This window comes from Podarcis gaigeae (assembly GCF_964106915.1).
Source record: "Podarcis gaigeae genome assembly, chromosome: 12".
Taxonomy (NCBI): domain Eukaryota; kingdom Metazoa; phylum Chordata; class Lepidosauria; order Squamata; family Lacertidae; genus Podarcis; species Podarcis gaigeae.
In genome coordinates, this window is record NC_139688.1 from 49,280,580 (window position 1) to 49,344,080 (window position 63,501).

Below are 63,501 nucleotides of genomic sequence, written 5' to 3' on the forward strand. Positions count from 1 at the left end.
GTTAGCCCAAAAGTTGAAAACTTAAGTTGACAGAATGTGCACAACTCGCAGACTTAATCTATAGAATAAGAGAACAAGAACATACCTTTAAAGAAGACTGGAAAACATCTATTGAATATATGGGGAACAATTGTGTACAGCTGAAAATGCTGGCAGCGTTAAGATAAATTCAACCGTGTAAACAAGTTATGATGGATGCAATAATGGCATGCTGAATGTTTTTGTAAAATATGCAGGGATTTATGATATGCAAAATGAACTATGGAAAGAGAAGAAGGGGAGGCATTGATATCTTAAGGATGTAAAATGACTATTTTAAATTGTAAACAGAAAACTTAATAAAATTATGTACAAAAAAAAAAGAAAAGAAAAGAATGTGTAGAGTAACCAGCCTGATATAATCAGCATGCTTGAGTCTAATTAATACATGAAAGGGTTAATGCCATAAAGTACTGGTAAGCTTCCCTGCCAAACTTAGCCTATGTCACTTCCTCACCTTGGGAGAAAATGGGCAACCAAGTCTTCTGTTGTACTCAGTCTACATGTGAATTCAGTGTCTGAGAAGCTCTGAACTGCTCCCTCCAGCTGCATGGCTTTTGTTCCAGATAAGAACGGAGTCTGAAACTAATGTTTTCCTATGGTTTAGGAACTTTTATCATTTTGTAACCAAGCAACATTTACTGCCTGTGCAATTTTGGGGGACTGCCATATGGAAAAAGCACATGAATCTAACCTTTGAAGAGTTTTGTAAGTAAACCATTTTATAACTTAGCAAATGTGTGGTCTGCCTTTGTGCTAGGGAACCTAGCACAACAGCTATTAAAGTAGGATACACTGGAATTCACATTTTAAAGGTTTCACAGCCTATATTTGCATGCCTTTATTTCCTCCATGTTTTGCAGTTTTAAATCTCTGCTGTGGTTCGCCCACAAAAGTGCCAGTGCCCTAAACCTGGGTTTTGGCTTCTAAGATTGCCAACAGAATGTTTTTAAAAACGGTGGTCTTCAGAACTTCAGGCTGAAGGTCCCCCAGTAAGCTTCATAGCTGGGTGGGGATTTGAACTCAGATCTTCCAGGTAGAACACTCTAACCATTTTGTCACACTGGCCCTGGATTTGAAAGTGATGCTGGTGTACCTGAATTGGGCTCAGACTCTCTTTCAGTCCTGATTCTGGGGAAAGCTAGAGGGGAACGCAGAGGGGCTGCCAATTTTGAAGCGACTGCCACATATTGATTTCCCAGCTCCCTTTTGCGACAACAACGTCCCCGAAACTCCATTGTGTGCCTGCTCCCATTTAGCAAAGACCCAAGGAGAGGGGCTGCATTCTCCTGTGGTCTCAGCCAGTCATCACAATGAAACCTTATTGAGCGGTGGAGAAATGGAATTAATGAACAGATTCTTCCTACAGCACGAAGGGGCTGAAAATAGTATGCCTGCGCTGCAGAAGTTCTTCACGAGAGAACATTTCATTCCTACATTTGAAATCCGAGTTAAAAAAGAAAGGTTTCCACTTGCTTCTGTTCCAAAAATACAGGTTCAAAACTGCCCGTCCCCCGAAAATCGAATCGTATTGTTGTAAAACTCAGAACCAGCATGACTCATTTCAACAAGCATAGAGCTCTTCTTTAGAGAAGCCATGAGATGAGATTAAAAATTATAAACAACATTCCATAACTGTGTGTAACCGATGGCAATAAATATATCCAATATGTTTAGGGGCCACTTTCGGACTGTCACTGAATGAAGGAATCTTTATTTGCGTCAGCCATCGGCCATAACAATAAAACAGCAATATGATATACAAAGAATAGAAGTAAAAAGTCAATTATATAAAATACATCTTAGGGTTTTGAGTCAAATAGTGGATCTTATTCTGATTGCCCCAGCTAAAAACCTTGCAACCTTTCAAACTGTCACTGTTTTGCTGGTGGGATTCAACCCCACCCCTTTCCATAGTAGAAATAAACAGGAATTTCTTTTTTTTAAAAAAAATAAAATGGTTTGTTGGTTTTCAAACATTTACAAAGGTGATAAAATAGAAAGTAATCAAAAAGTTGCAACACTGGTGGAATCTACGTGCATGTTAAAAACACTGTGAAAATCCTTTAAAAAATTTTTTTCTTGGAACTCCTGGAATGCTCAGCGGCAGGGAGGTCTCTCTTCAGAGTCCAACAGTAGTCAGCCATCATGACTGCATCCCAGCGACCCTAATACCTGGTCTCGATCTCTTTCCTGTCCTGATGGAATCTCTCCCCCTGCTCGTCACTCATTGAACCCAGGTTCTCAGGAAACCAGTCCATATGTGAAAATAGGTAGTGCATCTTGACGCTCATGTCACAGCCCAGGTTTCTGAAAGCAGTCAGCATGTTGTTGACAAGTTCTGCGTAGTTTCTGGCCTTATTGTTGCCAAGAAAGTTCTTCATTACCAGAACAAATGCCTTCCACGCTTCCAGTTCCACTTCGTTCATTGAGTTTCCAAACTCTGGATCTCTGATGAGCTGACGGATCTGAGAACCGTCAAAGATGCCAGCTTTCAACTTCTCCATGGTCAGTCCTGGAAAAGCCTGGCACAAGTAAGTGAAGCAGTCACCATCCTTGTCCAGAGCCTTGGTGAACTGCTTGATTAAGCCGAGGTTGATGTGCAGCGGTGGGAAGAGTATTCTGTCTCTGTCCACCAGAGGGTCGTTGATGACGTTCCCTTCTTTGCAAGGCACCAATTCCTCCCACACAGGCCAGTCATTCTTCGTGTAATGCTGAGCACGGTCCCTACTATCCCACATGAACTGAAAACATGGGTACTTGGTGAAGCCAGACTGTTGTCCCAACAAAAAGTTCACCATCTTCAGGTCCACACAAAGAAACCACTTATGCTGATCATAACCAATTTTCTCCAGCACATACTTCACCGCTTCATAGTTCTCCTTCAGTGTAGTCGAGTGAGCCAGGGGAATAGAGGCAAACTGGTTGCCGTTGTGTAGCAGAACACATTTCAATAATCGCTTGGTGCTGTCAATGAACAGTCTCCAGTCTTTGGGTTTGTACTGTGGCACTCCAAGCTTGAGCAGAAGCTGCGCAATATCTGCACAGTTCACCAAGTCTTTCTCTTCCAAGAAAAAACGGAGGTACTCTTGGTGCCTGTTGCGGAAGAAGCTGATGCGAGCACTGTCAGAGAGGAGGTTTTTTCCTTTCAATCTGGATGCCAACAGTTCGGCAGAGTCCTTTGACTAGCTGAGGTTGCGAACTAGATCATTCAACTCCTTTTGGGAAAATGAATGTGGACCATCATCTTCAAGAACCTTCTTCTTCATGTCCTTCAACACTGGAGGCATCTTTGTCACTAATGTCAGGAAGTTCTCCGAAGATAGGCACTGGAATTTCATCACAATGAGCTACAGGACGACGTGCTGATTGAAGATCAGGATACTTGAGGCTGCTCCGGTTCTTTCTGTTGATCCCAGCCGCACCAATTTATGGAAGATTTCGAGGTTTTATCACTTCAAACTGATCCCTTTTCGACATAATCACCCAGAACTATCGGACCTGAATACTTCTTGTCATTAAAATAATCATTTCCAATCAAAACAATTATTCGATATGGCATTTTACCCCCACCAACTTCTTCTAAAATGCTCCACACAAGCGTACAAGTGAACAAAAATGTAAAAAAAGACATGTGGCCATAGCTCAAAAACTTGACCTGATTGAGCAAAACCAATGTGATTTTTAGATTCAGTGCATCAGATTCATCCTAAATCAGCTGAAAAAAATGCAGACAACAAATTTGTTGTTGACCAGTGTAATGCATGCACTGTAGTTCAACTATACATTAAAATGAAATGGTTTTTAAGATTTTCGCATGTCAGTGTTCTATTGTTTTGTTCTATTATGACAAGATGAGTCATAGGTGGAAACATCCCTAATATTAGAGGGGGAAACTATTAACAGTATCTACCTCATGGTTTGTTTCCAACTGTTTTTTGAAAGTTGCTAACTTATGAGTCTCTAATTTATTTTTCTTCCAGCTATAAACTTTACCCTCTTAATCATCTCTAAAATCCCTCTGGATTTTTTTAAATTGTAGGCCTTTCATTCTGGTTAATTATTATATGACTCCTTGATGAGCTCACATGGTTGATCAGATCTGCTATTATATTATCCATTTTTCTTTTAAGTTATTTCTTAATCTCTTTAGTCCCCTTATATTTTTTAAACTGATTATAGAATTGTAAAGTTGGGGGACCCGGGGGTCATCTAGTCCAACCCCCTGGAATGCAGGAATCTCAACTAAAGCATCCATGACAGATGGCCAATCATTTGTTCAAAATGGCCATCCACTTATTTTTAAATTCCTCATTTAATGGAAACATGCCTTGTTCTTTTAGAAACCTCAAACCTCTTGGGATAAGATTCTTCTTTCAATAATCCCACTGTGCTTCAGATTTCATATATTTCATTTTTAAGAGCTCGTATTTATCTCAAAGAGCTGAGGCACTAGGTATGATCATTTGGATTACTGCAATGTAATGGGGGCTGCCTTTGAAAAGTGCTCAGAAACTTCAACCGGCTCAAAGAGCTGCAGCCAGATTCTTAACTGGGACTGTTTATATGACTCCCTTGTCACAGCAGCCTCTCTGGCTGTCAGTCTGCTTTGGGGCACAATTCAAAGTGCTGGTTAAGACCTATAAAGTCCAACATGGCTTAGGTCCAAGATACCTGAAAGACCGTGTTCCCTCAAACAAACTTGCCCGTGTTTTGAGATCTTTGGGGAACTCCTTTCTCTCAGTCCCAGCACCTTCATGGGAATGCTTGGTGGGGACGCAAAACAGGGCCTTCTTGGTGGCTGCTCCCACACTTTCGAACTCCCTCCCTAGAAAGGCTAGACTGGCTCCCTCCTTGCTGTCCTTCTGCCAGTGAAGACGGTCTTCTTCCAACAGGCTTTGGGGAACTGACTGCTTTTAACGAATGGGCTGATGCCATGCTGTTTTTATTGTAATTCACTGTATGTTTTTGATAGACACTCTCTCTCTCTCTCTCTCTCTCTCTCTCTCTCTCTCTCTCTTTTCAGGTCATGTATCCACAGCAGGAACCAGGCAAGGAATGACTGCTGGGAGGAGTGCAGAAAGAAGAGATGTCATGCTATGCATGCATCAGCATAGCCAGACACCTCCATCTGCCCCAGCTGCAACAAAACATGTCACTTCTGCATCAGTCTCTACAGCCACAACTCTCCAAAAGTTTGACTTCACCCCATGAATCTGTCTGGGGGAAATCTGAACTTGTACAAAGATAATTATGAGAAATTATGGAATGAAATCAAGAGAGATTTGGAGATATGGTCAAATTTAAAATTGTCATTAATGGGCCAGATTTCAGTGGTTAAGATGAATGTGCTTTTTTTGTTTCAAGCCTTCCCAATTATAGACAATGTGAAATGTTTTAAAAAATGGCAGAAAGCTTTATCTAGATTTATCTGGCAGGGGGGGAAACCCAGAATTAAATATAAATTACTTACAGATTCTAAAGAAAGAGGGGGATTTTCCCTGCCAGATTTGAAAATCTATTTTGAAGCAGCAGCACTTTGCTGGATTAAAGAGTGGATACAACTAGAAAATACTGATGTATTAGATTTGGAGGGATTTGACAATGTGTTTGGATGGCATGCATATTTATGGTATGATAAGGTAAAGGCCCATAATGCATTTAAAAATCATGTAATTAGGAAATCGTTGTACAATGTTTGGATAAAATATAAAGATCTTTTAGAAAGGAAGACGCCCAGATGGGTTTCACCAATGGAAGCAAAGGCCCAGAAAAAGTTAAATATGGATACCAAATGGGTGAGATATTCAGATTTATTATTGGAGGATAAAGGATACAAGCTAAAACCATTTGATCAGGTTAAAGATAAATTGGTTACATTACTACCAGATTAATGAATTATATAAATTGGATAAGAAAAATAGTTTTGCTTCTGAAAAATGTAAGTTGGAGATGGAGTTGTTGGATACTAAAGTTAAAAATCTGTCTAAAATTTATAAGTTACTGTTGGAGTGACATACAAAGGATGAACAAGTTAAATCAGTGATGATAGATTGGGCAAGAGATGTATGGCATAACATAATGTTTGAGGATTGGGAAAGATTGTGGAAGAAAGGGGTTAAGTTCACTGCATGCACAATGTTAAAGGGAAATAGAATGAAAATGATGTATAGATGGTATTTGACTCCTGTTAAACTAGCAAAGATTTATCATAACTGTGATAATTTATGTTGGACATGTAAAGAAAAAGAAGGAACTTTTTATCACATGTGGTGGACCTGCCCCAAGGTGAAAGACTTCTGGGAAAAGATTTATAATGAATTGAAAAAAATGTTGAAATATACATTTATTAAGAAACCAGAGGCCTTTCTTCTTGGAATAACAGGTTTGGAATTGCCCAAAAAAGATGTTAAATTATTTTTGTATGCCACAACTGCTGCTCACATTTTACTAGCTAAGAAGTGGAAAATGCAAGAAATACCAACTGTGGAAGAATGGCAGGTGAAGATGATGGATTTTTCGGAGCTAGCTGACCTGACCGGAAGAGTCCGCGACCAGAACGAGGAGGAGTACCAGGAAAAATGGACGAAATTTAATGATTATTTAGTTAAATACATTAATTGGAAAAAGCTTGCAATTACCAGTTAGGCTTAGGATTTAAATAAGTTATGCGATGAATTAACATGTTTAATGATGAGTTGGGAAGATAGAATGATGTCAAGCGAATAAGTTAAGTTTATAAGAATTTTGATTTGGAAAACTGTTAAAACGATATGCATTTAAATTCAACTAGGGGGATATGAGGAAGTCACTCAACAATGTTAATAAGATTAGTTTAAATAAGGTTATGATTTATGTTTGTTTTTTTGTTAGTGTGTTTATAATTTTGTGAAAATCAATAAAAAAAAATTGGGGGGGAAACAAAAGTTTGACTTCACCCCTGAAGGCACACTCTTCCATTGTCTCCTGAGACAGACAGATGCTACACAATTTTACACACACACACATACATATACTGTATATTTGTTGTTGTTGTTGTTTAGTCGTTTAGTCGTGTCCGACTCTTCGTGACCCCATGGACCAGAGCATGCCAGGCACTCCTGTCTTCACTGTATATTTACGTAATATTTAATTCTATCAATATTTTATTGTGTTGTTTTCTCTTCCCCCCCCCCCCCATGTTTTTAGATGTTCTTTTATTTTTCTGTAAGACACGTTGAATCCCTATCAGGGAAAAAGGGAGGGTATAAATAAATAAATAAATAAATAAATGATGATGATGATGATGATGCTGTTGAAAAGGAGGAAGTATCTAATAGTTGTGCTATCAGTTCTTCTGTGTAACTAAATGTATCTATTTCGTTGGCCATTAGGACCTTCCCAGGAAACCCACAATACAGGTTGAACATAAAAGGAAATACATCACATCAAACTGAAGACATGTGATTTAAAAAAAAGATTGGGTTATAACTGTGGCTAAAGAATTCCAGGATGCCAAGGGAGAAGTGTTAAAAACACAACCTACACGTACGTCAGATTTTTACTGACAGAATAGTTTCTGAATTTCAGAGTGCCAATCCTGAAATGCATGTGAACATGTCAGATATTTACTGGTTGAATACTGAAATGGAGAAGGGATTTTTGGCGCGATATTTTAAGGAGCAGGTGTTCCATTCGAACACATAACATAATGCAGTCTCACTCTTCAAAAAGGGTAGGAATCACTCTGATGATGTGGAAGAAATACTCAAGGGGGCAATGTGAGTATACTTCTATAAACAATCCATCTGGTTGGACCACAGTCATTGTTTCTGACATGCAATATGACTTTTGCTTTCATGCTCTCTCTATGATTATCCTAAATCTTCTAATTGGTCTCAGGTACGCTAGTGAAGTGCCTTTTGTAACTTTTCTATCCTTCCTTAATATGAACATTTCTTTGCAATGGCAGCCTGGTTAAGATTGATTTTCTTTTCCCTCTGTTGCTTATCTCAAGTTCATACGTTTGGCTTCTGTTATTGACTTTCATGTTGGCTCATATATCATCCCATTGAGAGCGCAGGCAAATCAATGTTTCTCACTAAACATATGCTGCTGAATTGCTTTTTACATGGAGAGCGTTTACCTGCATACAGGAACAGAAATCAGTAGGACTCATACTGACGTTGTGTAACCAGCAGCTGTATTCCTAACTCCACTGAGGTCTGTGAAACTATTCCAGTGGCTGTAACTTAGCACAGACTTCGCATCCTTTTCTTCTTTCTATTAAAAAAGAGACTTTGATGAGGAAAGGAAGGCTTTTTGAGGCCAAGTGAAAAGCTCTCATTGGATATTTCATCCCCAGTTGGTGTCAGGGAGCTCATAGCTCATGATATCAATGATTTTGTAGCTTTAGGGAAAACATAGATCTAGCAAGGTTCAGGGAGATGATAGCTTCCCCTGCTTTCACCATAAGCTCATTTTGCAGGTTTTTATTGTGTTTAAAGAACCCGCTAGACTTGTTTGCCCAAAAGAAAACAGGGAATGAAAAGAAATGTGCATGCACAGCATGGAAAACGAGGCCTCTCTATAAACACAACCAACTATTTTGAAAGCTATTATCTCCAGAATTGTAAGAATTGCGATACCTTGCCAAATCACACCACACACACACACACACGGTTGTCAGTTGAAGTCGGCGTGTTTCTGCTTAGTTTCCAACAGACTACATGCATCTGGAAAAAGTGTGTGCATGCATACAGACAACACTCATGCGCACATAATCTGCATTCTCACATAGTGATAAGCCAAACGATGGCTTTGCTCAAACGTGTGAACGTGTTGATTCCTGTGAAGGAGACTGCAGGTGTTTTGTCCATCTCCTCCCCAGGCTGTTTAGGTCAGTGTAGCAGCTAAGCCATGGTTTAGCTTAGCATGTCACCCAAACCTTGGATTGTGGTTAAGGTATCTGCTCCATGATCTGCAGCCAAGGTTTCTCCTATGGTTATAAATTGTGGAGCAAAGACCTTAAATCAAGATCCCATGTTTGGATGACACACTAAGTCAAACTATGGTTTAGCTACCATTCTGCACTCAGCTAAAAAGACTGGGGAGGAACAAAGCACTTGCAAACCTTTTGCTGAAAGCCAGCACTCTCACAGTTGTGGTAAACCCTACTGCGACTTATCGAGGCATGTGAACCAGGCCACTATTATATCTCCCTCCCTGAGCACAACACAGCCAAAGGGAGCTGATGAGCTCCCTGTGTGGACAAAAAACCCTCAAAAAAACCCCAACTTGAATATTTGTGGAACAAAAAAAAGTGACCATTTTTTATTGCAAAGAGGAAGAAGAAACACTTGAGTTTGTTGAAGGCACCCATGCTGGAATCTGCCAGTTGGTTAGCTTGGCTCTAGTTCAGCAACATCCACAGTGTTCAGCTGCTGCCTCGATTGCCTCTGTTCTTCCACTGAGCGTTTAACCTCTCTGCTTCTGCAGCAGATGGGCTGAAATCTCTGTAGGGAACGTGTGTGATATTTACGGCCAGATTAGCTAGAATATAAGAACAGCCCAATCCATATGAGATAATCGATGGGTACCAGCAGATGTCATAGCACCACAGTAATTAGAAATGGAAAACTACTGACGCAACTTTAGTTATTGTGGGGAGAGGCAAATTAGAAAACCCGAAGCTTAAGGGCATTCTGTTTATTTACCAGAGACTTGACAACTGTATGTCATACAATTGATGCGCCCTCCCTATACAAGAGTTCGCTGGTGACTAATTTTATCTGTGGCTGTAGATCTCTTTGGTTGTCAGGTAAGTACTTCTCTTCATGTCAGATAGTTTTAAGGGGGAGCAGGAAACACTCAGGGCCTGGGGCTCATGTGTCTTTGTGTCTTTGACATGGAAACTCTGTCCTTACACACCAGAAGCACAACTGTTCATAAGAAGAACCCTGGAGGAGCAGGTCAGTAGTCCACCCAGACCAACATCCTATTCTCACAGTGACCAGACAGATACCTATGGGAAGCCAGTCACCAGAGAGTCGGAGTGCAACTGGGCAGAGTGCCTCCAGCTGTGGAGGGAGAACAAAGCCATAGCCTTTGTGGAAAATGGAGAGGAGAGAGCTCACTGCACATAGTTCGGCGCTCTCTCCCGCAACCAGTTTGGAGCTGCAGAGGAAGATACTGTTTTTTCACTGGTGCAGAAGCGATTAAGGTCTTAGGTCCCCATACGATGGAGCCTGCACTTAAAGCAAACTTTGGCAAAGACCTACTTGCAGCGAGCCTGCCAAACTGACAGCCAATCAAAATATGTCATGGAAATACCATCCAGCAACCCATGACATTGGTAGCACTAGGAAGCGGGTAGCGCTGTGGTCTAAACCAGTGTTTCCCAACCTTGGGTCTCCAGCAGTTTTTGGACTACAACTCCCATCATCCCTAGCTAGCAAGACCAGCAGTCAGGGATGATGGGAACTGTAGTCCAAAAGCAGCTGGGGACCCAAAGTTGGGAAACACTGGTCTAAACCACTGAGCCTCTTGGGCTTGCTGATCAGAAGATTGGTGGTTCGAATCTGCATGGCGGAGTGAGCTCCCGTTGCTCTGACCCAGCTCCTGCCAACCTAGCAGTTCAAAAGCACGCCAGTGCAAGTAGATAAATAGGTACCACTGCAGCGGGAAGGTAAACGGTGTTTCTGTGAGCTCTGGCTTCCATCCCAGTGTTCCATTGCGCCAGAAGCGGTTTAGTCCTGCTGGCCCCATGACCCGCAAAGCTGCCTGTGGACAAACACGAGCTCCCTCGGCCTGAAAAGTGAGGTGAGCGCCGCAACCCCATATCTGCCTTTGACTGGACTTAACCATCCAGGGGTCCTTTGCCTTTACCTTTTACCTGTCTGGGCTGTTCCACTAGCCTTTCCAAAGAGTTATCATACAGTAGAGGTCAGAATGAACCAAACTCCACTGTTACTGAGCTAAATGGCAGCATGACTTCTAATTAGGCAGTAGCATTAACAGATCATTTCTGGCCCAGAACAATTTGATTTTGGGTGCGAGAAACGCTCTGGTTTTTTTCCTTAGTGATTTGGAAATTTCTCTGGATGTTCACCTAGCAGTCAAAAGATCCCTGCCACTCTACTCTGTTTCTCTTGAAACATCTGGTCCTTGGGGATCTCAATTCAATTCAAAAAAGGCCGAGCAACACACTACTTGGGCCACGGCAGTACCAGGAGGCACCCCAAAGAAAAAAGGCAATTTTGAATGCCATTTCCTGCCATTTGTAAGCAGACTATTCATATTAACTTGGCATTCCCCAGCAAAATACTTTTTTGGATTGCACAGTTCCTTTCAAGGCTGTTTCACTGATTTTCTATCCCCATCTGTTTGAATATAGAACTGCCAAATGGTAATAGGTCAAGAGGCCATTCATTCTTCCCTGCCTCTGACTGTTTTGCCTTCCACCCACCAGCCCACCACTTAAAAAAAATACAATTAATTCCTCAGTGTTTTCAAACAAGCCCAGCAGAGGTGCATTGTGAAGCAGTGCCTGCAAAGCGAATTTATCGTGTGGGTGATTTAAGCAGTGGTGGGCAAGCTGTCACTCTCAGCCTAATTTCATGGGGGGAGTTGTGGGCCTTGGAAGAAGATAAGGAAGGGGGAAATGGGAGGGGGGAAGCCAAAATGGATGGAGCAGTGGAAGGGAGAAAGTGGGAGCCCTCTCCAAGTAGCCAGTTCAGACCTCTGCAGTAGTGACTGGTCCTTCCTTTGGGAAAGAGGGAGGAAGGGAAGGAGGGAAGGAGGGAAGGGGAAGACAGCAAGCAGAGATGGATGAATCTGTCCATTTTGGTTCCTCCTAACCTGTCATGCTTCCAATTTTAAATCCAGTCCTCCACAGTTCTGCAGCAATTTGCCCCCTTTTTTGTAAAAACAAATGAACAAACCATGCACAAAATCCTTATGGAAATCCATCTGCATTGTTGTGCCAATTTCCCCAATAAACACATTTTTATCCGGAAAATATCTAGTATTTAGTGCCTAGTCACAATTAAGCAGGGGTGGGGTGGGGAAATAAGATAAAGGCTTTTTTCAAAAGTGTATCAGTTGTTGCTGAAGTAACGCAGCACTAGGAAGCATAAACATATGTTAAAGTGGAATGAAGGAAGAGACACCAGGTGATCTTTCTTGCTTTCTTTCTAATTTGGGAAAGGCTCAACATTTTGAGTGGTGAAAACTTAGAAGGAACGCTGCTTTAAAAATGTCAATACAATTACGCTGGATACCATGGAAGAGTAAAGTGACAAGCTAGACAGGGGGTGTCAAATGCTGCCCCTATAAGCAAAAGGAAGAAAATAGGAGTTGGGTGGTTGTTGTTTTTTCATTTATGGTTGGAATGCTAGACAGTAAGGAAATATTAGTGAATGGCTATAAAAAGGTAAAGGGGTAAAGGGACCCCTGACCATTAGGTCCAGTCATGACTGACTCTGGGGTTGCGGCGCTCATCTCGCTTTATTGGCCGAGGGAGCTGGCGTACAGCTTCCGGGTCATGTGGCCAGCATGACTAAGCCGCTTCTGGCGAACCAGAGCAGCGCACGGAAACGCCGTTTACCTTCCCGCTGGAGCGGTACCTATTTATCTACTTGCACTTTGACGTGCTTTCAAACTGCTAGGTTGGCAGGAGCAGGGACCGAGCAACGGGAGCACACCCCGTTGTGGGGATTTGAACCGCCGATCTTCTGATCGGCAAGTCCTAGGCTCTGTGGTTTAACCCACAGTGCCACTTGCGTCCCATGTGAATGGCTATAATTATAGTCAATTTTTTAAACTGATAAATTTAGTTGTTAACCTACTATTGTGCCTTTTTAATTCTACTAAAGGTTACTGGATCACTCGGAAAATTCAGGTGCAGATGGTACAATTTGTTTTGAAAGGAATCTTTATGCTAAATATTGGAAGATAGATTCTAAACCAGGCAACATAAAAGTAGGTGGCACGTGGTAGGAACAAGCTAAGAAACACTGAGTAGATGTGAAGAAAACACATGGCATATAAAGAAATAGGATAACTTTTAGTTGACTCATATTCAGAGTAAACCAACTGAAATAAATGGACTTAAGGAATTCACATTAATTTAGATGCTCTTCTCTGACTTGATTGGCTATCACCCTTTTTAAGCAAATGGAATCCAGTAGTCCAATTTGCACAGATATTTAAATATTTTAGATGTTTAAGATCTTTAGGGTACTTTAATAATACTTCTTATTCTTATTTTATTTATATGCAATCCATCTGTCTGGGTTGCCCCAGCCACTCTGGGGTGGAATCTACACACATTTAAAAAAACCATTCTGTAAAAGCATTTTAAAAAAATACATTGAATTTTTCACAAGGCTCACCACTGCCATCTAGTGTCACATTGTATATTGCACTTAAAACACACTTAAACTGTTTTATTGGTAGCTATATAGCTGAGTCCTGGGTCCAAACAAAATATTAAAAGCACAATGAAACATGTACAAAAACTGTTGAAGATACTTAGGATGTTTAAACAAGACGTTTTAATAAGATAGGTTTATATGCAGTCCTTTTTTTCTTAAAAAAAGTTTAGGGGTACTCTCATTTTGACTCAAGAAAATCACCATTTTATAGTTCAAATTTGGAAAAATAAATACAGTAAATGGACAAAAGTACAAAGATTCACAAAATGTTTAGGGGTATGAGTACCCCTGCGTACCCCAGAAAAAATGTATGTTTATATGTTTATATGTATGGCTATTTTTGTAAATTGATTAGCTCCCTCCTTTTCTGGTTAAAATAATGAACAGCTCCCCTGCCCCCCCCCCAAAGAGAGAGAAATAACATTGATAGGCTAGAGACTGTCGCCATATACAGCAAAGGACCTTTTCATAAGGATTATTGATCATCATAGACAGCAGAAAGCAGGGGTGGCGCATCCTATTTTGCTGCCTGAGGCGAAACAGGAAAGTGGTGTCCTGCCACCACTGCCCTGCAGCCGAAGACTCCCTTACTTGGGTTGTGCAGCAGCACCCTTGAAGCAATGAGGATAGGTTCCGTCAAGATCTCATGGCACATATGAGCTCTCACGAGATTTTGGGGACAGCTATGCAGAGATGAAATCTGTGGTCTGTAATGATCCAAAATATTTAAACATGCACTGTACACAGTGTCAGATTTACGTATAAGCTAAACAAGTTATAGCTTAGGGCCCCACTCTCTTGGGGACCCCCCAAAAAATTAAAGGGGAAAAAACTGGATGTACATTTCCAAAATATAAGATAAAAAACTAATAAAATAAAATAAAACCTACATACAGCAACAGTGTTTTGTTTTGTTTTCTGTAGGCTCCTATGATGTAAGTAAAATACTTATTTTGTTATGTGCAAATGGCTTTAGATACCTATTAGGTCCATAAATTACCACATAGCATATATTCAACACAAAAAACAGCAACAATTTGTTGTTGACAAAGGACAGCTGGACATATAAAGGGCCCCATTACCTTCAGTAGCTTAGGCCCTGACTGTACACCAAAAGCTGTACACTAAATCCGGCCCTGACTGTACACCAAAAGCTGTTAAGGGCTAATGACACACACACACACACACACACAAATATATATAGTAATATACAGTGGTACCTCGGGTTACAGATGCTTCAGGTTACAGACTCCACTAACCCAGAAATAGTACCTCGGATTAAGAACTTTGCTTCAGGATAAGAACAGAAATCGTGCTCCGGCGGCGCGGCAGCAGCAGGAGGCCCCATTAGCTAAAATGGTGCTTCAGGTTAAGAACAGTTTCAGGTTAAGAACGGACCTCCAGAACGAATCAAGTTCTTAACCCGAGGTACCACTGTATATATAAAAAGGGAAAGGACCCCTGACAGTTAAGTCCAATCGCGAACGACTGTGGGGTTGCAGCACCCATCTCGCTTTACTGGCCTAGGGAGCCGACATTTGTCCGCAGACAGTTTTTCCGAGTCATGTGGCCAGCATGACTAAGCCGCTTCCGGCGAACCAGAGCAGTGCACGGAAACGCCGTCTACCTTCCCACCAGAGCGGTACCCATTTATCTACTTGCACTTTGACATGCTTTCGAACTGCTAGGTTGGCAGGAGCTGGGACCAAGCAATGGGAGCTCACCCCACCGTGGGGATTCGAACCACCAACCTTCCAATCGGCAAGCCCTAGGCTCAGTGGTTTAGACCACAGCGCCACCCGCGTCCCTTAACACACACACATATATCCAGGCTTCAACATACAGAGGTGGGAGCAAGTTATTGAAAGATTAATATCATCCCGCTCTTTAGTGACTCTTGCAGATGTTGCCTTAAAACAGGGCTGGCCCTGCCATCTTGTGGCTGAAGCAAGCTCTGGCATTCATAAGGCAGTAGGAGCCGACTGTTTCTACTTACTCCTGAGAAACAGGAATGAAAAAGGCAATTTGCTGTTTTACATGGCAGAACCTTAAGCCACAGATGAATGAAACAAAAGAACTTCTCAGATCATAAATATATGATAAGCTTTGTATTCAAATGCACCAGCTGATGAAACACAAAGGATAGCCTTTTGGAATGTTGTCGCAGTCCGGGAAATGGAATGGGAAGCGTTGCAGTAAAATAGGCAATAGTCCCAAGTTTTGCTTGGAGCAGCTAAAACAGGAGGAGGAAAGACAGGGGCTAGGGTAAGAATTTATGTAAATGGTTACATTTATTGATGTCTTTATTACACTTACACCCCCAACTTTCCACCATGTAGGTCAAAGCAATCAAAATGCCCACCCTCCATTTTATCCTTACAACAGCCCTGTGAGATAAATCAGGCCAAGAGATAGTGAGTTTCATGGTTGTGTGGCGATTTCAGCCTAAGCCTCCTCAATCCTAGCCCAACACTGTAACCTCTACATGCCTCTGGCTCATGGCTCAGTTTTTGGATGAGGGCTGACTTGGGCCAGTTCACATAGAGTGGAAGCCCCCAGGCCCCTGAGATCACCTTAGAAGCCAGCATTAGCACAACCGGATGTCTTCATCTGCCCCAGCTGCAGTGAAACATGTCTCTCCCCTTTCAGTCCCTGCAGCTACAGCAGGCTCTGTAATTCTCTGCAAAGCGCATTCCTCCCGTTGTCTTCCAAGACAGAAGAATGCCAACCAAATCCCAATGTGTTCAGTTGGGCTTCTGTTCTGGCAAGGGTTTTTTGTTTGTTTTAAGCAGGAACTCAGGGGAACTAAGTTCCCTTACCTTTTAAAAAGTAGTTGTTGTTGTTGCTGTTATTATTATGATGATGATGATGATGATGATGATGTCTGGGGAGGACTGGAATGGTTATACACCCAATTCCTAAGCCAAAAATTCACCTATATCAGTAATCAATAAAGTTGTGGCCATTTCTAATCCAGATTGTTGTCTGCTTGAGTTTATTAATCACATCTTACATTTAGCCCCCCCCCCCTCTCTCTCTCTCTCTCTCTCTCTGTGTGTGTGTGTGTGTGTGTCACTGCAACTGGACCCACAATACACAAACTAACTAACTTCATGGTGAGTTTCCCCTTTTTTCCAGAAAAAAAACCTGTGTTCTAGTATGGTTTTGGATTAAAGTCTTAAGGATCTGCCTAACTACCCACTATCAAAGTCAATGTCCTTAGCTTTTTCTTGGTGGGGTGGAAGAAGCCCAGCTTAAGGATCACTTTCAGTGCAGTTAAAAACATATGGATGCTGTCTGGGGAATCTGCAAACCTCTTCAACCTCCTTTAGTGGCACTTAAGAACTGAGCTGCATGCACAAAATACTTTCTGATAAAGAAGGCTTTTACTCAAAGTAAGTAGCCTTGCATAAAGCATTTCCTCAAATATATTCAGCACACGAAGGCCAAAAACATAGATAAACAGAGTACCATACCCTGAAAGCAAGCGCTACAGAAAAATGCCAGTTGCCATTTAAATTTCAAATCCGCCTTTACTGGAAAAACAATGTAAGTAGAAGTAGCCTGGGATCTGCAAAACCTCTGCAAAAGGCATGTCAACATCTCATCCTTCAAACATCAGGAGGCAAAGCAGAGACACACAACTGGTGGAAGTTATTGTTATTATTATTAAATGTATTTAATAAAAGAGGGAGCCCAGAGGGAAGAGGTCAGGGACCCCTGAGAAGGAGGACAGCTGCCCTTCACCCAGCTGGTGACCAGATCTTCTCACCAGGAGGAGGAGGGAAGGGGTTGGGCAGACACTCCCAGAATGCCTTGCAGCCCTGCCAGACCTTGGAGGCTGAGGCTGCCCCCCCCCCATCATGGGAGACACCCCATGCTACAGCAACACCAGCAACTCACCAGAAGCCATTGTCCTCCTTCGTCTCTTGCTCCTGAGGGTCATCAGAAGGGCGATGGAATCAGCTTGGATCAGTGGCCTAAAAATGAGGGACAGAGACATCCGTCAGTGGGGGGGGGGACTAACCCTTCACCACCCCAAGCCCAGGGGGGACCTCTTATGGAATATGCATGCTTTTAACCATTTATTTCATTCTAACTTTGTAGATTAAGTTTTAAAAGTTGTTCCTATAAGGCAGTTGAAGACTTAAGTTGTATGCTTTGCCGAATAGAAGGCATCAGCCCTGATAATATGGAAGAGTTCAAGGCTCAATGACAGCAGAGCAACCAGGACAGGACCATGGCATCCACATGCGTTTGTGTTGTGTGCGCGCGCACACAGTGTAGGGCATAGCTGTCAACTTACAGATTTGAAAATAAGGGGCCAGCAGCCTCGAAAATAAGGGGCCAGCAGCCTCGAAAATAAGGGATCAGCAGCCAAATAAGGGATTTTAGACAACCAGCTCCTTTCCTTTCCCCATAACAGTCAATCGAAGGAGCCTCCAAAACAAATCCAAAAGTCGCCCCCCAAGAGATCGCCGCCCGCCATTGTACTCAACCAGCTCCTTTCCTTTCCCCCCACCATGTGCCCCCGCTCCAGACAGACCTTTTCCCCGGCAAGGGTGAGTGGGCCGTCAATGACGTATCCATCCAATTCCGAGCACAGGTATGTTCAACCTCTGAGCCCCTCCAAGCCAAAGGCAGAAAGCCCAGCCAGCAGCCAAATGAAGCCTCAAGTGGTGGTTCCCACAGCGCAGCAACCCAGCAAAGGGGATGCAGCAAGGAAAACCACCGTCACCTCTGTGCTGGGAAGCACTGAGCAAAGGCGAGTCCCCAGGCAATGCAGCCGATTTGATTGGCACAAGGCATGCAAGCTCCACCCCCCAGTCGTTCTTAGACTCCTTATTGGGTGAGCAATGCAGCCAAGCAACACAGTTGGAGCCTCCCTCCTCCCTGGCCGGCAGGGAGGGAGGGAGAGGAGCTGCTTCCTTTGAAACCTGGGAAATTTACGGGACATCATCAATAAGGGACCGCAGCATGAAACGGCGCTCGGATAAGGGAGTTTCCCGCCAAATAAGGGACAGTTGACAGCTATGACAGTGTAGGGGTGCTACTTGCTGAAGGTACAACTGAAATATGAAGGGGAGAGGGGAACAATGGGGCCTAAAAGGGAGACCCCTGCCTTCTTTCAGAAGCATTTCAACTGCAGCCGCCGACCCTTCAGCTTCAGGAACACTATGAGATCTTTCAGAAGCAGGGTGTTCAGGCCTAACACAGAGACAGACAGACAGAGTGAGGGATTGTTGCTCACCCACTCCACTTATCCTGAGGAGAACATCTAGGTGCCAGGCTGCAGAACCAGGCCAAAGGCCCAGCAAGTCAGAGACAAAGGAGGCTGGACCAAATCAGGCCCTTGAGCCCATCTAGGCTCTGCCTGGCCAAAATGGTTCTCCAGGGTCCCAGGCAGGGAGTCTTCCCCTGAGCCCTATCTGGAGATGCCGTTGAAGCTGGGACCTTCTGCATGCCTAGCAGGTGTTCTGCCCTGGAGCTACAAAGGCCCTTCTTCCAGCCAAACACGGTCTCTCTGGGAGAGTTGTGATCTGCGGCTTGTTGTATGAGAGCTCTAGCTACCCATGAAAGTTGGACGCTTCGACACCTAAGGTTCTACTTTGTTTTAGGGATTGTGTTCTAAAACTGCTTGGTTCTCTTAATCTTTTCGAAAGCTGCCTGGCGACCTTGGCTTGGTCTAGCTCAGCCCTGTCTCCTCTCGCTAGACCACCAAATTCACCCCAGATGTACAATTTCACCAATTTCGCCGTCAGTCTTAAGGAACTAGAAAAAGGCATGGAAGAAGTGTTGGCTCCCACTGACTGTCAACTGAGGCCAGACATCAGACACATGGAGAATGGAGAAATTGATCTGGCTAGCTAAGAGAAAGAGAGACTAGAAGAGAAGCAGAGAGCTGCTCATAAGGAACGTCAGAAGATGAAGCCGAATGGAGAACAAGATGGTTTTATCAGGGCACCAATCCATACCTTGGGACTCCTGACTGGTTATACTCAGGAGGGTACGTTGATAGAAACTTCTTTGACTGTCCAGATATATACAGTGGTACCTCTGGTTACATACGCTTCAGGTTACAGATGCTTCAGGTTACAGACTCCGCTAACCCAGAAATAGTGCTTCAGGTTAAGAACTTTGCTTCAGGATGAGAACAGAAATCATGCTCCAGTGGCGCGGCAGCAGCAGGAGGCCCCATTAGCTAAAGTGGTGCTTCAGGTTAAGAACAGTTTCAGGTTAAGTACGGACCTCCGGAACGAATTAAGTACTTAATGAATCAATTTATTAATATGGTCACAGACCAGCATCAACACACACAATATCACAGATCATAAAAAATATCAGAAATACAAGGGACAATATGAATATAACAAGGCTTTAAATATAAAAATTAAAATTAATTGTTAGCGTGTCCCCTGTAATTAACATTTAGGGGTTTGAACATTATGGGATACCACTTGCTTCCTGCGATTAATTGCAGACGCACAGAATTTAGCTACATTTAATGTAGTCTTGGGATTCTTGTCCTCTAGCAGTAGTTTTAAACTATGGTATTCCGATTCTTTCCTGGACTTTTGCAAAACAGGTGTAATAAAAGTCAAACGTATATCCTCATAAAGACGACAACGTAATAGTACATGTGAAGCAGTTTCAACTTCCAACGAGCCACAAGGACAGACCCGTGCTGTGTATGGTTTACCCTCAAATCTGCCCTGTACTTAACCCAAGGTACCACTGTACTGAAATCTTGAATGCAGTTGCTCCTTTGCCCAGATCTGGCAGACTTTACTCCAGTGACTCTGGCACCGCCATGACCAGAAACCGTCCTTTTACTAAAACTAAATTTTACTGAAAATGATCAATCATCAGAGAAGGAATTGTCACAATTTTGATTCCCAAACTGTCTCCTGTCGCTGGCAGCAGTGGCTCTCCGGGGCTTTTAGACTCCAGAGTCTTTCTGTCACAAAGCCACAACACCTCCCCTTTTTGATTCCTATCTTAATAGAAAGGGGGGGGGGTCTAAGTGGCAAAGCCAACTGCAGAGGAAGAGCGCATGCCCCTCCACTCTGAGAGGCCTGTGCCGCGTGTTTGTATGTGTCTTGGCAGAAGAGGTCATTTCTTTCCCGTGCCCACAGTCTTCTTCTTGCTGATGCACAGATGCAGAGGCCCCTCCTGGATGAGTTGGTGCTCCCTCAGATCAAGGTTCTGCACAGCAGGGGCAGAAAAAGGCAGCATTTCAGGGAGGTGGAAGAGCAGGACAAGGCCAGGTGTTATGTACTGAGTTGAATAGGATCCAAATTGCAGCAGTCTGATTGGTCCTAGAACAATAAGCTTCAGAATGCAGCAGTCTGATTGGTCCACAGGAGCCACCCAATCCAACTCCAGGTGGAAGTGAAGTCGCAACTTGATTGGCCTACAGGAGAATCCCGGAATTAGCCAATCATGTGGCACCCATTGTGTAAATAATGTATATAAAGCAGACATTTTGGGGGAACTTCCATTCCTCTTCACCACTATGAGCTGAATAAAGAGCATGAAATCCACACTCGACTCCAAGTATATTTCAGGGACTGGAGGGGAGGACAAAGGGGAGGCCCTACCTGGAATTGCCTGGCCAGTGGGTGACCGTTCTTCTGCAGAGACCTGGCATCCAGGCGCTTTTGGTAGGCGGCGAACTGCTTCCTTCATGAAACTCCTTAAACTCCTTGCGTGCCAGGCAAAGGCACTGGTGCTCACAGATTGACTCTGAGCAAGAAAGGTGCAGAAAGAGAGAGAGAGGCATAGAGGCTGCCTGCAAAGTTGGTTTCATTTTATTAGCTTGAAACCCAACGCAGATCCCAGCACAAACTAGGAACAAGGCTGCATTGAAAAGCAAACAGGTCTGAAAGGCAGATGAGCAGCAGTAGCAGCAGCCCAGATGCATGAAGCAAAGGGATCCTTGTTTGCTGATAAGAAAGTGGGCACTGAACAACACCTATTCCCTGCAGACACAGCCCTATGGGCACTAATGCAGGCAGACAGGGGTTGTATAAACACAGGACATCATCTCTCCCCCCACCATCACCCTCCTTGGGCACTGGCTTTCCCCAGTAAGGCAGGCTCAATGCAGCTCACAACCTCCCAAAGTTAGGAAGCAAAGTTATGGAATCATGGAGAGATACAGCTCTCCTGGGACACCCTCCCCACCACACAAATATATGGAGAAGGAGGAAGAGTGTGCTGGGTGATATTATTCAGCAGCAGAGGGTAACAGGCCAGGCACCGCATCTTGCAGTCCAGGAAATTGGTCAGCCGGCGGCGGCGGCATTCAGAGCCAGCAGACAACAAAATGGATGAGACTTAACTGAGACTTGAATCGAACAGGAACTGAACTGAACCAAAATGGCTGTGTGACTCTGCTTTTATAGAGTCACACTCATCTGGTGAGTAACTTACAGCAGGAACAGGAAGTTACACACACACACACACACACACACACCGGCTCTGTCCACTCTAGGAAGTAAAGCATGTTGTAACTGACTGCACTGATGTAACACATCCTACTACTGAGGCATCTGATCAAGGCCTGTATTTTAAAATCAGCTTAAAGATTTGCAAATGTTTCATGCCAGGCAGAAAACCAGCTGGCTAAGGACTTTGGCAGATGTTTATCCTCCTGGACAAGGGCCCCCCTGATTTATAGCAGAAGCAGGAGACAAAATTCTCAAAGTTGTAACAGGGAATTATAAGCTGGGAGCAAAGGTTACACTGACCCTACATATTACAGAATACAATCAAGCTGCAAAAACACTAATTAAGAGTTAGTAAATAGTAGGATTTATTGTTTAACAGAAAATAATACCATGTGCCTCCCATTAGAGACTAGCCACATTTTCCTAAGGTTAAAGGGCAAGAGCTAATGGGAAAAGCAGCTGGCTGGGAAAGGGGAGGTGTAAACTCAAGAGTTTTACTTTGCAAAGGCCTTTTCTTCTAAAAAGCTATCTATGTTAATGTATGAGATTTGTTGGCTTAAATGTAATTATGCAAAGGATTTAGAAAGTAAGAAATGTTAGATTCTTATATTAGATTCTTATTTCATTGATGGTGTGTGAGAATGTGAACCCAAGATCTCTGTTTAAGACAGAATGTAAGACCATGAGCCATCTGTTTTAGCCATTTGTTTTGGAATGGAGGGGCAACAAGGGCAAAAGGTGATCTGGTAATTAAGGTGCCTTGTTGAGGCAAATGTAAGATATATGGCTACTTGTCTTCCATTTATGGATAGAAGGAAATATAGCTCTTTGTCTCCCATAAAAGGTAATAGGAAATGGGTGTATCTTTTATGATTGGTTCTAGCAAACAGCCAATAGGAATTTCAACCAGGCTGATTGGACAGAGGCAGCCAAAGGAGGAGCAAGGGGGCTGGGCTGAGGAAATATAAGTGCTGACCATCAGGGCTGGAGTGGGCAGAGCTTTGGTAACCATATACCACTGTGCCTATCATTTATTTGTCTGACAAATAAATCATTATTTTAATTTCTCTATTGCTGCGTTGAATATTTCATTCCAGCTAAGCGTTAACCACAAGCAGGGTGCTACACTACAACAACCCTGTGAGGTAGGTTAGACTTAGAGGCAGCAACTGGCTGCCACCTCCATCCTCCCCTGCCCAAGGCAGTGGATGTCTCTGTATAATCCCCATTCCTGGGGGGCATTGTGCTTGCGCTCCTGCCCCCCTGAAAACAGGCTGCAAGACTGGCTGGGTCCCTTGGGCCTGATCCTGCTGCAGAGCTCTTTGGATGCTGTGCTCCGATTTTTGGCCTTTCTCCTGACCTGCCCAGGAAGAAGCGGAGGCCTGGGCCAGCCACAGAATGGGGACCAGTCTGGAGGGGAAGCAGACTTACTGTGGATCTTGAGCAATTCTTGTAGGTTGGGGAAAATGAGGGCCAGCTCCTCCTGTTAAAGGAGTTTCTATTTATACATCCATTGGTAAAACAGGACCACCAGACTATGCAGCGAGTGTAGGTGGGAGGCCTCCATCATAAACAGCTCTGTGCAAAGAGGGCAGAAGAAGAAGATGATCAGGTTGAGGCCGAATCCCAGCAGAGTCTGGAAAAGAGGCAACTAAAGTGGGTTCTTTCAAAAGAGACTTGGGCTCTGCCTTACAAGGAGAGATGGATCCTGCTCTCCTCCTGAACTGGAAGCAAAGCCCAGAGTGGCCACTGGTGGGGCGCCAAGGAGCTGCCTTGTCCAGTCAGACCATTGGTCCACCTGACCCAAAGTGACCTCCACGGCAGGTGGCTCTCCGGTGCCTCACGCAGGGGTCTCTCCTTCCCAGGCCTTCCTGGAGATGCTACTGCACTTGGGGTTCATGCAGGCAAGGCAAGTGCTCCACTGCTGAGCTATGGCCACTCGCCAGCCTAGATACCAGGAAGCACCCAATGGCTCTGCTGGTTTTAGGGTGGCATGACTGGTGTGGCTGCACTGGGTGCCATACTGCAGGGGGTGCCCAAACAATGCTTTGGAACAGAGCACAAGAGGCAGCAGTGGGCTGGGGGCGGGGGGCGGGGAGGAGTTGCACAGGGTGGCACTGGAATTTGAGAGCCCAGAGTCCACCACTGCCATTCTGGGTCTTGTTTGGAGAAAGATTCTCTCCTGGCCATTTTTGAGAACTCCAAAGTTCCAGGCTACCCTTGGGAGGGAGAAGGAAAGAGATTCTGGCTCTTCTGTGGAAGAAGGGAGAAGCAGGGGTCTCAAGTCTGTGCCATAGGTCTCCAGCCCTTGATCTGGGGGCTCTCTTGGAGTTCAGCATTAACAGGGGAAGAAAGAAGACATGTATGTTACATCACTGATAGATGAACACTTTCAGTTTGGGGTACGGGAGGTTATTTATGTATGCTACTACTGTGGCCTGTGTTTCGTTAGCCCAAAAATGGAAGACAAGTAAAGTCCCTATTAAAAGTGATGGAATATGTGCAGCTTGCAGACTTATCATATAGAAAAAGAGAACAAGAAGAACACATGTTTAAAAAAGATTGGAAAATGTTTATTGAATATATGGGTGAAAATTGTGTACATATGAAAACGTTGGCAGCATTAAGATAAATTCAACAGTGTAAATGAGTTTTCATGGATGTAACAGTGGAATACTGAATGGTTTAGTTTAAGCAAAATATGCAGGGATTTATGGTATGTAAAATGAACCATGGAAAGAGAAGGGAAGTCACTGATATTTTAAGGTTGTTTAAATGAATATTCTAAAATGTAAAACAGAAAAACTTAATAAAAAATTATACCAAAAAAGGAGGGGGGGGAGAGAAAGGTCAAATAACTAAGGAGCATCTTTAAAAACTAGCTATGTGGCGGGAGCATGAATCTTCATGATGTCTCCCCCCTTTCCCATGATTTTACCTTCTGCGAAACCAGCAGCACATTATGCAACAGGTCTGAAAATATCCAGAACAGAAGTGATCTGATCTTCAACCAACTGGGCTTTCAACTGACCCAGGGATCCTTTCAAACAACTCAACTGGCCTCCTAGGAAACAAAACATTCTGCAGGATTCCACAGCTGGTTGTGAGGTCAGAGCTTGGCAAGGACTGGAGCCAATGGGCTCTGGGCTCCAGGAACGCTCTCTCTGCCACACCCGTCACCTGGACACTTCAGGCAGCTGCCAAGCGTCTGGCCCCACCCTGCATTTACCCCCAAAGCAGAAGGCTCAGGCAGCTGAAAACCCTGAAACCCCAATCTTCCCAATTTTGCACCCCTCTGGAGAATCGAAGGAAATAAGGCAGGCCATGACTGTGATCCACTTTCTGGCACCTCTTTAAAACTCACCTGTTTGCCCAGGTGTGGCTGGATAATAGGCCATAATTTGGTCACGGTGTAGTCTAGGTTCCAGGGGGGGTGAATGTTCTTTTTAAAAAATGAGATGGGGGCTTTATTTACCTTCTCTCTCTGGGTGCTCACCCACATTTGCCACCTTTAGGCATCTTTTTAAAAACATGTTTGTGCACCTAGAGGCCTTTCTTGGTGCTTTATTGCATTATTACATAAAAACTCATTTTTTTATCTAAGGAACTTGGTACAGTGGTGCCTCGCAAGATGAAATTAATCCGTTCCGTGAGGCTCTTCGTATAGCGGTTTTTTCATCTTGCGAAGCAAGCTCATTGACAGCTTAGCGGATTAGCGCTATTAGCGGTTTAGCGGCTTTTAGCGGATCAGCTGATAAGCGGCTTATCAGCGGATCAGCTGATAAGTGGCATAGCGGCTTAGGAAAAGGGGAAAGGGGGAAAAAACCCGCAGGAACTCGCAAGACATTTCGTCTTGCGAAGCAAGCCCATAGGGAAATTCGTTTTGCGAAACGCCTCCAAAACAGAAAACCCTTTCGTCTAGCGGGTTTTCCGTCTTGCGAGGCGTTCGTCTTCCGGGGCACCACTGTATATGATGCAATTCCTCTCTCCAAATGATCTTCACAATAACCCTGTGAGGTAGGCTTGGCTAAGAGCCCAAAACCTGGTCCAAGGTCACCCAAGGAGCTTTCTAGCCAAGAGATTTGAATCCTGGACACCTGGGTCCTAGTCCAGTCTGGACACTGCAGTACATTAACAACATGGATGGCTTTAAAGGAGGATCAGACTGAAGGAGAAGGCAAATCATGGCTACTAGCCATGGCTGCAATATTTGCCTTCACAATCAGAATTAGCAACGCTTTGGAACAGGGCTGGCCCAAAACATTTTGGCAGCTGAGGTGAACCATGAATTGGCACCACCCACCCACCCCTATTCATGGAATTGGCAGCCACCTTTTTCTGAAGCCACAGGAACCCCCCGTTACGATAGCCGATATTCTGGCCAGCCAGGGAAATGGGGATTGACAGCAGCCCACCCAAAGAAATCACAGCATCCACAGCCAGTTTCTGGGCCAGGAGGAAACACTGGATGTGATTGGAAGCAAACACACATTGCTTCCAGTTTGAAGTATTGGTATCTCACCTTGGAGACCTGGCTGAAATGCTACACAGCTGTTGGGCCTTAGTTTAAACTGGCAGGCACCTAAGTCCTTCACCAGTTATAGCCCATTGGGGTTTTCTTTCCTATAGCTAGGAGGATGTACAATCAACACAACATTCAGTGCTAAACCAATCTAATGAACAATTGACTATTCTATTTGATTAATGTGGAGCAGCGAAAGCATGGATTCCTCTTCAAAGCAAGCATGTGACCATTTGCATGAACCTTACAGAAGGGTGTTTTCCGCTTCCCAGTGTCCACAAAACACATCTACTTGTGCTATTGGAAGTGAAGCCAAGGGGCACACCCAGATAGTCATCTAGATTTAACATGTAAATGACAACACATTTACCCACAAGAGGTCAAACCCAATCACATTCATAAAGATGTAACATCAGTGACATTTCCTGAGTTCATTTGCCAGGGGAACAAGAGAAACCAAGCTGACGTTTTGGAGAGTGTGTTATCATTTCATCTCACAAGATTTATATGCAGCTTGAATGTCATAAAACTTCAAAGTGGTTTTAAAAAAGAATAAAACAATAAATTTACCAGTAGGTAAAAGCAACTATTTAAAACATTTTAAAATAATAACTAAAACCAATGAAGCTAAAAACCAAATCAAAATATGCTTGTCTAGTATTCTTAGTGAAAACTCAATGCCAAAGTCATTGTAGTTATTTTTTTTAATAGAAAACCAAATAATGTTCCCTCGAAGAGATTTACTGATTTGCTGAGTGTATTCGTTCACAGAATAGAACTCTCAAAAACCTTCCCAGTCAGAAACAGGTCACTACCCAGCTTTTTCGAAGTATCTGGTTAATATGCTATAGCAGTGATCCTCTTCGTTACAAGGTGGAATTTATTCCGACAATTTAAACAAGTCTGTTTCCCTTGCTCTTTCAGAGTACTATCCGATAGCTGTTTTTGTAAAAGGTTGCATAATCAAAGCCCTGATACATTATGCACATAATGTCTTCCAAAGTAAGTCACTTTCAAGGTCATGCGGCAATCAGCAGAGCCTAATACCACTTTTTTACATACAGTAGTTCCTATCAATCTTCAGCTAGTACATTCATTCAGGTAGAACTATATCATAGGTTTACAAGACACTTTAAGCAATGAATGCTGTTAGGCTCTAAACTGTACATCCACTTTTAGACCCCATGTGCAACCAGTTTCTTTACATTTTAGCATATAATTATGCTGGTTTTACTGCTAGTCACCCCCCACCCCACCGTAGGTCAGGTTATGATCTGGTAGTGGTCATGGACAACAGCTGAAGCTACAGTAATTAACAGTAGCTAGCTACTAATAAACTCCTAGAATATACTTCAGCTTGAAGCCAGTTCTTCCAAGACTTCCTCTTCATTTTCATTCCGGCTCACGGCAACAAATGTGTGAATAACCCAGACTGAAAATAACAAAGGGGCTTCATGCAGCCTGGAGAATGAACTGAGCCATGCTGTGAAATGGCATTGTGAGAGCAGAAATTGACGGTATTCTTGCAGAGGTTGTAGTATAAATGCCGACAGCTGCCTAATAGTTTGCAATGTCAGCTAAACCAAGAATGGTCACATGGACGTCCACATTTTTCTGATCAGGCTGAGATTGGCACCCACCATAGCTAATAGCATTTGGGAATAATTTCAAAACCCTTCTGCCTTCAGACCTTGAGGAATAGGATTTACTGTGCTGATACTAATTCCAAGCCAATTTCATCGACTTCTCCTGCCAGATTTATAGTTTGCAAAAGTGGGTGGGTAGAGCACCAGCCCTTACTTCAGCATGAATTCAAGCTTACCAACATATACATTCATGAGAACTTATGTTTTGTGTCTTCCAAGTTCAGGAAAGGCCTATATGACAGGTTTAGAGAGATATCAGCAGTTGATTGCATTCTCCAGAAGCTATCTGGATATGATCTGGAATTCCACAATATACTGTAGGCTCTCCAAGAATCCTTGTTAATTCTCAGCATTCAAGCACCAAATTCTTCATAACACATATGATTCTCCTAACCTGAAGCGAGGAAGGAGTATTTCCCTGATAAAGCAGCAGCAGTTGACACTATTACAAAAACATTCAACAGAATTTCCACTGCCAGAGCCCAGGATTAAGGATGATAAACTACATTTTTACCCAATACAGTCTGTTATGTAATCTTTGGCAACGCTTACAGTCAAAGTATATTTAAATGTGTTTGTGTTGGCTGTTTTCTTCTCAGTTTTTACTTAGTTTACCAGGTAGTCAAGAAGCTACTAACATGCTTATGATTCACTGAAGGCTCTTGTTTAATGCATCCAAAGCAATCAGGAGTTTTAAGATAAGAGACGTTTTTATTTAAGCTGCAACACACATGGTTTTAATACAACATTTAAATCAGGTGAAAAGTAAAACACCGAACTATCAGCAGTAGAACATTTCCATTGGAAATGTGTTAAAATTCTCAAGGATCTCGTGTTACCATCTTACTGCAGTTTTCTTATGTGTTTCTAGCCTACACTCCATATGTTTTCTGTAGTCATGCAAAAGCAAATAAGGTTTTGAATGGGAAGTCCATCGACTGCAAAGAATCATTTTTCACAGAGTAGCCAGCTTGGGTAAGAACAAAACCTGCAGAAGTTCCTCATGTAAACACACACATTTTAGAAGCCATGAACTTTCAGCTGCTCCTCCTTGACAATGCCAACCTGCAGAAGAGAAGGAGATGGCAGTAAGCCGGCAGCAGTTAGAACCTGAAAGTCCAACACAAAAATGAAGTTACACACTTGTCAATCCCAAGGCAGATGGAGAAAGAGTTAACATACAGATGAAATTGTACCAATGTACAATGGGGGGTGGGGAAGAGAGACTCTTTTCGGTCTGAGGTCTGCCATCTTCCCGGTGTGCAACTGTCTATGGGTTGCAAGCCAGAAGCAAAACTGAGTGGACCAATGGAGGTGAATCTTACCTCTGTTATAGTTGGCTACATGAGAGCCAAGGGTGGGGGGAAATCAGACACACACATTCTATCCAATGAAGAATTATTACTGTTCAAAGACTCATTTCAGGCAGGCTAAAGCACTCAAGGGAGGAGTGGAGCAACTCCTAGTACGGGGCATGGACCCAGGGAGTGAGTTTGGCCTTGGGAGAGTCCCGAGGGCTGAAGAGAGAAGCCTGGAAGAACACATCTGCCCCCTGGACCAGTGCCCCCTATGGTACAAGAGGATCTACAGGAGCCATTCTTTTAGGTTACATTCAGAGAAGTGCCAAGCAGTGCCTTATGTAATTAAGTAAGTTAATTTCTTGTGATAAAATCCAGCTGCTCAAATATATATCTCCGACTGCCGAAGTCAGGCCTGTTGCACTCCTCCCCCCTTGCCGCCAGTATGACTCAACTCACCCCTTTTAGTCCAGGCAGCAATATGGCTCACAGCTAGGGGTAGTGACTCACTCAACCCTGCCATGTTATGTTACATTCAGAGTCAAAGTGTCTCGCTTAAATAGGCTTCCAAGTGCATTTTAACATTTGAGCAAGCAGCCTGAGCTGACTGACCTCTAGGAGGAATTGGCAAATGTTCTTCCTCTGGTCCCCTTGCAACTGGATCACTTCCCCGTATTCAGGATGCTCAATCACAGTACCATTACAGGCAAATTTCTACAAAGAAAGGTTTAATGCTTTTCAAAACCCAGTAGCAAATTATGTTTAGATCACTTTCAGAAGAGAACCAAAATCCATTATTTTGGTTATTTTTTTTTCCTTCAGAAGACATGCTCCAAAGGCTTTGCTAGCAAATGAGATATATGCTTTTCTAGTGATGGATTTTGGCAGAAGTTCCTAGATGCTTGGAGCTTAGAATTGCAGAGCTCAGCAATGCCTAAATCAACTGCAGGAGTCAAATCAATGTCCTGGCCCAACTTCACATTTCCCCCTACAACCTGACCACCACAAACTAGATGAGTAGATTTTGCTCCATTCCCACCCAACCTCAGATATCTTCCCATATCACCTCCCAGGTTTTTTCCTCTTTGCTCCAGGCTTGTCTCCCCACTTTTTTTTACTACTGTTCTAGAAATATAGAACTGAATGTTCAAAATAGAACTCAGTGTAAAAACATCAATTCCTCCTCCGCAACACAAATTGGCATTGTCAAAAACAGGCAACACGGTACTGAGCTATTTGTTCCAGGAACAACTTTCTGGTTACCTTTTGCAGCAATATATCTCCTTATGTGGCTTTTAAGTCATTTAAAAGGGTCTGGATCCATTCCTAGACAGTGACAATTGTAGAAAAGAGCATGAAAGCTGGTTATTGCAACTAAATTGACCAGCACACTGCTCAAACATTAAAATTTTTTCAGTTAAGACTGGCTGCTCCTGTCAGTGCATTCAACATCTGAAATGGTCTTATACTGGAAAGCTGTCTCAACCAGAACATTTAACACGCCTGTCGCAGCATTTGATCTTTCACTTTCCCACTGGAAATTTTTAATTTACATGCATTTCTCATTCAAACACAAAAGCTTCAGGACCTAAGAGAAGAACAGCGCTACCTTTTTGAAGGCTTTCACAAGCTTCTTTTTGTCATAGTCATCTGCAATTCCCTGAACAGTAGTTAGTGTCTTTCTGCCGTTTCGTTGCTGGATCCTTATATGAATGTAGTCTTCAGTCCCTGCCGGGAGTAAGTCGTCACCCTTAGTTGCATCAGCAAAGGGGTCTGGAGGGGTGAAAAGTCCACATGAGTTAGTCTGATGCAAACCTTCAAGTTCCTACATATTTTGAATGTCTTTTCCAAATGGTAGATAAAACATACTTCTTAGTATTCTAAACTACTTAATCCAGACAGCAGCAATTCTTTACCATGTCAATACAAACATGATCGTGATATACTGTCACATATGGTAATTTCTGCATAACTGTGGGTGTTGTCTGCTCTCTAAGGCCCATACCTGGGCTCTGTTTCTCAGAGTCTTCATCTCACCTTGAGAACTTCCTCAAACACTAACCAGGAATACTCTAACACAAATGTATTCAGGACAGACTACTAACTGTGGGGAGAAAAACATGCCAGCAACCATAAGTAGTCTGATATTCCATTAGGCACCCTGGTAGTGACAAGGTTTTTATTTTAGCCTTTGTCCACTAGTGCTCCCAAACCCACCAATTCCTCCACACAATGTTTCACTGCTTGCCTGCTACTAAAATAGAAGCTCTTTTCCACCTATGCCTTGTTTGAGGCTCAATCTGAGGAAGATCAATTCCCTGCTTTTAGGCCAACCAGCTACCCGGATGAGGAAAAGGTCAATCTACCTTCAAAGAACTCCTTCCACAGCAGTCTGCCATGCAACTCCTGTGCATTGTAGAGGGGAGATTCTGGGGCCACTTCCAAGGTACACTGTCGGTTCACACCAGGCACTGGAGAGGCCTGTTGGGCTTACCCATTGACACATAGGAGCCCCCCTGCAGCTGCACAATGAACCTAGAGGTAATGCTTTGGCAAGTTAACAAGGGGAGGCAAGGGCAAGTCCAATATAAACACTGGGTACAAGCTGTACAATGAGGGAAGGCAGAGAATTCCAAATGGCCCTAGCTTTCAAATCGTATTGCATGAATGAGGAAACTGTGGCCCTATGAGCATCGTTGGCTCCAACTCCCATCAGGCTACTTCTGCGTCACTGCAAAAGTTACAACTTGTTCACAGACTCCAATATGTCCAAGGCTAGTTCTGAGAGACTACAAGCCTGTGCCACACTTCTGGCTGTAGGGAGGGCTGGAGCACCTTATTGTCTTTCATGTTTTTATTCTGAATGAGGAGCAACAAGTCATATGACCTCCCTCCCTGCAGTCAGAGCTTAGACAAAGGTTGACTACCTCCGTGAACTCCTTAAAATGGTGCTGTGTTCTGTGAAGCAGAAAGTGGATTATGAGAGAATACGGCAGAATTTTAGCTTAAAGGATCTTCCACTGCTCCCTTAGCTGCAGAGACCAAGCCTACAAAATCTGCACTCCTTCATAGCTACTTGTCACTCCCCATCTGAAAGAGCAGAGTCAAAGTGGAGTCACACTGAAAACCCATTATCAATTTTCCACCTTTCCCTCCTTTACCAATTGACAAATTCTAAAGTCCTATCCAATTCAGGCATAAACCTCTACGAATGAAAAACGTCTTCAAAAAGCTGTTTTCAACAGATCAGGAAGTTTATTCGTGGCAAGGTGGATGTATCTGTGTTCAATACAAATCAAGGAGTGCAATTTTAGAACTGATGGCTACGGCAAAGATGATAAAATGGAGGCTCTTTGCATAGAAAGAGGAATCTCACAAAATAAATTCCCAGATAAATTCCCTGGATAGAGGAGAAATTCACCTCAAGACTGGTAGGAGAAAATGGAGAGACTGAGGTACAAAAGCTTTGCCTAGGCCAGGGGGTGGGGGGAGATGTTGCTGGACTCCCATCTCTCATTAGCTTGTCCAGCATGACCTGGGATGATGGGCGCTGTAACCCATCAACATCGGGGGGGGGGGATAGGTTCCCCACCCCCTAAGCCTAGACTGGAGAGGGGGGAATCACTTGACTGAATGCTCCTCAGGAGAATAATGTCAAATAGGCACAGAGTCATTGATCCCTCAAGAAAGAACATGTGACAAGGCAGCTCTCCCCCGCCCCCCCCCCAAATACAAGTATTAAGTTAGCAAATGAAAGGAGAAGGAAGGTTTCTCAGTTATTATAGCACTGAGAACTGCAGGAATGAACTGCAGGGCTGGTGATCTCAGCTGCCCAGACAGCTTGCAAGATGTCAAGTGGGTAGAGCAAGCCAAATTCCTGAACCGCAATGCTGGGGAGGGGGGCAGGGGGTTCCTTGAGGCAAAGGGGTCCCTCTGCCCAGTCTTTCTGCTGGTAACGAAACTCTGCTGCAGGTGAGGAAGTCCCAGGAGCAAGGGGCACCCTAATGTGTCACTCAAACAGCAGGTCAAGTCGGTGGAAGCTACCACTGGTGTTACATTCCTGCTGTTGATAGCTAGCAGAACACACACCTCCCTAAAAGAAAAAGAAACAAGAGAAGAGCTTGCTGGTACAAAATCCACTGGATCCAGAGCTGGCCCTTCTGCCATCATGTGACAGCAACAGACCCACTTTGGGCCTCTTCCCATTACCAACAAGGGTTGCCTGCCCCAGCTTCAACCCTGGCAGGGCAAGCAGAAGGGCTGAGGATGCAAGACTTGCTACTACTCCACTAACCCCACCCTTGCTGGCCAGGAGGTTGCATTTTATCCCAATTCTTAAATACGCTGTTAGTACAGCTTTATGTCAACACCTGGCAATACTAATGTGGAAGGGTCTACAGTAGGCTACAAACCAAATTTGGTCAACACAGTAATAACAAATGGAAATAGCTGGATCGGGTGAGTGAGTGGGTAAGGTCTTGTGCACTAGGCTAGATAGCTATATAGAGGGTGTTGCACTATATAGAGGGTGTAACTGATTTGTCACAAAGGTATCAGTTACGGGAGCAGGAGTTTACTGGTGAAGACATCAGCAAACGAAGTCTTAACAGCGGACCATACAATACGGACCAAGGTTAATAAAGTGGTTTAACCTAGCCCAGTGTTTCCAAAAGCCGAGTCTCCAGCTGTTTCTGGACTACAACTCCCATCATCCCTAGCTAGCAGATCTGGTGTTCGGGAATGATGGGAACTATAGTCCAAAAACAGCTGGCGACCCAGGTTTGGGGAAACCCACAAGCTACACTGAAAGTCCCAGTTTGCAAAACAGCCGCCAACTAGCAGAACACAGTAGAAGCCTGTTAAAGAGATACCATAATGAATAATAATAAAAAAAATATTTTATTATTTATACCCAGCCACTCTGGGCAGCTTCCAACAAAATATTAAAATACAAGAGTCCATCAAAACATTAAAAGCTTTCCTAAACAATGCTGCCTTCAGATGTCTTCTAAAAGTCCGGTGGTTGTTTTCCTCTTTGACATCTGGTGGGAAGAACTCTGGCCCTCCCATCCACAAAACACACTTTTAAGCCACTAAACACCCAACATTTTTAGATAGCAGGGGTCAAGCAGAAGTGTCCCGGCCCCATAGCAAGGAATCAACTCTGCGTGAAAGGAGAGAGGGTGAAGGGTGTGGGGGCAAGCGCAGAGGGGGCAAAGGCTGCCACAGCTCACCTTCCCTTTGTCAGACCAGGGGCAGGAAGATGCCAAGACCCGTGCCCACAGCAGCAAACTCTTGAGGCTTAACAAAATGGACTGGGCGCAGCGTAGGGAAAGAGGTGTCTTTGCTGGGACCCCCCAAAAATCTTGCGCGCTGCATCCATGCACCCATTTATCTCAACCTCCTGGGTGCTGCGCAAAGGGATGCAAAGGCTTTGCCGGGGGAGGGCGGAGGCAAGAGGGGAGCCCCCCCCCCTTATGCGCACCCCGTTTGCTGCCAGGATAACGGACACCTGGGATGGGCATCCCCCAGGCCCATTTCCCTCCACCAAAGACCGAGGGAGCCCGGGGCGGAGGCGGGTCGTCTTCGCTGCCGGGCCTTTGCGCCAGTCCCCGTCCGATCCTGCGCTAGCTGCGCGGGGGCCGCCGCTTCTTACCGAAGGATTGGAGGTTCTGGATAGTGGACATGCGATTCTGTGGCTGGGCGCTGCTCGGGGGGAAAAGGCCGCGGCTGCGTTGGCCCGGGGCTCCCTCAGGTTCAGCAGCGAGAGGAAGCGGGGGCCGAGAAAGAGAGAGAGAAGAGAGGGAGGGAGGGAGGCAAGCAGCCGGCGAGGAAGGCAGGCAGAGCGGACGCGGCGGGACAGAGGAGAAGCAGAGGCAGCAGCAGCAGCAGCTGATCTAACGGCGACGTTCGCTCACAAAATGGCCGCCCGCTCGCCCAGAGCCTCTCCTTCGCCCAAGCGCGGGGCACGTGATTGCAGTGGGATTCGTCCCCCCGCCCCGCGCGGAATGCCGGGAAACGGAGTCCTCTCCGCCAGAGGAGAGCGCGAGGGAGCTCGCAGGAGGGACTACAACTCCCGGCGGGCAGTTGTTCTGGCGCTCTCCGCCGCCTCCCAACCGCCTTTTTTGTGTGTGCTTGCCGTCGAATGTCACGTCAGGACGTGTGCGAACGCGTGTTGCGGATGATGATGATGATGATAATAAATTGATGTGTTATATATATTATATAAATTATATTATAAATTATAAATTATACATATTATAAATTAAATTATATGAAAATTATTTTATAAATTATTTTATATACTGTATAAATTATACATATTATAAATTATATTTTCATTTATGATAAATTATCGGCATTATTATTATTATTATTATTATTATTATTTTATTATTATCATCATCATCATCATCATCATCATCATACTGCCCTCCATCCGTACATCTCAAGGGCAGTTCACAAGGTGGAAACACAAAATACATAATAAAAACAAAAAACAGCACAATTTTCCCACTCCCACTCCCCCAAACACATTAAAAAGGGGTATCAGATGTTAATCAGCCCAAGGTCTGGTCGAAGAGGAATGTTTTCACCCGGAGCCTAAAAATATATAGTGTAGGCACCAGGCGAGCCTCCCTGGGGAGAGCATACCACACACAGGGGCCACTGCAGAAAAGGCCTTTTCCCGTGTCGCCACCCTCAGGACCTCTCATGGAGGAGGTGCACGAAGAAGGGATCGTAGGATCCAGATGGGGTCATATAGGGAGAGGCAGTCCTTGAGGTATTGTGCAAGTTAAGGCTTTATCGGTCAAAACCAGCACTTGCGATGGGGCCTGGAAACTAATGGGCAGAAAGATGCGGTAAGGCAGCGATTGAATCCTCGTTTTGCAAACATTACAGGCCAGGCACACCCCTCGCAATAGCATCACATTACTTTGTGCTTGCTCCATCCTGATCCCTCAGGACAATGGATTGCATAAGCCTCTCATTACCCCTGACAGAGTCAGGGATACTTTGTAGTGCATGGTATACAGGGTCCTAGAGGTAAATGTAAAGGTACACCTGACCATTAGGTCCAGTCGCGGACGACTCTGGGGTTGCAGCGCTCATATTGCTCTATAGGCCGAGGGAGCCGGTGTTTGTCCACAGACAGTTTTTCCGGGTCATGTGGCCAGCATGACTAAGCCGCTTCTGGAGAACCAGGGCAGCACACGAAAACGCCGTTTACCTTCCCGCCGGAGCGGTACCTATTTATCTACTTGCACTTTGATGTGCTTTTGAATTGCTAGGTTGCCAGGAGCAGGGACTGAGCAATGGGAGGTCACCCCGTTGCGGGGATTTGAACTGCTGACCTTCTGATCAGCAAGCTCTAGGCTCTGTGGTTTAGACCACAGCACTACCCGTGTCCCCTATACAGGGTCCTAGGCATTGCCAAAGATTACTTTGTCCTGGGCATTCTGTTTGTGTGTGGCTCCCAGTAGATGACCAGCGAAGTTGTGGAAAGAACAGGAATAGGTCTAAACCTCCTGATGCTGCATTGCCTAACTAGGAATCCCAAGCCTGGAAAACATGCTCAGTCCATATTGGCGCCTGCCAATCTCAGTTCATAAAATAAAATAAAATAAAATAAAATAAAATAAAATAAAGAGTTGGTGAGGCATCTAATCATAAGCCTGCATTTTTTATCAAAGCTTATATATTGCAATCAAGGCTTGTATTTAAAAATGAGCTTAAAAAAAAGGATTTTCAAATGTTTCATGCCAGGCAGAAAGAACCTTGGCAAGAGGTTTTTCTCCTAAGACAAGGGGGCCCCATTGATTTATAGTAGAAAAACAATTCTCAAAGTCATAAAAAAGGGAGAATTACATATGCTGCCCCAAGGCTGAAAAAACACAATTAAAGGCAAGGGTAAATAGTAAAATAATACCAATGTGCCTCTCAGTAAAATGAGCCAGATCTTCTTTCCAAGGTTGAAAGGCCAAGAGCAGTGAAAAAGGCAACTGGCTTGGCTAGAAGAAAAGAGAGCATTTTTGGGAAATTTTCTAAAGCTGTTGGGAAGAGCTAATGGGAGAAGCATCTAGCTGGCTGGGAAAGGAGGGGGAAAGGGGGGAGGTATAAACTGAAGAGGCTTCTTTTTAAAAGCTGTTTTTTACTGAGTTCCTTTTTACTTTACAAAGGCTTTATTCTTTTAAAAGGCTACCTATGATAAGTGAATGAAATATATTAGCTTAAATATATTGGCTTAAATGTAATTATGCAAAGGATTTAAGGAATGCTAGATTCTTATTTCATATGGTTGTAAGAGTTGTATTTATCCTGAAATTAAGTCAGCCACCAGCCTAGCCCCCCTGCTAGACAGAAGACGCCATCCAAGCACTCTTGATATATATGGTTGTCAGGCATTTGTTTAGAAACTTTCAAATGAAGGAAATCTTTCAATATTGATGTGAAACTCAAGATCCTTGACATCTGTTGAACATAAAAATGTAAGATTAAACATTTGTTTTAGAAGGCAATAGGGCAAGGAGGGCAAGAGGTGAGCTGGTAATTAAGATTCCATGTAAGATATATTATTACTTATTTGTCATTTATATATAGCTCTTTGTCTCCCTTATAAGGGCAAGGAAGTGGGTGTATCTTTTGTGGGTGTATCTTTTGTGATTGGTTCTACCAAACAGCCAATAGGAATTTCAACCAGGCTGATTGGACAGAGGCAGCCACAGGAGGAGCAAAGGGGGCTGGATTAAGGGAATATAAGTGCTGGCCAGGATGGCAAGAGGCCAGGCCAGAGCTTGGTAACCATATACCACTGAGCCTCTCATTTATTTGTCTGACAAATAAATTATTATTTTAATTTCTCTATTGCTGCGTTGAATATTTCATTCCAGCTAAGCGTTAACCACAAGCAGGGTGCTACATTTTATGGTGCCCCTGTGACTCGGATAAGTGGTCTGCTGGAACGCAGCCCCTTCGCCCTACTGGGCAGGGTACAAGAGAGAGGACCACTGCTTACCCAGCGCGCACTGGTAAATTTTTCCAGGGGGAACGCAGAAGACTCGTCTGTCTGATACCCTGCTCACTGGCGGCGACGGACCGGGGGAAACAGGGAACCAACCAAGGGTAAGTGCACAAAGGGATTTTTGGCCCTCCAATTAATTGGGAGGAAGAGAAGTCTTGATCAAACTTCTGCGTCTCAGTAAGGGGAAACTGAGTACGCTAGGTGGTTGGGTACATCAGATGTTGGTCTGGTGGAGGAAAAGGGAAAATTGGGAGGTAGAGTGTGGTGAAGTATCTAGCGCATTGTATGTGTGAGAAAGTACAGAGCAATCTGTAGCTGACCTGAGTGTGGAGTGGGTAGTACTTCGGTTCCCAGTGAGGCGACTTCACTAGGCAAGGAAACCCACAAAGCGTGTGTGTGAGTGACTGAGTGGATACTTCACAGGGCCATACAATGGGAGTTGGGGGTTCAAAGGGGGAAAATACACCTCTTGAGTGTATGTTAAATAATTTTAATAAAGCCTTCTCAGGGGCATATGGAGTCAAAATGACGCCAGAGCGCTTGAGAACGTTATGTGAACTAGAATGGCCGAAACAAAATACTGAATGGCCATCTCAGGGAACTTTTGATATAAATTTAGTAAGCAAACTTTGGTCTAATATCGCCAAAGAAACTGGAGGGTGCCCAGAACAATTTCCATATATAGATTCCTGGCTGAGCACATTAAATAAAAATCCTCCATGGATAAGGGAATGCAAAGTCAAACGATGCAAATTATTGGCTGTAAAAGCTGAAGCTAGGAAAGGAATCTTGCCAAATAAACTCAAACCCATTTTTGAGGGACCAGAGGAAGAGGTGCTTCCACCTCCACCCTATGCTCCACATCGAAGGGAGCTTAATTCAAACACTCCACCAGTTGTAACCCCAAGGCAAGAAAGTGGAATGAATAATGGGAGTGGAGTCACAGAGCTTGATTCCTTGATAGATTATGATAAATATCTTCAGGAGGCATTGGAGTCCTATAATAAAGCCCAAGCAGAAGTGGTTATTCCACCTGTGACTCCTAATAGACCTGCATCTACAGTCTCCTTTAGTGGAACAACTGATTGCCCACCCCAAACCCCTGTACATCCAAGTCCTAGAGAATTATTACAGAAGTTACAGGGAGACCTTAATCGGTCAGCAAGCAATACAGCCAGGCGTATAAAGCTGCTAAAAGAACGCCTTGGGACAAATACCATCCCCTATGATTTGAGGCCCCTAGAGCAAAGCGAAGAGAAAGGTCACGTAGTAGCCCCTCTTAGAAGAGTATTTGATGCACTTGAGGAGCCTGCGCTGGTTAATGGGCAACCCGGACCACGGCCACCTCGAACTTCGACCCTGCAATATATTCCATTCACAACTACAGATTTGATGAATTGGAAAACACACACCCCATCTTTTGCAGAAAAACCTCAGGCTATGATGGACTTGGTGACTTCAATAGTAAATACTCATAGCCCTACTTGGACAGATTGTCGCCAGCTCCTAAATACTCTTTTCACCACTGAGGAAAGGAGAGACATAATTGAAAAGGCACAGATATATTTGCGTGAGCAGGCCAGAGTGGGAAATATTTTTAATATTGACCGTCATCTCCAAGATAACTTTCCCTTGGAAGATCCTAATTGGGATCCAAACAATGGAATTCATCTGGCCAGACTTACCACCTACCGCCAGACACTTGTGCAAGGTATCCGCAGGGCATGCCAGAAGCCCACTAATATGTCTAAAGTCTCAGAAGTAGAACAGAAACCAAATGAGAGTCCAGGAGACTTTTTAGAGAGGCTGCAAGAAGCCTATCGTATATGGACTCCTTTTGACCCTGAAGCCCCTGAAAACAGCAGAATGATTACTGCTACATTTGTGGCCCAGTGCGCTTCTGATATTCGTAAGAAAATTCAGAAATCAGAAGGATGGGAAGGGATGCTGATGAGCCAAATTATGGCCATTGCACGCCGAGTTTATCGGAATAGGGATGAGGCTGAGAAGCAAGAGAAGAAGAAGTGGCAGAAGGAAAAGATGGTAATGCTAGCCACAGCAGTGAAGCAAGACCACCGCCCCTTAAATGGAGGGAGAGGGCGAGGAAGGAATCCACCACTGGGAAGGAATCAATGTGCAAATTGCAAGAAGGAGGGTCATTGGAAGCGGGAGTGTCCTGAACCCCTGAGGTTGGAAGAAGTACGCCCAGGCCCAGGCCCAGGCCCAGGCCCAGGCTCCGGCCCAAGAAACCAGGGACGGGGACGGGGAATGATCCGAAATGGAAGATATCAGAGACCAGGACAAGGACAGAATAGAGACAATTTCATTGGACTGGCAGAAGAGGATTTTACTCAAGACTAGGAACGACCGGACTCCATAAAGTTAGGCTTCCAGGAGCCCACGGTCACGATTCAATTAGGGAGCCATTTAATAGACTTTATGATTGATACTGGGGCTGAATACTCAGTACTCCCAGAACTATTGCAGAAAAAGGCATCCAAAAGTGTAGTCATTAAAAGTGCCACTGGACAGTCAGCTAAGAGGTCTTTCCTCCAACCTTTGGAATGCCAGATTGGGGGACATCGTTTAACCCATCAGTTTTTGTATATACCTGAGTGTCCAATACCTCTCTTAGGCAGAGATATGCTGTCCAAATTGCAGGCCCAAATCACCTTCACTCCTCGAGGTCCAGAAATGAAACTGCCATCAAAAGCAGCAGGAATAATTACCCTCTCAGTACCTAAGGAACAATCATGGCGCCTAATGTCAGCCCTGCAAGTCCAACCCACATTGGATACAGAATTAAACAAGCTCCTCCGAACTCTACAGGTGCCACCAGGAGTATGGGCCGAAAATAGCCCACCAGGAATGGCTAAGAATATAGCTCCAATTGTAGTAACCCTAAAACCTATGGCTACCCCCGTATCTGTAAAGCAATATCCCTTACCCCGGCGAGCAGCAGAGGGCATCCAGAAACATTTGGACCGCCTATTAAAATATGGTCTGCTTAAGCCTTGCCAATCAGAATGGAACACACCCCTTTTGCCTGTTCGAAAACCTGGGACAGATGAATACAGGCCAGTGCAGGACTTGAGGCTCGTAAACCAGGCTATCGAGACCTTGCACCCAAATGTACCAAACCCATATACCTTGTTGAGTTTGATCCCACCAGAAGCAACATTTTTTACTGTATTGGACTTGAAAGATGCATTCTTCTGTTGCCGGCTGGCACCACAGAGCCAACCTATATTTGCCTTCCAGTGGGAAGACCCTTTGACAGGAACAAAAGGCCAGCTAACCTGGACAAGATTGCCCCAGGGATTTAAAAATTCCCCAACTTTATTTGGCACTGCCTTGGCGAGGGATCTAACAAGTTACCCCTCAATACCGGGAGAAAAGGTGGTTCTGCAATATGTAGATGACCTTATATTAGCGGCAAAGGATTTTAATACCTGTAAAGAAGGGACAGAGGAACTGCTCCACTTGCTCTGGGAAGCTGGCTACCGAGTTTCCCAGAAAAAGGCACAGTTATGTTTAGAAAAGGTCAAATATTTGGGCTTTGACATCTCACACCAACAACGAGCATTGAGACCAGAGAGGAAAGAAGCTATTTGCCTTATCAAGGAACCTACCACAAGAAAACAACTTAGAGGATTCCTGGGAACAGCAGGGTTTTGTAGACTATGGATACCTGATTTCAGCAGTCTGGCCAAGCCCTTACATGAAAGCACTCGAGGTGCAGAAAAGGACCCATTCGTATGGGGACCTGAGCAGAAACAAGCCTTTTTAGTTATCAAACAACGACTTATGGAGGCCCCAGCCCTTGGATTGCCTAATTCGGAAAAACCCTTTCAGCTGTATGTACATGAACAGAATGGGATTGCAGCTGCAGTCCTGACCCAGAGATTAGGAAGTTGGAACCGCCCAGTAGCTTATTTGTCTAAACAATTGGACTCAGTAGCAAAAGGATGGCCTCCATGCCTAAGGGCAGTAGCGGCCACTGCAAGCCTTGTCAAAGAAGCTGATAAATTTACCTTCGGCCAGACGATGTATGTGAATGTACCTCATGCTGTTCTGACACTCATGGAATATAAGGGTAGTTATTGGCTAACGAACCCAAGGATGGCTAGATACCAAGGCCTATTGTGTGAAAATCCCAGGATTCATCTACGAGTAGTGAATATGCTCAATCCAGCGACTTTGCTGCCCCTACCAGAGGTAGATGATGAGGAATCACATGATTGTCTCCAAGTAATGGATGAAGTTTATTCCAGTAGACCTGATCTGAAAGATGAACCATTGAAAAATCCAGATGTTGTATATTATACGGATGGTAGCAGTTACCTTCATGAAGGTGCCAGACGAGCAGGATATGCTGTGGTCACCAATGAGGAAGTTGTGGAAGCTGAAGCTTTGCCTGCTGGCACATCAGCACAAAAGGCTGAACTTATAGGCTTAACTAGAGCTCTGCAATTGGCAGCTGGATGTAAGGCAAACATCTATACTGATTCTAAATATGCCTTCTTAACCCTGCATGCACATGGAGCTCTATGGAAAGAAAGAGGTCTAATAGGAGCCCACGGGAAGGCCTTGAAATATGGACCTGAAGTAGAAATCCTGTTAGAAGCAGCATGGGCTCCAGAACAGATTGCTGTAATGCACTGCAAAGGTCATGGACGAGGAAGGGATCCAATAACCAGAGGAAATCATGCTGCTGACAAAGCAGCCCGAGAGGCAGCCCAAAAGCCTGTGGGAGGATTTATAGCAGCCCTCATACCAGAGGTAGTTCCAGAAGAAGTTAAACCTCACTATACCCCAGAAGAGAGGAAGTGGGCTGAACAGGAAGGAGCGGTTATGAAGGACGGTTGGATGATCCTGCCGGACAATAGGATTTATGTACCTCATCATCTAGCAGGCACAATTGTAAGAAATTATCATGAATCTACTCACCTTGGCGGTACTGCAACCAGAGAGAGTCTCAGTCGGAAGTTGTATATTATTAATCTATCACAATTAGCAACTTGCATTTCACAGAAATGTGTTCTTTGTGCTAAAAACAATCCCAGGCAGGGACCAGTACAACCTCCTGGAATTCAACATGTGGGATATGTCCCCATGGAAAGTCTAATTGTGGACTTCACAGAGCTGGTCCCTTCTAAGGGATTCAAGTATCTCCTTGTGTTTGTAGATACTCTTACCGGATGGGTTGAAGCTTTTCCCACCCGAACTGAAAAGGCACGAGAGGTAACTAAGAGACTCCTCACTGAATTGATCCCAAGGTTTGGATTACCTAGATGCATTGGAAGTGATAATGGGCCAGCGTTCATTGATCAAGTAGTACAAGATGTATGTCGAGTCCTACAAGTAAAATGGAGACTGCATGCAGCATATAGGCCTCAGAGTTCAGGGAAAACTGAAGGAATGAATCGGACTCTGAAAACCCAATTGGCAAAATTAACCCAGGAAACGGGATTGGGATGGGTAGATGTGTTACCCATAACACTGTTTCGTGTTCGGTGTGCACCCACAAAAAGACTTAAGTTGTCACCTTTTGAGCTCCTGTATGGGAGACCGCCCTCCTTTGTTCAGGATATTCCAGCTGACCTTAAACAAATAGGAGATCATGTGACACAGGGACAAGTGCAATCTCTCTCCCGTGTTTTTGTTTCTCTTAACAGGTGGGCCCTCGAACGCACGCCGTGCAGCATTGCCGAGCCGATTCATCAGTTCCAGGCTGGCGATAGCGTATGGGTGAAAGAGTGGAAACGTGATCCACTTGCACCAAAGTGGCGTGGACCTTACACCGTCTTGCTCTCTACTCCAACAGCGGTGAAGGTAGCTGAGGTGACCCCCTGGATTCATCACTCTCGTTTGAAGAAGTCCGAAGGCAGTTGGACGTGCAAAGGTGACCCCTCTAATCCTTTAAAACTAACTCTCTCCAAAAACCCCTGTATCTAGCCCTACCGGGAACGGGCTAGGTCACGGGCAACATTTGACGACCGGCCTGCTGCAGCCACAACCTGGAAGCTGGCTGACCTGCGCACGCCTGAAGCTTGAGGAGCGTCTGAACCAGCGACTGTGAACGGAAAGATTCTCTAATACAATTGATTGACTGCCCCCTTGTGGAACAATTATCAGAGATATTACTCATTGGGGATCCTCGGGATATATGTTTTGGTCTTGGTGGTACCCCATTTCTGTCACTGGGGGAATTATATTGGGGCTAATAATTATTTGCTATCACAATAAGGTAATCTTTTGTGGAAGGAATGCATATACTAGACATCAACATGATTTTATTATTAATCCTGATCCCTTGGGAAGGGGAAGGGTCCTTGAATCTGACCAAATTGGCTAAATATGGATTCAGCCATGACCACAATATGTGGGTAGGCTTAGCTGAGATGGTAGCCAATGTTGCAAATAGGACCAATTGCCTTGTTTGCTCTCTTGGGCCAGATGATTCAGAGGGAGGTATGCCCTTATTACCGATACCATTAGATGCCATTGGTATGGTAAGCGAAATGCCACACCAAACAGAAATACAGAATTTCCCCGGATGGAACTCAACTAAACCATTACGAGTTATACCTGTACAAGGGGAATTCTGTGTACATAAATCATCAGATGCAGCTGATTCTCCCATGATAGGCTCTTCTCATTGTCACTATACTTGGGATTATATTAAGAATAGTCATACCTGGGCACACGGTACTACCTATCGAACTCGGAATACCTTGCCCTGTGCACCTCCTTTTATTCACGCATGGAAAGTGGTGTGGAACATAACTGTGACAGAAAAAGGCAATCTAACATACTGCACTGTGAACTCTCTACCTCTTTTGGTATTTCGCCTTCTGTACTCCACGTACCAAAAACCTCAGACCCGATGGTTGTGGTGGATATGTGGAGAATGGGCATACAAAAAGCTCCCTTCCAAATGGAGTGGGACTTGTTTCTTGGGTTGGGTATTACCACCAATGTGGATTATGCCCACTAGTTCGGCCAGGCGAACACGAAGGAATGCTGATATTTCTCATATAGCAGGAGGAAGTACCCAAAGTTGGAGCGGTACTGATGATTGGCCGCCAGAGCGCATTATAGCCTATTATGATCCTGCCTCCTGGAATCCTGGTGAGCTCATACAAGGGGCACGGGATCCTATTTATAATCTAAACAGAATAATTCGATTGCAAGCAGTAGTGGAACTTGTAACCAATGCAACGGCCCAGAGTTTGAGACTTATTGCACAACAGTTGGATGAAAGTAGAGCCGCCATTTTGCAGCTGAAAATGGGAATGGATTATGTACTTGCCAGGCAGGGAGGCCTATGTGGAGTCTTGAACTTGACAGGGAATGCCTGTTGCTTTAACATTTCAGATAATGGTGAGGCAATCCGTGTGTTGGCCACAAAGATGGAGAATATAGCACATGTCCCAGTACAAACATGGGAAGGATGGGATATGGGATGGCTCACCAATTGGTTACCTAATGTCACAGGACTCAAAGGGATACTATTGTCTTGCTTGTTTTTCTTGACAGTAGTGGTAATGGTTTTGTGTATGATGCCATGTATCATTTCATGTTTTAGAAGTACAATTAGCAAGATGGTTTCAAATGAAACTCTACCTCATATCATGGCCCTATACAGAGCTTTACCTCAGGAATATGATGAAGGTCAAGCTATCAAGGACACTTGGGATGAAGGTCCTTGAGCTTGAAAGGGGGGAATGAGGCATCTAATCATAAGCCTGCATTTTTTATCAAAGCTTATATATTGCAATCAAGGCTTGTATTTAAAAATGAGCTTAAAAAAAAGGATTTTCAAATGTTTCATGCCAGGCAGAAAGAACCTTGGCAAGAGGTTTTTCTCCTAAGACAAGGGGGCCCCATTGATTTATAGTAGAAAAACAATTCTCAAAGTCATAAAAAAGGGAGAATTACATATGCTGCCCCAAGGCTGAAAAAACACAATTAAAGGCAAGGGTAAATAGTAAAATAATACCAATGTGCCTCTCAGTAAAATGAGCCAGATCTTCTTTCCAAGGTTGAAAGGCCAAGAGCAGTGAAAAAGGCAACTGGCTTGGCTAGAAGAAAAGAGAGCATTTTTGGGAAATTTTCTAAAGCTGTTGGGAAGAGCTAATGGGAGAAGCATCTAGCTGGCTGGGAAAGGAGGGGGAAAGGGGGGAGGTGTAAACTGAAGAGGCTTCTTTTTAAAAGCTGTTTTTTACTGAGTTCCTTTTTACTTTACAAAGGCTTTATTCTTTTAAAAGGCTACCTATGATAAGTGAATGAAATATATTAGCTTAAATATATTGGCTTAAATGTAATTATGCAAAGGATTTAAGGAATGCTAGATTCTTATTTCATATGGTTGTAAGAGTTGTATTTATCCTGAAATTAAGTCAGCCACCAGCCTAGCCCCCCTGCTAGACAGAAGACGCCATCCAAGCACTCTTGATATATATGGTTGTCAGGCATTTGTTTAGAAACTTTCAAATGAAGGAAATCTTTCAATATTGATGTGAAACTCAAGATCCTTGACATCTGTTGAACATAAAAATGTAAGATTAAACATTTGTTTTAGAAGGCAATAGGGCAAGGAGGGCAAGAGGTGAGCTGGTAATTAAGATTCCATGTAAGATATATTATTACTTATTTGTCATTTATATATAGCTCTTTGTCTCCCTTATAAGGGCAAGGAAGTGGGTGTATCTTTTGTGGGTGTATCTTTTGTGATTGGTTCTACCAAACAGCCAATAGGAATTTCAACCAGGCTGATTGGACAGAGGCAGCCACAGGAGGAGCAAAGGGGGCTGGATTAAGGGAATATAAGTGCTGGCCAGGATGGCAAGAGGCCAGGCCAGAGCTTGGTAACCATATACCACTGAGCCTCTCATTTATTTGTCTGACAAATAAATTATTATTTTAATTTCTCTATTGCTGCGTTGAATATTTCATTCCAGCTAAGCGTTAACCACAAGCAGGGTGCTACATTGGAAGGTACCATGGGGGGGAGCGTAATCTCGTCCAACCCCCTGCAATGCAGGAATCTCAACGCATTTGAAACCATACCAGACCCTGCTTAGCTTTGCAAATGTGCTCGCAGTTTTACTGCTGCACCAGGCCTGCGGGGATGAAAACCCATTCTAGCTACATATGCTCAGAGGCACTCTCTTTATTCTCCCTCATTTCTAGTTGGGCTTTTGGTTTTTAATAAAGGGGGGGGAAGAGAGGTGTCAGTATTCATATCTTGGTACAAGCGCTGTGGGTGCCAGCACAAGATGGCTGCTGTGGACGGAAAATAAACAAACAAAATTGTGACGATGCTGTATAGTGGTGAGTACACTCGGGGGGGGGGGGACCACTGCTTATTACCGTATTTCACACTTTCAGCTAATAAAACAGCTCTATGACTTCCTTCAGATGTCTTCTAAAGGTTTAATGTAGAGTTACTTATCTCCTTGGCTCGGGAAATCTGGGACTGTCCCTGGAAAATAGGAACACTTGGAGGGCCTGCAGCAGCTGTTGTGTCACTCTGGCTAATGGCTGAGCTAGCCCTATCTGGTCTACTGTTCTGTGTGTCACATCATTTGGGAATACAGGCAAACTAATAATAGTAATAATAATAATAAATTTTATTTATATCCCGCCCTCCCCAGCCGAAGCTGGGCTCAGGGCGGCTAACAACAATCAAAATAGTTCAACATTCTAAAAACATTCATTATAAAATTAATTAAAATCAAATTAAAATCAAATTAATGGCAACCATCAAGCAAAATTCTGTGCAGATTGCCAGAGGAGGGGGTCAGGCTGTGCCCTGACCAAAGGCCTGGTGGAACAGCTCTGTCTTGCAGGCCCTGCGGAAAGATGTCAGGTCCCGCAGGGCCCTAGTCTCTTGTGACAGAGCGTTCCACCAGATTGGAGCTGCGGCCGAGAAAGCCCTGGCTCTCGTTGAGGCCAGCCTAAACTCTCTGTGGCCTGGGATCTTTAGGATGTTTTTATTTGCAGACCGTAAATTTCTCTGTGGGACATACCAGGAGAGGCGGTCCCGTAGGTACGAGGGTCCTAGGCCGTATAGGGCTTTAAAGGTTAAAACCAGCACCTTAAACCTGATCCTGTACTCCACCGGGAGCCAGTGCAGCTAGTATAGTATCGGATGAATATGATCTCGCAGCGAAGACCCCATAAGGAGTCTCGCCGTGGCATTCTGTTTTTTTTTATAATATTTTTATTAAGTTTATAAAATACAGAAAAAAAGAATAGAAGACAGATATAAGAGATAAAATAGAAAAATTACAAATTTCCATGTTCTTTTTTTCCAGCAAGTCTAGTGGACTTCCCCGCATCCTCCAAACCCTGCATTCTCTGTGATACAGAACATCAGCAATTTGTTAACTTGTTTCAATACTTATTGTATCCTTCATTTTATCATGTTACCTAATTTCAAAGATGTTATAACCCAAATCTTATACATTTTCGTTTAAACACAATAAAGTTATTTCATTATTCTACCTCTGACTTCTTGTACCTTAATTTCCATTTCATTAATTTACCATTGCTGAAGCTAGAGTTTCCTAGAGGGTGCATTTTTTAACATTCATACAGCTTATAATGTTTTTTCAAATAGTCCTTAAATTTTTTCCAGTCCTCCTCAATTGTTTCTTCTCCCAAGTCTCGGATTCTGCCAGTCATTTCGGCCAGTTCCATGTAGTCCATCAACTGCGTGTGCCATTCCTCCAGCGTGGGTAGATCTTGTGTCTTCCAATGCTTTGCAATCAGGATCCTTGCTGCTGTAGTGGCATACATAAAAAAAGTTCTATCTTTCTTAAACACTCTCTGGTCCACCATGCCCAGAAGAAAGGCCTCCGGTTTCTTAGGTAAGGTAAATCTAAGTACCTTTTTTAGTTCATTATGAATCATCTCCCAAAAGGCCTTCACTTTCGAGCAAGTCCACCAGAGGTGAAAGAATGTCCCTTCCGCCTCTTTACATTTCCAACATTTATTGTCAGACAGGTGATATATCTTAGCAAGCTTAACTGGGGTCATGTACCACCGGTATATCATTTTCATAATGTTTTCCTTCAAGGCACTACATGCCGTAAATTTCATTCCGGTGTTCCATAACCTTTCCCAGTCTTCAAACATAATGTTATGCCCTAAATCCTGCGCCCATTTTATCATGGCGGATTTGACTGTCTCATCCTGAGTATTCCATTTAAGCAGCAAGTTATACATTCTCGAAAGTAGTTTATTTTTTGGCTCTAACAGTTCTGTCTCTAGTTTCGATTTTTCCACCTGGAATCCAACCTTCTTGTCCACTTTAAAAACCTCCTGAATTTGTGCATAGTGCAACCAATCTCGCACCTTGTTTTTTAGTTTTTCCAAGCTCTGCAACCTCCAATTGTCTCCAATTTTTTCAATTATTTCCCCATATTTAGGCCAATTGGCCTCCATGTTAAGTCTCTTACGTGCCTTGGCCTCCACCGGTGAGAGCCACCTCGGAGTCTTACTCTCCAATAAGTCTTTATATTTTGTCCAGACCATCAAAATTGCTCTTCTGACAATGTGGTTTTTAAACAATTTGTGCACTTTAACCTTGTCATACCACAAATATGCATGCCACCCAAAAGCATTGTCAAACCCTTCCAGATCTAGGACATCAGTGTTTTCCAGTAAGATCCAATCTTTCAACCAGCAGAAGGCTGCAGATTCGTAATATAACCTCAAGTCTGGCAGGCCAAATCCCCCTCTTTCTTTCGCATCAGTTAATATTTTAAACTTTATTCGGGGCTTTTTGCCCTGCCAAACAAACTTGGAGATATCCTTCTGCCACTTTCCAAAACATTCCACCTTGTCCACGATCTGTAGGGCCTGAAACAAAAATAACATTTTCGGCAATACATTCATCTTTATAGCTGCTATTCGGCCCAACAAGGAAAGTTTCAATCTTGACCATGTTTCCAAATCTCTCTTGATTTCTGACCAACATTTCTCGTAATTTTCTTTAAACAAATTCAAATTTTTGGGGGTCAGATACACCCCTAGGTATTTTACTTTTTTAACCACATTTAGCTCTGTTTCTTTCAGGAACTCATCTGTTTCTGTAGTTGTCAAATTTTTTGCTAGAACCTTAGTTTTTTGCTTGTTCAACTTAAATCCCGCCACCCGACCAAAGTCAGAAATTAATTCTAACACTCTTTTAGTACTAGAGACTGGCTCCTGTAATGTTAATACCAAATCATCTGCAAATGCTTTCAATTTATATTGTTTCACTCCGACCTCAATTCCCTGTACCAACCGGTCCTTTCTAATCATGTTCAATAGCACCTCCAGAACTGAAATAAACAGTAGGGGGGATAGAGGGCACCCCTGCCGTGTCCCTTTTTCAATTTTAAACTCCTCTGTCACCACATTTCGCCGTGGCATTCTGCACCCGCTGGAGTTTCTGGGTCAGTCTCAAGGGCAGCCCCACGTAGAGCGAGTTACAATAATCCAGTCTGGAGGTGACCGTCGCGTGGATCACAGTGGCTAGGTAAGGGCGAGAGAGATAAGGAGCCAACTGCTTAGCTTGGCGGAGATGAAAAAATGCCGCCTAGTACAATGCCAGTGTACTAGAAGAAGCAAAGATCACCAGTGATGAAGCAATGATTCTTCAACTTCAACTTTGTTGGACTAGTCATGTTTGGATGCCTCATTATTGTCTTTCAAAGCAACTATATTCTGAACTTAAAAATGGAAAGCATAATGCTGGTGGTCAACAAAAGAGGTTTAAAGACTCTCTCAAGGCAAATCTTTAAAAATGTAGTATAAACACCGACAACTGGGAAACACTGGCCAGCTCCAGTTGGAGAACAGCCTTTACCAAAGGTACCATGGGCTTTGAAGACGTTCAAACTCAGGACAAAAGGGAGAAACGTGCTAAGAGGAAGGCACGCTTGGGTGATCAACACCTACCCGGAAACCAATGTCCCCACTGTGGAAGGACGTATGGATCCAAAATTGGCCTCCACAGTCACTCACGGACTCACTGTTAAGACTGTGTTCATGGAAGACAATCTTACAAGTGATCACCAAAGAAAGAAAGAAGACTCTTCTGCCCATTAGCCTTAACAGCCCACAGCTCAGTGTCTGCTGGTATTCTTATGTGCTCATAGGCACCTTATATCAACGAGAGAGCTACAGGCTGCTATCATTCAGTAAGATGGAGTAGCTCTCCCCAGCCCCAGTCTTAATAACCTTGCAGTCTAAACGAAGCTGTCTTGAGCTACTCCAGAGATGAAAAACCCTCCCTGGGGTCTTCTGGACTGGAAAGGCATTGAGGAAAAATACACTGCCATTTTCACAAATAAGGGGCTGGCGTAAGATGTTAAGACTGCTATTCTGTACGCCTCCTTCCAACAATTAGTCAAGGATCTTCGCTCCCGGCATTTCCTGCTTTGTCCAAGATGCTCTGATAATCATGGGAAAGATTATATTGGTCCAGAACAGACTTGATTTCTTAAAAGAAGTGCTTCATTTCTAAGAGAGTACAGCTGATGGAGTTCAAAGCTGCCTGGAAATCATGAGTTTTGACTTGGAAACCTTTAATTATTCCCTGAGGAACAGGGGTTTGATTGAAGTGACCCAATTTGTGAGCACCAGGCACTCTGCACATGCTCTCTTAAATTATTTGCCTTTTCTGAAGATCCAGAACCCTGATTTAATAAGGTACTGGGGCTTCACAGTGGCTTATAAAATTGAAACTAAGTTATGATGCAAATCTCAAAACATTTCCTACTGTTTCTTGATTTTGGCAGCCCATCTTGGGAAAGCTGAGAAACTGCCCATCTCGAGAGAGGACAGAACAGTTTGTACTTTGAGAATTAACAACTGATCTTTCAGACCCTCCAAGTATCCCTATTTTCCAGGGACAGTCCTGGATTTACAGAAGCCGTCTGGTTTCTGGTTGGATCCTGGAACCTCTGGCTTTTCCTTAGGACGTTCCTATTTTCATTGGAGAAATGTTGGAGGCTATGGAGTTATCTGACGCCTCAGCTATCTGGAAGCAGCCCTGTATAGGGAAGTTTTTCAAAGTTTAATAGGCAGAGTATAAATAGTAAAAATTATTATTATTATTAAACAGACCATCCCTATTTTCATTGGAGAAATATTGGAGGGTATGAACTTTCCCTATCTTCTATACATGTTTGACTCCCAGTCCATGATAATGCTCTGAAGGTTGTACTGCTGAGTCTGTACACTAGATGGTGCTCATCTATCAAATAACATTATTTTTAAAAATCTTTAAATGTGCTTCCTCTGAACCCGGAGAATTTGTGTTTGTGTGTGTGTCTGAGTCCCCCAATTCACATACAAAAAACTGTTAATTATGCTCTGCTACATTTACGTGATGATTTGCCTATCCCTCACAACTAAACAGAAAACTGGGGGGCAGTTTAATGTAAATAGGAATAATTTACTGCCTTGTTCCCCAAAACTAGCTGACAATCCAAGCAGTTGCTTTCTTTTCTAAACAGCAAATTATGGTAGAATGAGCAAATTTTAAAGCAGAGGCTTGGAAGGGACATCACAGTAGTGAATTTTCTGCATTGGCAGGGAATTGGACCAGATGACCTTTGAGATGTTTTCCACCTCTGTGATTCTACGGCTCCCAGTGTGAAAATACGTCTTGCAAACAATGTTGTAAAAAGTAAGGCAACGGAATATATAAAATGATGAGACAAGCGTCTCTTGGGAAAGGGCACTACAAACCACCAACTGTTGGATTATGAATCTGCTGCAGATCCAGCTGTCCTCCTTTAGCAACACAGTTCCTTTTCCTCCGAGGAAGAGTAGCTTTCCTCTTCGTTCTTCACATTTGGCAGAGGAATATTTATTTATTGGAGAGTCACAAAATTGTGTCAAACTTTCATGTTCTCCAGAACTCTTCATCGGTCAAGATGATACAAAAAGCAGGCATTGGTGAGATGAGGAATTTTTAATTTGTTTTAAAAAATAGAATAGGTTGGATGTTGTAACCTTGAGGTCAGCTGGTAGGGTAACTACAGGGGGAAATGGTATTACTTTGTGGTGGAGAAACTATGTAGGTTTTGCTTTATGCACACATATGACGTTGTTATAAAGACAGCTGACCATTTCTTTGGGTTGTATTCAAAGTAGTGCTAAGGGGAGCGTTCCATCAGCACGACTGCATAATTCAACTTTTCCGTCTCTCCTCTTCTCCTCCACGCCCCTAAAACTGTTCTGAGTCCCCCCCCCCTGAAACTAATATGAGGATGGGGGGAGCATGATTGGGGGGGGGGGCAAGTGCCCTTTCACAATTGGAACTCATTCTGCTTGTACAATAATTTAGATGAATACCACCCATTGTGTGTTTTCTTTTATGGATGATTTTATTTTACTCATCTTTGGGGGACAACTGAAGACTGTAGTGTAGGCCTTTGTTTGCGCTTTGTTAAGTACAGTGGTACCTCAGGTTAAGTACTTAATTCGTTCCAGAGGTCTGTACTTAACTTGAAACTGTTCTTAACCTGAAGCACCACTTTAGCTAATGGGGCCTCCTGCTGCTGCCGCGCCGCCAGAGCACGATTTCTGTTCTCATTCTGAAGCAAAGTTCTTAACCTGAAGCACTATTTGTGGATTAGCGGAGTCTGTAACCTGAAGTGTCTGTAACCTGAGGTACCACTGTACTATGATCAGGCCGATGAATGATGAGTTGGTTGGTTGGTTGGTTGAGTTATTATCTAAAGAATTTCATATCATGTATGTGCAAAGAAGGGGACGCGGGTGGCGCTGTGGGTAAAACCTCAGCGCCTAGGGCAAGTAGATAAATAGGGCGCCTAGTGCAAGTAGATAAATAGGGACCGCTTACTGGCGGGAAGGTAAACGGCGTTTCCGTGTGCGGCTCTGGCTCGCCAGAGCAGCTTCGTCACGCTGGCCACGTGACCCGGAAGTGTCTCCGGACAGCGCTGGCCCCCGGCCTCTTAAGTGAGATGGGCGCACAACCCTAAAGTCGGACACGACTGGCCTGTACGGGCAGGGGTACCTTTACCTTTACCTTTATGTGCAAAGAAGACACTACCATTTGGCTTTATCAAATGGACCATCCCTATTTCTTCCAAAGATGCATAACATCCAGCTTGGCAAGAGGTCGGGAGTTTTGGCGGGAAACCTAGGGAAGGCTACAAACAGTTATCAAGTTTGCTAATTCTGTCTTGAAAGTACTAAACAGGCCTAGGATTACAATAAGAATGTGGTATAGTAATATGGATTTAAGACAATAAGAACAGTGTTGAATATAGTACAGTAAATTGAAGGAACTAATTATATAGAAAGATGTTTAGGAGAACTGTAACAAGGTGATATAACAAAATTCAGTTGGGGGGATTTGAGGAAGTCACTTAACACGGAGCAATGGTTCCAAACTACAAGAAAGAAGATTCCACCTAAACATTAGGAAGAACTTCCTGACAGTAAGAGCTGTTTGACAGTGGAATTTGCTGCCAAGGAGTGTGGTGGAGTCTCCTTCTTTGGAGGTCTTTAAGCAGAGGCTTGACAACCATATGTCAGGAGTGCTCTGATGGTGTTTCCTGCTTGGCAGGGGGTTGGACTCGATGGCCCTTGTGGTCTCTTCCAACTCGATGATTCTATGATTCTATAACAATGGAATTTAAAATGAATATGAGAAGGAATCTGTGTTTTTATTTTTCTTTCTTTCTTTCTTAGTATTGTAATGTGTTTTGTTTTGTGTATTTTATATGTTATATTTGTTATAAATGTGGAAAATCAATAAAAAAAATTGGAAATAAAAAGTTTGCTAATTCTGAGAGCTCCAGCAAGTAACAGCAACTTGCTGGTGACCAGTCTGCTTTCTCTCTTTTAGGAAAAAAATAGTAATCGATGGCCTCACCCCCCCATGCATCAGGCCGGTCATTTTGTCCGTTCAGCCTGACAGTGATGAGAACGCAGTGTTAGCATTCCAATCACGAAGAGAAAGCTATAAAAGTCACAGCCTCCAAGCTGAAGTAGTGCTTTAGAAAAAAAAAAATCCCACTTTGTGCGTCTCAGTACAACACAGTACGTCAATGGAGACAAAAAGCTTGCCTATTTTAGCCCTGTGTTTTTTATGGTACCCATTGAATGAAGTGCATGCAGCAGGGAAATGTGAACATGAATAAACCAAGGTATCTGTGTCAGCTTTACTTCCTTGGAATAAGCAAAGGGGTGTTTCTGGGGTCTAGTAACTAGACTCTAGTTCCTACTGAGGAATCTTTTTTCCTCTTCCTCCTCTTTGCCACCGCTTCCAACTCTCTCCTATGTTCTCTGCTTTCTCACTTTCTCCTGAAGCTGATTCCTCTGGGCTCATTGGGCTGGAGTAAGAATAGGCTACAAATAAGTTGGTAAGGAAAGTTCACAAGTAATTTGGTGGTGGGCAGAATGGGTGCAAGATGAACTGGAGCCAAGGAAGCCTATTTTAAAAGTATATATGTAACATTTCCAGTAATGTGAAAGACTTTGCTCAGCCCCAAACCACACATTATGCCAACTCAAATACTGAGTTGCCAGTGACCACATTTGGGATTTTGAGAAAGTGCCGTTGGTGCCTGCCACAAAATGGCTCCTGTAGAGTGTAGGGAATAACACAAAATGGCTGCCCCATCAATGGGGGGAAAAGGCTCCTGTATCAGCTACCGCCACACTTCCTCACATAGAAAAGCACTTTGCCCCTCTCCTCTGTTCAGTACAGAAGGGGAGGTGGGTGCCCGATCTGTGGGATAGCCATCCTCATATAACCAACATGCTAAGTCTAATGAATACATGAAGGGGTTAATACCATGGAGTAAGTTGTCCTGTCAGGCTTAGCTCACCTTGGGAAGAAGGCAACCATGCCTTTGCTCCCTTCAGTCTACCTAATGAACTCAGCGTGTGAAGACGCTAAGTTGCTTGCTCCAGCTCAGCCGCATGGCTCTCACAAGCCATTCTTGTATTCCTATACCAATAACTTAGGAACTTTTACACTTTGGAACTAAACCAGGCATAGGCAACCTTGGCCCTCCAGGTGTTTTTGGCCTCCAACTCCCATGATCCATAGCTAACAGGACCAGTGGTCATGGATGATGGGAATTGTAGTCTCAAAACATCTGGAGGACCGACGTTGACTATGCCTGAACTTACTGCCTGTGCCACCTTTCTGACTGATGTAAGAAAAGGCACATGAACCTGGTCTTTGAAGAGTTTGTAAGTAAACCTAATTTTAACTTACCAAACATGGGGTCTTTTCCTGTGTTGGGGCAAGAGAGAAGTTTTGGGATGCACAAGGGCACATTTTAAAGGTCTAAGAGTCTAAACATCCCCACTTTACTTTGCTGTGGATTTTTGAGGGGATATTTACTGAAACTTTTTTGAGAGTGGTACAGGAGGCACTTTATGTAACAAAGTCTCTTTGGGGGACAGTGCCAGGAAGGGCAGGTTTAAGCAGTTCCTTCTTTGACGCAAACTGTCCTCTTCTGAGAGAGGGGAGCTTTGCAGCTACTTTAGACAGTTGCTGAGCAATACGTAGCTTCGCCCTTCATGTGTGCCTGGGTATGCAATTAGCAAGGCTGCTGTGTCTAAATATTGAGTCGCAAATGTTCACCCTTTTGTTCCTGAAGTACAAAAGAAAATGTTCTGAAGGTAAGAAATGGAGAAGACGGGGCTGATATGCATTATTGACGCGGTCATCTTCAGAAAGCAGCATTGTGACTCTCAGTCTTTGAAGGGAGATGATGGCTCATCAATTAGGCAAACTCGCCGTGTTGGGTGATGGCTTCCTTAAAGCACACACTCCACAACTCGAGAATGATTCTTTTCTTAGGTTAGGGAAGTGGAACATAGCCAGTTGCTGCCCCACTGCTAAGGGTGAGCTGTGAGCAGTTGTCACAGGTGGGTTGAGAAAGAGGGAAGGGGAATACATCAATGGCAGGACATCTGCTTTGTCTGCAGAAGGTCCCAGGTTCAGGACTTGGCATCTCCTGCCAGGCATCTTGCCTCTCAGCCTGCCCTACCTTGCAGGGTTGTTGTGAGAATGAAATGGGGAGGGGGAGAACCATGTACACCACCTCAAGTTCCTTGGAAGATATAAGTGTAACCCTAAAGAAAATACAAATATTTGTTTTAACAAGCTGCTCTGAACCAGGAGCTTTGGCTGAAAGGTAGCTAATACATTTCTTGAACAAATAAACTATGTGAAAAAAATAAATCCACACTACTGGACATTAGCTGGGAGCAATGGACAGCATTCTTGCTCTGAAAAGATCAATGGAGCAGAAGGATAACTCATCCTCTAGAATCTTGCTGCCCCTTTCTGGACGGCGGTGGCTGAGGACTTTGCCAAAGTTGACTGTTCCTTGCTAATAAAGTGCTCCCAACACGTACTTTGTCAACACCACTTCCAGCTAGCCTCTTGATCTGCTTTTAAAACAGCACTACTAGAATGCATGCCCCTGTATTTAAATGTTGCTCATCGATGCAGCTGACGTGTCCTCATCCATTTCCCCTCTTCCCCTCCCCACGACCAGATCTATAAAGAGTCTAGCTATGGTTGGCTTGGAGCATTGGTCACCTGTTGAGCAGCCCCTGAGGAAGCAGGTAAGTGGGATGCTCTCGCTTTGCCCATTCCTCTTCTCTGGGTTCCTGGGAGGGAGAGAAAAAGCAGCAGAAAGGCTTCTCTCCTTTGAGACGGACTGAAGAGAAAGAAAGAAGTCTAAACCATGTTATTTGTTGTGGGCAGGTATGAAGGCAGCCAAGTTAGACCTTTTTTCTCATTTTACTCCTTTCCTCCTTTTTGTGGTGATCTCCCTTTCCTGCAGGTCTACCTGTATAAACAAAGATCTGCTTCCCAGTTATTTTATTTTGTGAGTGTATATTATTTTTTATAGCCCAAGCAGCTCTAAGGTTTATGTGCTGTGCAGTACCATGCATCTCACTGCAAGCAGTGAACTTTATTTGCTAATAAGTGTGTTTAGGATAGCAGCCTTATTCATCATTTTACCCCACCTGTTCAATCTTAACGAAGCTCTTCAGGCAGCTAGTTCAGTAGCATTTACTTTTGAGTAAGTGTGTATAGGATCCCACCCCTAAAATGTGATCCCTCCTCACTGAATGGCTTATTCCTAAATTTCACAGATAAGGAAAAAGCCACAGCAGGTGGCACTGTGGTCTAAACCACTGAGCCTCTGGGGCTTGCCGATCGGGAGATTGGTGGTTTGAATCTGCATGCTGGGGTGAGCTCCTGTTGCTCTGTCCCTGCTCCTGCCAACCGAGCAGTTTGAAAGCACGCCAGTGCAAGTAGATAAATAGGTACCGCTGCGGCAGGAAGGTAAACGGCATTTCCGTGTGCTCTGGTTTCTGTCACAGTGTCCTGTTGTACCAGAAGCAGTTTAGTCCTGCTGGCTACATGACCCGGAAAGCTGTCTGTGGACAAACGCCGGCTCCTTTGACCTGAAAGCAAGAAGAGCGCTGCAACCCCATAGTCGCCTTTGACTGGACTTAAACGTCAAGGGGTCCTTTACCTTACCCACATTGGAAATAGGGAGGTGGTTTTTGCACACTTGATTTTCTGTGGCATTTGTCTGTGCCTCATGGTAATCATGTGTAGCAGTAGATTCCCACCCCCCTTAAAAGTTCAGTATTCATAGTTGAGGCCTGATATCCAAAGCAAGTCTTGCTCACTGTTCGCCCAGCAGGCTTAAAAAGTCGCCTCCTAAAGATCCTCACAGCTGACAGAGTAAAATGCACAGCCCAGTTTGCTGAAAATAATCAGGTGTAAATCTTGTAACCAGAAAGTCTGATCTTGTGATAGCGCCCTGTTCTCTTGGTGGCAACAGTCCCAGCAAATTCACCACCTCAAATAAGCGGGAAGGACTTAAGAAGTGGGAACATTTGCATTCCACTGGCTAATCGTTGAGTATGGAGGATTGCCCTTCTGATGTCCTTCAGTAACTGGAATGCTGTTCACACTTACTAAGGAGTAAATACCCACTGGTTGCAGCAAGGAATTGTTGTTGTTTAGCCATTTAGTCGTGTCCGTCTCTTCGTGACCCCATGGACCAGAGCACGCCAGGCACTTCTGTCTTCCACTGCCTCCTGCAGTTTGGTCAGACTCATGTTTGTAGCTTCGAGAACACTGTCCAACCATCTCGTCCTCCGTCGTCCCCTTCTCCTTGTGCCCTCCATCTTTCCCAACAGCAGGGTCTTTTCCAGGGAGTTTTCTCTTCTCATGAGGTGGCCAAAGTATTGGAGCCTCAGCTTCAGGATCTGTCCTTCCAGTGAGCACTCAGGGCTGATTTCCTTCAGAATGGAGAGGTTTGATCTTCTTGCAGTTCATGGGACTCTCAAGAGTCTCCTCCAGCACCATAATTCAAAAGCATCAATTCTTCGGCGATCAGCCTTCTTTATGGTCCAGCTTTCACTTCCATACATCACTACTGGGAAAAACATAGCTTTTACTATACGGACCTTTGTTGGCAAAGTGATGTCTCTACTTTTTAAGATGCTGTCTAGGTTTGTCATTGCTTTTCTCCAAAGAAGCTGGCGTCTTTTAATTTCATGGCCGCTGTCACCATCTGCAGTGATCATGGAGCCCAAGAAAGTAAAATCTTTCACTGCCTCAATTTCTTCCCCTTCTATTTGCCAGGAGGTGATGGGACCAGTGGCCATCATCTTCATTTTTTTGATGTTGAGCTTCAGACCATATTTTGCGCTCTCCTCTTTCACCCTCAATTAAAGGTTCTTTAATTCCTCCTCACTTTCTGCCATCAAGGTTGTGTCAGCTGCATATCTGAGGTTGTTGATATTTCTTGCAGCAAGGAATTACTTCTGAGTAAACATGCACAGGATTGTGGGGTAAGGGACTGAGGGGAGGCTTGCATGCAGAGTCCTGAAGCTAATGCATATCGTAGAGGAATGAGGTGTCAGAACCCCCAAGTGTTCCCATTTTCCAGGTATAGCCCCAGATTTACAGAAGCTGTCCTGGTTTCTGATTTGATCCCATAATGTCCTGCTTTTCCTTAGGACGTCCCTATTTTCATTAGAGAAATGTTGGAGTGTATGGAACTATGTGACCCCCGAGCCAAGGAGATTAGTAACTCTTCAACCTTTAGAAGACATCTGAAGGCAGCCATAGAGCTGTTTTATTAGGAGAAAGTGTGAAATATGGTAATAAGCAGCGAGGTTTCCCCTCCCCCAGGGTACTCACCAACTATACAGAATTGCCACCATTTTTATTTGTTTATTTATTTGCTGTCCACAGCAGCCATCTTGTGCTGGCACCCATGGCACTTGTACCAAGATATGAATACCTTTTTCTTTCCTTTCCCCCTTTCCCCCCCAACCAAAAACCCAACTAGAAATGAGGGAAAATAAAGAGAGTGCCTCTGAGCATATGTAGAACAGGTGTTCATCCCCTCAGGCCTTGCACAGCAATAAAACTGCCAGCACATTTGCAGTGCTAAGCAGGGTCTGTTATGGTTTCAAATTGGATGGTAAACTGTATGTTGAGATTCCTCAATTACAGGGGGTTCGACTAGGTGACCCCACAGTAACTTCCAACTCTATGATTTTGTGAACTGAGATTGGCAGGCACAGGTTATATGGATAGAGCAAGTTTTTTAAAATGTTTAATATTTTTTGTTTTATATGTTGGAAGCTGCCCAGAGTAGCTGGGGCAACCCAGTCAGATGGATGGGGTATAAATAATAAAATTATTATCATTATGGAATAGTAAGTCCCTATTTTCGTCAGAGAAATATTGGCGGGCATGAGGTGTTCTGACGATGAAACGAGGGGAGATAGTTGTCTTCTCCTTTGCCTCAGGCAACGGAAATGGTTGCCTTAAATCCACTGCTTGAAGGCATCTGACTGTTTGGAAACAGAATTCTTGACACCCTAGATAGTCTTGGTCTGATTCAGCAGTAGATGGACCCTGAATTGTTTTTCTTTTTTTAAAGAAGTATCTCTATTTAGCCAGCAGTCAAAGAAATAACACATTCATGATTTAACTTTTTAAAAGTGTACCTTTTTATTTCTTCACGCCCCGCTTTTCTCAGAGACATAAACAAAGCAAATAATGGATTCCACATGGAAACTTTCAAACTGTGTGTGTTTCTGTTTGCTAAGGCTGCTGGGAGTTGTTTGGAGACCCCTCACGGCACCACAATTCTCAGCACCCTTAACAAACCACAGATCCTGCGATTCTTTGTGGAAAGCCACAATTTTACAATGTAAAAGAGAACTTTCAATGTATGGTGTGACCAGCATAAATTAATAAATCAATCCACATGGCAATGTTCCTCTGGGCCCCATTGCACTGACTGGGTACATCTTTTGTTGTCCATAGGGATGCCACCAGCTACTATGGGCTTAGCCACACCGTCATTTGTTCCACCGCTTTGCTCTGGGAATACTGTACCTCCTTTTTAGTGCTGAATCGGAACAAATGGCAATCGGGTTTCTTGCGGGTTGCCGTTTGTTCCAATTTAGCACTAAAGAGTGCATTTCCCTTGGGAAAGTGGTGGGGAGAACCACTCAGACCCATGCCTAGAAAGCGCAGAAAACTTGCTTAGACCTGTGCGTGGTCGAACCCAGAGGGCCTAGTAAACCATGATGAGAGTGGGATTAGGGCAATTAAACTGAAGGAGAAGGCAAATTCTTCAGCTGGATAGTAGTTCCAGCAATGAAGAAAGGAGAAGTGTCATTAACACAGGACCATAACAGTTGGCAATGACTCCATTGAGAGAGCGGGGCTGGCCCCTAATAATCTTGTACCACACTATGTTATGTATTGATGAGTGAATTAGTTCACAAATATGGACTATTTGGTTCTGTTTTAGCCTTTTAAGCTTTGTGCGCAGCTCTCAATTGCCAGTTGGGGACTTTCCTCCTCCTCAATGATGCATTATAATTTCTTGAAAGCTGGTATATTTCTCCTTATTCTTTCCCCCCTCCCATGCTTATGCCTCAGGTTTCTAGAGACGACTCATCATGTGTGGTCTTGCCTTGGGGTTTCCTCCGTATCAGTTTTGTCCTCGACCCAAATCATCAAAACTGATCACAGTCTACATCTTGGTGCTGATTCTATCACTCAGTTTCACTTCCGGCCAAAGAAGCTACTTTAAACACCAGATTGACAACCGAAGTGAGTAGCAACTTCACTGCTTTTCATATTCTTACACTTTTGCTTTTACTTAAAAAATAATAATCAAGAAAATCAAATTTCAAAGGTCGTGTTAAAGGGTAAAGGGACCCCTGACCATTAGGTCCAGTCGTGACCGACTCTGGGGTTGCAGCGCTCATCTCGCTTTATTGGCCGAGGGAGCCGGCATACAGCTTCCGGGTCATGTGGCCAGCGTGACTAAGCCGCTTCTGGAGAACCAGAGCAGTGCATGGAAATGCCGTTTACCTTCCCGCCAGAGCGGTACCTATTTATCTACTTGCACTTTGATGTGCTTTTGAACTGCTAGGTTGGCAGGAGCAGGGACCGAGCAACAGGAGCTCACCCCGTCATGGGGATTCGAACCACCAACCTTCTGATCAGCAAGTCCTAGGCTCTGTGGTTTAACCCACAGCGCCACCTGCGTCCTTTTAAAGGTCATGTTAGGTCTGTGTGAAATGTCAGAATGATGCTAGCAGGACTAAATTAGGAGTGTAGGAAGAGGAAGTTTTTAACTTCCTGTCTTGCATTTTGCTCAACTATAATTCCACCTCCAGGGTACTTACCGTAAGCTGTTAAAAGGGTTTGAGCCAGGTCAACAGCTCCTTCTCATTTTTCATCCCATCTTCCCTCAGCGAATGCTCTCAGCAGTCTGTGGCTCAACTGCTCTCAAGATTCCTTATGTTTTGGAAGCTCACAGAGCCATTTTGAGGAGTTTTTAAATAGCCAAACAAATGTACTTTTGGATAGCCCAGTTTTGCTACTAATGAAAAGTTGGTTATTATAGAAGGAAATGATAACAAGGAACTGAATGAGTGAAACATAAACTCTGGAACCATGAAATAAGCCTACCTTAAGCCAGTTTGGGTTGTTGTTATTTTGTTCTCAATGAACAGTCTGTGGGGAACAGGGAGTC

At 44.0% G+C, this 63,501-nt stretch overlaps 1 protein-coding gene and 2 long non-coding RNA genes across 4 annotated transcripts; 1 reads left to right on the forward strand and 2 right to left on the reverse strand.

The window, feature by feature from the left end:
* Positions 1-9,319: 9,319 nt before the first annotated feature.
* On the reverse strand, positions 9,320-24,962 carry LOC310828469. 2 transcript variants are annotated; one of them, XR_014556921.1, is made up of 4 exons: positions 24,846-24,962; positions 23,339-23,485; positions 17,358-17,434; positions 9,320-9,570 (listed from the first exon to the last, which is right to left on the reverse strand). It is a non-coding gene; the product is annotated as an uncharacterized lncRNA (long non-coding RNA). The 2 variants fall into 2 exon arrangements; XR_014556922.1 differs by lacking the exon at positions 9,320-9,570 and adding an exon at positions 15,278-15,677 and having other exon boundaries at positions 17,347-17,434.
* Positions 22,198-23,038, forward strand: LOC310828523. The gene is made up of 3 exons (XR_014556999.1): positions 22,198-22,384; positions 22,595-22,653; positions 22,687-23,038. It is a non-coding gene; the product is annotated as an uncharacterized lncRNA (long non-coding RNA).
* A 3,804-nt stretch (positions 24,963-28,766) lies between the features above and the next one.
* EIF1B (eukaryotic translation initiation factor 1B) lies at positions 28,767-35,329 on the reverse strand. Its single transcript, XM_083706222.1, has 4 exons — positions 35,030-35,329; positions 30,983-31,146; positions 29,986-30,087; positions 28,767-29,140 (listed from the first exon to the last, which is right to left on the reverse strand). Exons 1-4 carry the CDS (start codon positions 35,058-35,060, stop codon positions 29,096-29,098), a joined length of 342 nt encoding a protein of 113 aa, XP_083562348.1. The 5' UTR covers positions 35,061-35,329; the 3' UTR covers positions 28,767-29,095.
* Between the last annotated feature and the right edge of the window lie 28,172 nt (positions 35,330-63,501).

What these genes read in the sequence shown, in the direction of transcription:
- EIF1B (XM_083706222.1), bottom strand. Translation starts at nt 35,060, where the DNA reads ATGTCCACTATCCAGAACCTCCAATCCTTCG. An exon ending in CCAGAACCTCCAATCCTTCG is followed by an intron (nt 31,147 to 35,029) that starts GTAAGAAGCGGC and finishes TCACCCCTCCAG; the next exon opens with ACCCCTTTGCTGATGCAACT. An exon ending in TTGTGAAAGCCTTCAAAAAG is followed by an intron (nt 30,088 to 30,982) that starts GTAGCGCTGTTC and finishes CTTTCTTTGTAG; the next exon opens with AAATTTGCCTGTAATGGTAC.